This window comes from Peromyscus leucopus, chromosome 6 (genome assembly GCF_004664715.2).
Source record: "Peromyscus leucopus breed LL Stock chromosome 6, UCI_PerLeu_2.1, whole genome shotgun sequence".
Lineage (NCBI taxonomy): Eukaryota > Metazoa > Chordata > Mammalia > Rodentia > Cricetidae > Peromyscus > Peromyscus leucopus.
The window spans coordinates 21354080-21426168 of record NC_051068.1 but is presented as its reverse complement, the minus strand read 5'-3'; positions in this window follow the sequence as shown (position 1 = coordinate 21426168).

The window sequence follows — 72089 nt, the reverse complement described above, 5'->3', positions numbered from 1 at the left end:
TTTCATTTCATGTCTGCATTTGTGTGTGACCCAGGCAAATAACGGCTGTTTATGGAGGAGGACACTTTCTTCAGTAGCGTATCCATAGAGGAGTTGCCTTTGGTCCACTAAGCCACCCCCACTCTTGTCAGGTGCCACCCTCCACTTTTTTTTCCACAGCCTCTCATTGGCCTTGAACTCACTAAGCAGGCTAGGCTGTCTGGCCAGTGACCACCAGGGACCTGCCAGCCCTCACCTTCTCAGGGCCGGAGTTACAAGAATGCATCACTGTGCCCAGCTTTTTACACAGGTTCTGAGGGATGAAGCTCAGATCCCCTGATTGCAAGACAGGCCCTTTACTGACAGAAGCATCTCCACAGCCCTGATTTGCCATAATTTTTGGCAAGTTTCTGCTCCTGCAGCAGTATGTGCACTTGAAACCCTGTTGGCATTGTGTTGACTTTCTAAGCCTCAGAGAAGTGAGTTTGAAGCAGTAGTGTTCTCTCAAGGAAGGAGTTTGAGGGTCTATGAGAGAGAAGGGCAGGCTGGAGAGTGGAGACCACTGGAGTCTTTGGTATCAGATCTCAGCACTAGTTAGGGGGTTAAGAGAGTTGGAAAAGAGATTCAGAAAGAGGTAGAGACCTCCTGTGAAGAAGCCATTTTTCTTTCCTTACCTTCTCCTCCTAAATAAACACGTGTGCTGTCCCTTGTCCCTTGTCTTCGCCAGAGGTTGGAGAGGTTTTGCTCAAACAGCTGGAGGCAACCCCAATCATCCATCAGCGTGGCAGCTCCATGTTCCCCAGACACCCGCTCTGCAGGACTGAGGTCAGCTCCAGCTCCCTTGGGTTCATTCATGGCCCCAAATCTTCTGAGGAGACTGGGCTGAGGAAAGCTCATCTGGACTGGTCATCAGCTGCCAAAAGTTGTAGCTCCAATCTATCACCTGCTTGCAAAGTGACTTCCTGAATGTTCCGGAACATGACCTCCATGTTTACTCAAGCAAGGATGTGCCACTGGTTTACCTCTGAACCCACTATTATGAGAGAGGTAGAGACAAGAAACTCTTTTCTGATCAGTGCTCCAATGCTGCCAACCATCTGTCACCTCAACTGTATTGATGAAATTTGTCCTCTTTGGATAAAATATGTGTTCCAAAGAGGTTGCTTATTACTCATTTCTACTGTTTGCATACCACGCTTTCTGTCTTTATACCCCAAGGAATGTTGCAAGGTCTCAAATTAAGATTGTAAGAACCAGGATATCGGGAAGACTGCTGCGAGACTGCCTCTCTCAGAAACCTGTGTATAAACAAGTAAAGACACAAAGAAAGTCACAGGGTTCTTCCTCTAGACAAAGAACTATAGGCAGCTAATGACTGACGAGAGAGGGAGAATTAGCCCTCCCAGGGATGGTCAGCCTAAAACCATAGATGTTCTAACGACAAAAATGGAGCCAGTGGTTGGGTTGTATTTATATATTGGTGTGCACACACACATGTATATATGTATGTATATATATATATATATGCTTTATATGTATATATAAAATAATAATAAAAGGAAAAAGAGGCTCAAATTTGAGAGTGAAGGAGCACATAGGAAAGGGCTGGACTTGGGAAAGGGAAGAGGGAAATGATGTAATTATATTTGGATTAAAAGTGTAAAAAAATAAATAAGGAAACAAAACAAATGAACAAGCAAAAATCAAATTAAGAGACTTATGATTTGGGAATGTGAGAGGAACCCCAAACTCATTGCTGATTTTGTACCTATCTAAAGGCTGAAAATTCTCTTGGGGGCTTCAGCAATTTCTGGATAGTGTTGCAGGAATTCTAATTGGTCTTAATAAAAACCCAGAGCCAGATATCAGGGTGAAAGTTGAAATATCAGAGGAGCAGAACAAGTCACAGCCACCGCCTCTTACCTCACCAACTCCTCAGCCTGAAAGAGTGTGAATTCCTGTCTCTTCCTGCCTTCTATTCCTCTCTCTGCCCAGCCATATCACTCACTGTTTCAGCCTTCCTAGAGCTAGGATTAAAGGTGTGTGGTCTCAGTGCTGGAATTAAAGGTGTATGTCACCACTGCCAGGCTCTGTTTCTCTTTTAGATGGATGAATCTCATGCAGCCCAGTGTGGTCTTGAACTCACAGAAATCCAGACGGATCTCTGCCACCACCTCCGAGTGTTAGGATTAAAGGTGTGTGCCACCATTGCCTGACCTCTGTGGTTAACTTTGTGGCTGGCTCTGACCTCTGATCTCAGGCAAGCTTTATTTCCTAGATTACAAACAATATATCACCACAGGACAGACTGAAGATTTTTAATTTAGTTGTAACATTACAGTATCATTGAGGGCCCAATAAGAAGAATCTGTTATCTTCCCAAAAGGAACCTACCTCTGGGTGGTGACATGCTACTTACTGTCTCCTCCTTAAGAGTTGGGCAGGCCAATCACCTGGCCAAAGGACCACCCTTCAGGAAGGCAGCTCCACTTTAAGCACTGTTAGAGATGGGGGAATAATTATCCCTTTAATGAGCTAATGTATTTTTATTTCCTAGACTTCCCGCCTCCTAGTGTAGTCCCTAGGGATGTCTATGAGGTTCTGTTGGGTCTAACCTTTTTTTCTAAAATTCACTTTCTCTGATCTATTAATTTTATTCTTCAACTTCTAGAGACAAGAATCTGAAAGTCACTGGCTGGGAGCAGCTTTGGTGACCATCAGGTTTCTGCCGCTCTAGCTCCCTGAAGCCTTCCTGTTTCCAGCACACCTTGATATTCCCTTAGTGCAGTTAAAGCTATTAATAATGTCACTGTTCGGAGGCACACAGTCATAAGCTGCATGCTACACTGATTTTCAGGAAACACTAATAGCTCAAACTTAGTCTGCCCTGAAAACGTTCATATCCCGTGTTCCCTACCACTTAAAAAACGGTTTTGTATCCCTTCCTAATTCTTCCTGCTGCACCATCCACATTCCAGCGAAGCCTGTTTTGGGGGCCTCCACTCTGGAGGGAGTTACACTGGCCTTGTTGATACTGACTCCCCACACCTCGCTGACTGTGTGGTGGCTTTTTCTGTATTCCCAGTCCCGCCCCTGGCTGTCACTAGAACGTCTTTCCAGTGTGCTCTTCTGATCATGTCCTTCCCTGCTCAAAACTGAACAGCTTGGCATTGTGTGTAGAACAGATCAAACCTTTCCTCGCTTTAAGGTTTTTTCTTTTTTGGGTATGCCAAATATTCATATATTTATCTGATTCCTCATTCCTTTTTTCTGCTTCTTCAGTGTTAAATGTGTTTCCCTATTCTTGCTCTAAAAATTGTTAATTCATACACATATACGATGTACTTAAATAATATCCATCCCCACATCCCTTTCTACCTCCTCAAGGACCCCCTCCCAAAAGCACCCTCCTAACTTACCGTCTTTTTTTTTTTTTTTTTTTTTTTTTTTAACTCACTGAGTACAGTTAGTGCAGTCTGAATGTGCATGGGTGTGGGACCATGCACTGGAACTTAGGCGCATATCCTGGGCTGCACCCCTGGAAAAAACCGGACTCTCCCTCTCTCAGCAGCCCTCAACTGCCAGTAGTTCCTCAGTTAGGTGTGGGGCTCCCTGCTCCCCTGTGCAGGCGACCTCAGCTGCCTGTGAGTTTGTGACGGCAATGGCCCTGTCATGTTGTAGCACACCTTCCCAACCGTGGGTTCTTACAAACTTCTGCCCCATCCCAAGATTCTTCTGGAGCCCTGGGAACAGGGTGTGACATAGTCACATTTATGGCTGAGCACTCCAGTCACCGAGTCTCTGCACTTTGACTGGTCTGAGTTTCTATACCTTTCTATTCCCCTTTCTGTCATTGTGATGAGACGCCCAGGCCAAAGAAACTTAGAGAAGGAAGAGTTTACTTGGCTTCCACTTTCATAGGATTAAGAGTCCATCACCATCATGGCCTGGAGCATGGCAATGGGCAGGCAGATTGGCAGCAGCAGCTGAGAGCTCACATCTTAAGCCCCAAGCTTGAAGCAGAGAGAATGTACTGGGAATGGCAAATAGCTTTCAAAGCCCACCCCTAGTGACATACTTCCTCCAGGAGGTCACACCTCCTAGTCCTCCCAAATGCAGCCATCAACTGGGCACCAATTATTCAAACATCTGAGTCTAGGAAGGATATTCACATTCAAACCACATGAATTAACCCCGACCTCTGCAATTAGAAGTTAATTTGATAAGGGTTGAGATAATTATTTAGAGGATAGTTTGAGATTATGTCCATTTAGCAAAGTAATAGTAATGGGTTCTCCCCTGAAGCCTGGGGCCTCAGAAAGACCCCCTCATCCTTCTAGGCCAAGCCAAAATGTCCCCCATCATGAATCCCTACTTGGTCAGGCCATATCTATGGAAATATTCCTTTATCTGAACTTATATTTTAATTTGAGTTATTTTTCTCCTATTGTTTCTTTAATATTAAACATTCTTAAGAAGTTCCAGGTAGTCTTTTAAACTCCAGAATTAATGCAAATTTTACATGTACTCTTGTGTTTTGGTAAGAACAGCTATGTTTTAAACCAGAGATTTGAAATACTCACTAACTCAAAATGATCACAAACTATAATGCTACACTATGAATTTTTTAAGAGCAACTTCAGTACCTTGTATAATTATATAATCTCTTCAGCAGATTTTCAAAGGCAATAACCAAACTCTGTATCCGAAGACCATATAACTGTGTGTTGCCTAATGTTGTATTCAGAATCACACAATAGCTGTTAAGAATGTGTTCACTTTGTAAATGTATAGAATAAGGAGATTCGGTGTACTTATTTACTCTATAGCTCCGGTTGGCTTGGCACTCCCTCCATGGGCTGGGCTGGCCTTTCAGCTCACAGTGATTCTGTGCTTCTGTCTCTCAAAGGCTAGGACTGCAGTGTGCACCACTTCTTTATGACATTTTCCTTCTTGTTATTGTAGCCGATGGCCAACAACTTCTTCCTCCCCCTCCTCTGCCTCCCTCCCTCCCCCTCCCTTTCCTTCCTCATCTTCCTTTACTTTTGGTTAAGATAGCAGGATCTAAACCTAACTAGGGCACATTTGGTATGTTAGATATGTCTAAAACCCCCTCAAGGTGTCATGACTTGTTCTCATGGCTCCTGAACTAGGGGATGGCCTCATTTAAGCATCAAGTAGGGGTCTGGAATTGGAGGCAGAGTCCCATCTGTCACCGGGTCTTAGGAGTTGACAGTTGGTTCCCTGGATTCATTCGATGACATTCTCTTACTTCACATGTACTTCACGCTCCTGCCCACAGGCAAACGCAGCAGACCTGATGACATCACTAGACTAGGCACATTGACCTTGGGCAGTGACTTTACCTACACCCTCCCTACCCCACTTCCTGTGGCATTGACAGGATACCCAGGCCTCAGATGCCAACAAGAAGGTGAGGTACTGCTGGCATCTTAGCAGTGGGTGGGGCTGCGTTCTCTTTTCTTTGAAATTAGGGGATGGGAATGAGTTGCAGACTTCAGGAGGACTTGCCAAGGAGAGCAGAGAGTGATTACAGATGGGGGAGAAAGTTCTGGCAGCCCCAGAGGGTCCACATACTCTCACTTGCAACTTCTATAAATAGTGAGGGCTGCCTCTGGTATTCAGTGAGCATAATTGGTTGCAGAAACAATAACTGTAGAAAAAAAAGGCCTTTTTCTGCTTCATAGAATATTGCTTAATTTGCAGTATTTACCTATTACCAGTAAATCTAAGGGCTCATCATCTAGCTATAAAATGCATATGTGCATATGATATGTATATGTAAAATTACACATATACTTTCATTTAATTTTGACACTAATTCTGTGAAGTAAGCAGAGGAGTATTATTATTTCCATTTTTGAGAAAGAAAACTGAAACTTGGCAGAGGAACACAACTCAACCAAGAATCAGAACTAAACCCCAAACCGGAGCCCTGTGCCCTTTGGGTATGTCATACAATAGCAAATGACTAAAGCCAACTGAGCTAATGGTAACTTGTGATTGGTGGACAATTATGGAAAGGAAGAAAAAAAAAACCCTCACAAAATGAGCGGCGCAAACATTTCACATCTGGGCTCAGAAGTGCTTGCTTATTCTTTGAAGATGTGCATGTAAGTATTACTACAAAGGGTGCTGGAGAGATGGCTCAACAGTTGAGAGTGCTTGTACTTTTCCAGAGGACCAGGGTTCGATTCCCAGAACTCACGTGATGGTTCATAACCATCTGTAACTCCAGTTCCAGAGGATCCCATAGTCTCTGTTGATCAAGCATGCATATGGCGCATATACACTTATACAGGCAAAACACTCACGCACAAAATAGAATGAAGAAATTTAAGAAAAATTAGAAAACAGTTTTAAAGTATTACTATAAAATAGTTCAACTTAGAAGTAATGAAATAAATTATATGTCTCTACATTCAATGTTATTTATTTATTAATTTGTCTATTTATTTACTTTGGACATCAGGTCTCACATAGCTCAGACTGACCTCAAACTTGCTATCTAGCTGATGATGACCTTGAACTCCTGATCTTCCTGCCAACCCTGAAAACTTTCTTGCGTAGAAAATACTATGACAGAGCACCTGTTTCCGTTTCCACACTGAAGGATTCCCTGCTTCTTGGCCCATCGTTGTGTGGGCCTCCATGAGTAGGTGGCACAGCTCTACATGGGCAGTGACCTTGTGGTGGGACTTTGGCTCTTATTGTAGGTCTTGGGGGCACGGGGTTACATTTGGGCTGGGAGGGACCTCATGTGTGTGTTTTGTGGCCGCAGACAAAGCACCATGAGGCATTTTCTTATGTTCCACTTCCAGTGTATTTCTGGGAAATCAGACCATGAAGTTTGCCCCAGGAAACTGTTTCCTTGTGGCCAAGACCTGTGTTTATACATTCTCGTTGAGCGAGTCTTTAATGAGCTGTTCCATCTGCACGCAAATTGCCCTAAGAAGGTATTTTTACCCTCTTTTTAGAAAACCTTGGCATTAGAAGAATGTATTAAAACAGTGGCTCCATTGTGGGAGGTTGCCCAGGACCTAAGGTTTCAGGCTCCTTTTAAGGAATGTGTATAAGCATCTGAAAGTGACTTCATCTGTGGAGTTCCCGTCTTCCCTAAGTCTGGGCTGGGGCAGGGATTATGGAAATATCATTTCCTTTTGTTTTTTTGGAGGAAAAAGTAACAAGATGCTTCAAAATCTCTCTTCTTTTCAACCTTAAAACTGTTTTGGGGGTGACCAACAGATGATAATTTTGCTCCATTTTATAAACTAGGAAATGATGATTATGATTGGGGAAGGTTGAAGAACATTCTGGAAGCCCCACAGAAGGTCAATTGTTCAACTGAAAGTGGGACCTTGGGGAAGTATCTCTGATCATTCTTATTTCTTTATATGGATTTCTAAAAGATGAGGTCTGTCAGAGACCAGGTTAGAATGATGTTGAAAATGGCCAGTGAGATTCTGGCAGATTGGGAATGGATATGAGAGACAAGGCAGATGAATTTTGACTCCTTCCTTGTGTTTGAGGCAGGAATGTAACATCGTCTGCTAAAAGGTGTTGCCCTAGATGTTGTGGCTACCATGACTTTATTTTTTTCTTCTTTGCATCTGTTAATTGATTATAATAGGGCTTATTTTGTCATATCTCCCCTGCCCACACACCATTTTAAGCCCGATATTATTCTGGTTCTTATTGCTTCAACAAAATATACAGGCTTATACTGTATGAAGAAAAGAGGTTTATTTAGCTTGCCATGCTGGAACCTTAACATCAGACAGTATGCTGAGTCACAGGTGTGGTGTTATGGTGGAGTTGTATGCTATATGGGGAGATCTCTTGGCAAGACAGAGAGCCAGAGGCACTGAGGAAGGTCCAGTCTCACTCTGTGGGGTGTGTGTGTGTGTGTGTGTGTGTGTGTGTGTGTGTGTGTGTGTACAGGTATATAGGTCTGTATAGGTGCATGTTTACTGCAGGTCAGAGGGAAACCTTGAGTCTAATCTCTCAGAACTGCCCACCTTTTTTGTTTTGTTTTTGTTCTGTTTTTTGTATTTTTTTGAGACAGACCCTCTCACTGACCTGGAGCTCATCAAATAGACTAGGCTAGTTGGCCAGTGAGCCACGGGGACCACTTCGTCTGCCCCCTCCAGTGCGCAGCACCATGTGCAGCTTTTTACATGGGTTCTGGAGCTTGAACTCAGATCCCGACTCTCTCCTGGCAAGCTCTTCACTGACTGAGCCTTCTCCCCAGCACCCATCTCACTTTTATCCAGCAGCATTCCCATAAGATGCATTCAGAGTCCTAGAACTGGAAAGATGGCTCAGTAGTTATGGACACTGACTGCTCTCCCGGAGGAGCAGTGTTCAATTTCCAGCACTCACATGGCAGCTCACAACTGCCTGTAACTCCAGGGGATCCAATGTCCTCTTCTGACCTCCGTGGACACCAGGCATGCACTTGGTGCACAGGCATACATGCAGGCAGAATACCCTACAAAGCAGAGTAAATGGATAAAAAATGAAGATAAAATAACTCTTCAGTGTCCCATGATAAACTCTTCATTTCTTTCATGGGTGACCCAGTGACCTCCTGAAGGTCACAACAGCTCTCAGCATTGCCACTCTAGGGCTGACAGTTCCAGCACATGACTCTTTGGTAGTTGAGCCGTAGCATGGCCCTCTGTAATATAGGGTAATGGGGAGAAGGCAAAGAGGAGGCAGGCACATGTAACTTTCTTACTGGAAGCCATGATAGAAGATTTGTGCCTTGGAAGAAGGAGGAAGATGCTAGAACATTATACCAATTCCTCAATATGTTGGGCAAAGTTTCCTTTTCTAAGTGGGACTCAAACTCAGATATTTCTTGTCCCTGGGCTTGATAGTGATGATGAGGCCATAATAGTGCAGAATAGCTTCCCTCCTGAAGTTACTCCTGGTGAAGGGGTCCTGCTAGGAAAACATATGCATGTGTATTTATCATCATCAGGAATGCATATGATACTGGCAGTACGTTTACCTTCTGCTTTTTATTGTAAAAGTCTTTGTGAGAGTCCTCTGATGATTCAGATAGGTGGCCTGTACGGTTGGTTAACTTTTCCCTTCATTGGTGTCTGCAGTGGGGAAGCCAGGAGACGGTGACATGCATGTTTAACTATTTACCAGTGACCTGAGGGTGTTACTTACATCCCAGTTGTGATTTGGCTGCATCATGTGTTAAAATACAGCTCTCAAAGCAACAGTGTGGCAAGGTGGGGCCTCCAATTTAATTTCATTATCAGCTTTTCTTCTTTCCTTTGTTTTTTCTCCCTTCTTGCCTTTCTTCATTATTTATTGATTGGGCACATATGGTCTAGGCATCTAAAATGTTCCAGAGAGATTGGGGGACGGCTCAGTAGTTAAGAGCATTTGCTGCTCTTGGGGAGGATCCAGGCTTGGTTTTCAGTACCCACATGGGGTGGCTCACAACTGTCTGTGACTCCAGTTTCGGGGATCTGACACCCATTTCTGGCCTCCACAGGCACTTGCACACATGTGGTGCACATATGTACACTCTGGAACACACACAGAGACATGCATGCACACACACATACATTAAAAAAAAAGAGAGTAAGTCTCTAAAGTGTTTCAGTATCAACCCAGACATACGCATTTCATTCACCTTACACACAAAGACATATTAAAAAGGAAAATAGAAATGGATATTTTAATGACTCCTCATATATAGTGAACACTCAAACATGAGGTGGTGGAACCCAGGAAACTTTCCTTCCTGCTGTTGCATATGGTACTGATGGAACTATTGCTATGATTGGGCCCCTCTTACTGATTGGATCCCAAGGCTCATGCAGCTTTACGCATTTACAAGCATAGTTCCTTAGATGACTACTACTGTGTATTTAAAGTATCTAAAGGCCTAAAGTCTTCTGGGAAAGACTTTTTTTTTTAGGCTTGTCTCACTAGCTCTTTTTTTAAATTAATTTTTTTATTCATTTTACATACCAACTCCAGATCCCCCTCTCATCCCTCCTGCTGCCCCCTCAGCTTTCTCTCCTCCTCCCCCATCCTTTCTCCAAAAGGGTAAGACCTCCTATGGAGAGTCAGCAAGGCCTGGTACCTTCAGTCGAGGCAGGACCAAGCTCTTCCCCCTGCATCAAGGGTGAGCAAGGTGTCCACCCATAGGTAATGGGATCCTGATAGCCAGCTCATGCCGGGAAAGATTTTTTTAATCTTGTGTTTGAAAAACATCAAACAAGCTGATGACTGGTGAAGGAGACTGAATCTTTTTAAGACTGTGACAGCTATTGACAAAAGCCCTGGTTCCCCAAGTCCCAGGTGTAAGGCACTTTCTCCCTACTCTGTCAGCCTCAGCTGAACTACAAAATGGTCATCAGACTTTGGAGTCCTCTGCTACTCATGTGAAGGGGACAGTAGAAATAATATGGCCTGCTCTTCCCATCTTGTTATGGTTTATCTGTGTGGAAGTTTGATGTCTTGAGAAAGACGTCTTCTAGGAGAGAGCAAAAGGAAAGATCAGGTGGCAGAATTGACCCAGAAGGAGCAGCTAGAAGTTGGGAGGGAGGAGAGAGCCCAGCATTGACTGCACACCATGAGTATCCACAGGGCTCTCCTCCCAGACTGTTTCCATACAGCCTGTCAATTCAGCCTAGGTTCTGGTTTCAGTTTTTTTTTTTTTTTTTTTTTTTTTTTTTTTTTTTTTTTTTTTTTTTTTTGGTTTTTCGAGACAGGGTTTCTCTGTGTAGCTTTGCGCCTTTCCTGGAGCTCACTTGGTAGCCCAGGCTGGCCTCGAACTCACAGAGATCCGCCTGGCTCTGCCTCCCGAGTGCTGGGATTAAAGGCGTGCGCCACCAACGCCCGGCCTGGTTTCAGTTTTTAAATATTTTTGCAATTGGTTGATGTTGCCACAACAGGATATATTTCTTGAAACATAGGAAGCAGAAACAACACGTTACTTCTCACTTTGATTAGATTTTTTAGACTGCTGGCCAGTCCCTGAAGGTGTCTTCATGAACAGAGGTATCCTAGATGAAACAGACTTGGGTGATGTGTGTCTCAATCAGGGTCATTTTATCTTCTTCACAGTCTACTTGAGACTCATTAAGATTCCTACACCAAAAACAAGAATCCTGCTCCCCGATATTCACCAACAGCTTTGGCAAACATGACAAATACTTGAGTTCTAGAATTTTCAGGAAGGTTCTTGGAATTTATCACCCCAAGCCCCTGATTCATAAACATGTTTGTTGTGTGGTCAAGAGACCGTTCCTTACTCTGTACACTTTAAGGACTCATGGGCAGTCCATTCTTTAAAACAAAGTTTTCCAACACATTAACTGAAAAATTTCCACCCATAGTACCAAATATGCATTCTTTTTCATTTTGAATCTTAATTGTAGCTTTCAGACCTGTGACCATGAAGAGATGAATCTTGGTTCTTAGTGACAAGCCGAGAGATGTGAACAAGCTATTTACAATGAGTACAGTTGAGAATACATCCTCCCCGTTCAGGGTTGTTGAGCCTAACACTCATAATCTGTGCAGTGCACACCCCCCACCCCTTTGCCCCTTTGTTTCAATACTGGAGAACAAACCTTATGTTTGTTCATGGCCTTAGTATGTTAGGCAACTGCTGCCTTACTAAACTACACGCACAGCCCTGGCATCTTCTTAATTAGTAAACATTCTTTAATCAAGAAAGATTTTAATCTTAAAGAAAATGAAGAAATGAAACCCGAACTTAAAATTTATTAACATCAGTTGGCTTTTAAATCAATATCAACAGCTGATGACAGCTCTGGTCTGCATTTTCAAGAGGGCCATGTTATGTGTCAGTCAGAGGACGAAAATGGCGCAATGTGGGGGGGGGTCTCCCAGTTTCATTTCGTTTGCTGAAATAAAGCTCCCAGACCAAAAAGTAGCCTAGAGGAGAAGGCACTTCTTTTAGCTCACAGTTAACTGGGTATGTGTGTGTAAAGGTGACATGGACTTGAAGGAGCTGGACATGTCACACCCACAGTCAGAAACAGAAGTAAAAGCAAGGAGGCGTGGCTCAGCTAGCTTTCTCCGTCCCCAGACCAGGGTCCCAAGCCCCAGTGGTGCCCTCCACATTCAGCCTGGGTCATCCTGTATCAATTTAAGACATTCAAGGCATAGACCCAAGACCCATAGACCCAAGCCATCATGATCTAGCTAACCGCTCCTCTGAGTCCTGTTTTCCAGGTGATTCTAGGTTGTGCCAAGCTGACATTTAAAAGGAACTATGGTAGGGAGTGAATGAGTTCCTGTCAGCCCTGAGATCAGCCAAGCCTCCCACTCCCCTCTGCCCACCTGCTTGACTGTGGAGGGATTTTTACTTTGATTTCTCCAGGGGATTCCGAGGAGCCAGTTTGGGAACTACTAGGAAGATGGTAAGCCCTTTCCACTATTCTTTAATCACTCCCCACCCCCTGCCCGCGGCACCCTCCACTAAAAATAATAGAAATTCAGAACTAGAAAGTCTCATAGAGTGCACTTGCTAAATCCCTTTGTCAAAAGTATTTCTAGCATTGTGGAAAATTTGGAAGATGGGTCTGTGATTGAACTAGGCAGAAATAGTAAATAAAAAACATGATAGTCTATTCTCACTGCTCTGGTATAACTGTTCATGCTTTTACTTAATAATCTATACAATATTCATATATACATACAGGCCTAATGTTACATATATTTGTATTGTCATGCAATGTTTTGGGCATATTTCCTGACCTTCTAGAAGTTCTTCAAGAAGTTCTTCAAGAAGTTCTCTATGGTTTGGGTGTAACGTAACTATTTTCATATCTTCCCTGTCACTCAAAATTCTGTGCCTGCTGTTGGTCATGTAGATTATCTTTTAAAAATTATTAAGGAGTCTGAGATTAATAACCTGACTGAAGAGCATGCCCACCCTTGACTGCTTTCTCTGGCTAAACCACCAGAAAGTGATGTTCTGGAAGTATAGTGGGCAGATGGGAGCATGAACCTGCAGGGTTTTTTTTTTTTTTTTTTTTTTTTTTTTTTTTTTTTTTTTTTTTTTTTTACCAATTATTGCTGGTGTGAAGTTGGGTGAGGATCAAGCAGCCTTCTCTTGCTTGTGAGTTTGATGTTAGTGTTTCTCTCATGGGACTACTCTGAGGATTAAATAATCCATTATTCCGGAGTGCTTAGAAAGCACACAGCGGGGTTCAGAGGGTAAACTCAGGAAATAATTACTGTAGCTGAGGGGCAAATCCAGCCACCCCAGCTCATTGGATTTGTCGCACATTTCTATTTAGGCTGTGGTGCCAGTGTCCACACTACAAACCGTCTAGCCCAGGTCCCTGTAAGCTCATCAACACTGCCAACCCCTTACCATAGATGAAGAAAGTGAAGTACAGTCATGCCAGATTTATGGCCACAGATCTCATCTCCAGGCATCAACATAACAGGACTAGATCGTCATTCCAATGGCTCAGACTTGTGCCTCACAGCCCGTTAATATTTTTTATTTTAATACATCTTTCCCTGATGCCCAGGAACAGTGTTCGGTTGGACCACAGTTATTCTCCAGTGGGCTGTGAGTCATCTATTGCAAGCCATGCTCCATCTCAGAAACAAGAATTAGCTTTTGTAAGTATTTACGGGGGAAAAAGAAACCACACCTGGAAGATGTGTGATAGTTGCTTAAACTTTATTGTTCTCCTAAAAATTGAGCCGTGAACCGCGGCAGCCGGCCACCAGGGGGAGCTGCGACTCTTCAAAATTTCAAGTTCTAGTTGGAAAAGAAAGCTTTGAAAAACATTTTCTATCTTGGGGAGACTCGGTGATATCCAGAAAACACAATCAAAGAAGGGTTTGAGAGGTTGCAGCGTGACTTTCCACGGGAAGCTTGTTTCCATTAACTTTATAGAAGAGAGGGCAGCGGCAGACCGAATGGATTCCACCCCAGCCCGGTGAGGTGGACCTGTGAGTTTATTGGGGTTACTATCAGCAACACGGAATACTTACTGGCTGCTACATTACTGAGACTGCCCCTCTCAGCAGATGCTTGATGCTCATATATCCTCAGGGTGGAGCCTCGCGAGTCTTTTCCCTCAGTCCCGTGTGAACATCAGTAGATCCAGTCTCCTGCAGAACTGGTAGGAGTGATCCCAGCTGCTCAGATTTAAGGTGACAATAAAGACACGCAGTGCAGCACATGCAGAGGTGGAAGGCACAGGCTGTGTACAGACTGATCAATGGGTCACCTCTCTCGAGGATGGAGATATGGCCAAGCAGTTAGAGTACTTACTTGGGTTCCCAGCACCCTGGAGTGGTAAGCTGCCTAACTTGGGTGCTGGGAACTGAACTCCTGTCCCCCAGAAGATCAACAAGCATTCCTAACCTTGGGGCCATAATTCCAGCTCCAAGTGACATTTTTACTAACAGTTTCAATGGTGGTTTCCATTTACACAACAGAAAAGACCAAGGGCATCTCTATGGAGGTTACTGGTTTTGATAATCTTGCAAAGACTTCCTGACTTTTTTTTCACGAAATTGCTAATTGTAGTAAGTAGGTTGAGAAAATACCCCACAAATGATTAAGTGGTTCTGGCCTTTTAAGTGCAGTTGATTTAAATGAGGCGGGGTCTTGTAAAGTTTTAAATGACCAGATGTAGGATTCTTCCCTAAAGATGAGAGACTCCTCATTTGTAATTTGGAAGTCAATCAATCTCTCAAGAACTGGCTGGCCCCACAGCTTCATTTCCTTGTGTTTCCCAGCTGAGTCCTGTTTGGCATGCTCACCCAGTCTCTCCCCATTCCCATCATTCCCTGAACTCATACCTCCATCTCACTAGATTCTTTAATTCACCCATTCCTTCCCTTTCTCCTTTCCTGTCTCCATGATTAACCCAGTGGGGTGAATAGATCTTTATCTCCAATTGTGTGTTTTGTGAACACACACACACACACACACACACACACACACACACACACTACTTTCTGGTGTATAATTTTCTATAAATAGCCAAACACCATTTCATAGCATCCTACAGTGTATACTCTGGGTTCAGATTCTGTCTGTGTATGGTTCCTTCATTCTTCAATGAAGGCAGAGCTCAAAAGTGGTGATGCGTCTTTCCTCTGGCATCAGTATTAGCATGTTCTTAGTGGAAAGTGGCATCAAAGATGGCAGGGACTCAGTAGCACTCTTGTTGCGGGTCGTCATGGAAGTCACCACCTTAGTGGGTGGATGTGGACGTGGTGGTCACGTAAGTATCATCTCTTTGCTTCTGACACTCCGTTCACATATGTTTCCACCCCTCATAACAGCTAAGACCACTCTACTGCCAGTGTATGTGCAGGCCAAGCAGGTCACATGAATTATCTGTGGTGGACTGAAGCCTTTGACACAAACTCTTAAGATCTCTTCCCTTCAGACTCATAGAAAGCTACTTGTTTCTGCCTCCCAAGCTCTGGGACTAAGCATGTGTGCTACCACATGGATTGCTTTTCTTGTAAATTAAAAAAATATTTTGTTTATGTGCATGTGTGTATGCCTGTGTGAATATATGCAGAGTGTGTACCCAAGGAAGCCGGAAGAGGGCACTGGTTTCCTTGGAGCCGGAGTTACAAGCGGTTGTGAGCCAACCAACGTGACAGGAACCAAATCCGGGTCCTCTGCAAGAGCAGCATGCACTCCTATTTGCTCAGCCTCTCTCCAGGCCCTGGTGCTTTGTTCTCTGAGGATCTAAAATAGAATATATTCCCAGAAAAATTTACCCACGGACACGGAAGGTGATTGGCATGCCAGTGACTTTCAGAATGGCCCAAGAACTCTCTTTGCTAGACTAAAATACGCTGCAGAAGAGATTATAGAAAAAAAATGCATGCATGATGAGGTGTCCTGAGAACATGGAAATCTAGTACTGTCAACCTTCCAGAAGTAGTGTTTCCTTGAAGCCACACCACCATATGGTTCCTGTGAAGGGGAGAACCACTGTCTTGGGGAGAAGATGGACGTATGAAAACCTAAGAAAGACCACATACATACAAAGGCAGGACTGGAGAGGTGGATGCTCAGAGCCCAGTGTCTGTCCTTCTTGCCTTGGGAGGTGGGAGAGCTGACTATAAGCTGAGGAATCTGGGCATCACTCAGGGAGGGCTTGGTGTCAGGATGGGATGTGAGAACAATGGCTCCATGCCTGCAAGATAGTGTTTAGGTGTGAGCCTGTCTCTGTTTCTGAAGACTGTAGTGCCCCAAGAGTGGTGTGACATCCACTGAAGAAATCAAGGAGGGTGATCCTGGGGTTGGAGCTGGGACTGTGTGTCAGCCTGAGGCACAAGGTAGCCTAGAAGCTGCTAACTGCACTTCTAGGACACTGGAGCCAGGCGGACATGGAAGTCCGGTGTGTCCTCTTGGCCATGATGGACTGCCGAGGGCAGAGGCCATCACCGTCTCACAGTCTGTTACCTATTGTGCTGGAGTGACTGGTCAGTCAGAGGTTAGTGTGTGCCCCAGTACTGCAAGAAGAGTTCTGACTCAGTAGATGGGTTTATTTTGGTGTCTTGTTTCACCGAGTTCTGTGAAACTACATCTGCACACATTATCTCAGAGGTAGGAAGGAGCCACGCTGTCACGAGCTGTTCACGATGTGTATTTTCACCGTCACAAGGCATCACTTGTGCTGAAATGATTTTAACAAAACAAGGTTCATGCAGGAGGGAAAGCTACCTCCATCAGTCCTTGGTGTGTTTTCTTTCTAGAAACACACAAGTGTACCACAGACTTGGGTCTATGCTGAACACACAGTTTCCTGTTCTAATGTTTACACGTCTTCTTTTATTCCGAGTATTTCCCCAATTCTTCACATAGAAGTCAACGGCCATGACTCACTTGCATCGTTCACCTCCCCCTTCCTGTCCTGAGCGTTTCCCCTGGACTCTTTGCTGCAACAACTGTCTCCTTTATGCCTCTCCTGGGTCCAGCAGGCTTCCTCTTCTCAGTCAAGCTTGTATTTTGGGAGCCTTTTTGAGAAATGCAGCCTCCATTAAGTACTTGGGATATTACTGCCTACACACGCTTTCGTTTATGAATGCCTGTCTGGTCCAGGAACTGAAGTGGATTAGGAAGTAGTAGGCAGACTTGCCTGAAATTCTATGTCAACATAAGTACTAATTAAAGAGAAGCTATCCAGAGAGGAATGCTGTAACAAACCTTGAGTTCAAGAGTGTTGGGGCAAACTGAAGGTCTTAAAGGTTAGTTGAGAAAGGATGCTTGAGCCAGCAGCGATTCTGGGTAGTGAGCATAGCTAATAAAGACAGTGAGAGTTGAAAGATAGTTGAAGATTAAACAGACAGCTGCTAGGGAGAAGTCTTTGTAAGTGTGTGTGTGTGTGTGTGTGTGTGTGTGTGTGTGTGTGTGTGTGTGCTAATATGTCACTAAAATCCACTCTGAAGCAGCACGACATGTCAATGTGCATAAACACACATGCATATGGTTATATGCCTGAATGCGAAGATGAGGTATCAACTTGGGTGTTATGATCTCTTTCCACATTATGTTTTTGTGATAGTGTCTCTCATTGAACCTGGAGCTCAACTACTGGGCTAGACTGTCTGGCCTGTGTGCTCAGGACTCTCTCATCTCTCCCCAAGTGGGGACTGCATGTGTGTGTTGGCATGACTGGCTTTGCATTGGCTACTGGGGATCAGAATCCAGGTCCTTGAGATCACACAGAAAATACTTCATCTGCTGAAGTATTTCCCCAGTCCTGTTGAGAGTTCACTTTTCTTTTTTATTTTATATTTATTTAATTTGGGGGGGAAAGGTACATGAGAGTGGAAGTCAGCGGACAAGTTTTTCTGGAGTCAGTTTTCTCCTTCCATCATGTGAGCTCCAGGCATTGAGCTCAGGTCATCAGGCTTGGCAGCAAGCTTTGACCTGCTCAGCCATCTTGCTGTCCTGAGGGTATTATTTTTAAAAAAGATTTATTTATTTTATGTGTATGAGTGTTTTGCCTGCTTGTATATATGTATACCACATATGTGCCTGGTGCCCTCAGAGGCCAGAAGAGGGCACTAGATAGAACCCCTGGAACTGGGGTTATAAGTGGTTGTGAGCAACCATGTAGGTACTAGGAACTGAATCCAGGTTCTTTGAAAGAGCAGTCAGTGTTCTTAACTACTGAGCCATCTCTCTATCCCCTAAGTGTATTGTTACTAGAGAGAAAAATTGGAACCACTAGAAACTGTATTTTATGACCTTTGACTTTTAATAAGCTATAAATAAATATTCTTGATAGTAAGGGCAAGGGAGGTAGTTTTAGCTGGGGCCGGGGGAGAGTCTTAGCTGGAGGGTAGAGTCTTAGCTGTGGTGGGAGACAGTCTTATCTGAGGAGGGTAGTATTTTGAGCATGAATAATGCTCCATGATAAGAACATGCCTTACTCAGTTTATTGCCTCTGCCTCACATTGCATGAGATAGTTCCTTTAGTAAATGAAAAGTTTAATCTTCCTGTGTTTTGGGGAAATTTGGGCTTACTTTTAGTGTATCTCTTTAACTTAAGATGTAATTTTGTTCTTTTTTAGTGTGACTGGTTTATGTAACTATAACTGGTGTTTTTAAATCTTGGGATGATTTTTTACTAAAGAATATTTTCTCCTAATCTTAATCTTAATGAGAAAAGGGTTGAGGTGATTTAGTTTCAGTGATATTTAGTAAAGACTCCAGTCTTCTTTTTTACCTCCTGAAACTTAACAACAGGGGCTGGAGAGATGGCTCAGGTGCTGAGAGCACTTGGACTCTTTCAGAGGACCTGGGTTCGGTTCCCAGCACCTACTTTGTGCCGCTGATAACTGCCAGTAACTGCAGCTCCGGGGGCTTTGATGCCCTCTCTGGCTTCGTTGGGTGCTGTACTCAGCTGGAATATACTCCCACAGACACATACTCATGTACAATAAATAAATCTTTAAAACTTAAAACAAGGGGCTAAAGAGATGGCTCAGCAGATAAGAGCACTGGCTGCTCTTCCAGAGGACCTGGGTTTCATTCCCAGCATCTACATGGTAGCTTACAACCATCTGTAACTCCAGTTCTAGAGGAATTGACACGTGGATAAATAATAAAATGGAACCTTAAAAAAACTTAAAACAAAATGTTTTTAGACTCAATTATTGAAAGAATTCGTAAGAGTGAGAGATGAACAATGAAGAGTGGGATACCAAAGGAAAACAACTCCCTCTCCTTTCGGTTTATATGTTCCCTGGGGCAAACTCAGCAAGAGCTCAAATTGGTACAAAATTAAAATGCAATCATTTTGAGCCTGAGATCTTGAGCGGTGTTATTTTTTTATTTTTGGCTGGGACTGTATGAATATGGAAGAATACATGCCTAGAAGAAAGGATTTACTTTAGAAATATTATTTTAACCAGTCTTTTTATTTCCCTGGCAAGGGCAGTGATGTGCTTGTAAACTTCATTGAGTCTAGTTGTAGTGTGCCAGACTGTTTTCATGACAAACAGCATCCGGGAGATCATCTTTTAGAGACAAATTATCAGGCGCGGCAAAGGAAAAGCAAGTGATTTTATAGAAACTTGGAACTTAGAGCCATGGGACCCAGGCTGCTGAGAAAACAAGCTGGAATAGAGTTTGTTTAGCTTAGGGTGAGAAGTCTAAGTGTGGGCCATTTCTAGCGATGTTCCACTTAGGTTTTATATGTTGTAGGAAAAGCGTAGACACTTTACCTGGATTCAGTACCACCCATGACTGGTCATAAAGTAGATGTACTATGACATGTATGAAGCAGAGAATAAACTGTGCTTGGTCGAGAGGCTCTCTCTTGTGCAGTTATGACTCATTTTATGGCAGGAGCCGAGTTTGAGGAAGAAGTCAGAAAAAAGCCAATGGAGTTGGATAAACAACCCTACAGTATAATGTGAACATAACGAACCACACACACCAAAAATCCACATGAAAGTCACATCATAGTATGAGAGAAAAGGGAGTTGAGGCTGATAGAAACAAAACCTTTTTGAACAAAGCAATCACCTTCTCCTATGTCCCTGGATTTCTGAGTACGAATTTCAAAGGAGGTTTGGGGGCCGGGAGGATGACTCAGCTGTTAGAACAAGTACTGCTCTTACAGAAAACTGGAGTTTGGTTTCCAGCATCCACAGTGGGTAATGCACAACTGACTGTAACTCCAGCTTCAGGGGATCTGATGACCTCTTCTGGCCTCAAAGGGCACATGCACACACACACACACACACACACACACACACACACACACACACACACACGCACGAAAATAAAAAAAGGTAAAACAAAAACAAAACCCACCCATAAAACCAAAACCCTAGATGCTTTTTGAGTCTAGTTCCCAGTTTGCTGCAGAAGAACAATGTATTGCAATTTTCAGAGATTCCCTAACAACTCCTTGTTAAAAAGCGTTGCTCCTTTCTGAGGGCACTTTGCTCAGAGCCTCGTTTGACTCCTTCAGTTTTACTACACACCTTGTCCCTAGGCAGAAGCCACATTAAATAGAAGGTGGATGCAAATTGGGAAGAAAAAGAAATAATAATGAGGCATATCAAGTATCGTGTATGTTTCGCCTGAAGAAAACTATGCAAATTTTATCATCATTCAATTATTTTTGAGGTGTGATGGGCACCTACTCTGCGAACAGAGTAAAGGTCTTTTTTTAATGATCAAGGATGAGTCAGTATTGAGCAATTTTAATTTTATTCTGCTATAATTGGGAAAAATGAGGAAAGGATCATGTTCTCCAATGCAGTCTGTGAAGACCACATAGTTGTAGGGACTAATGAATCTGTCACGTAAGCAGACAATGTCCTGAAGCTCTCGAAGCCCCTGTTTGGTACTTAGAATTTGCATCAGCCAGCATTTTCCTTCCTGAGTTTTATTAGGTGAAATATCATCCTTCTTTCTCCTTCAAGCATCACATGAGAATTTCGAGTCTTTGGCATCTATTCAGATATTTTCATGAAAATTCCAATTAGGGAGAGAGAGAGAGAGAGATAGAGATAGAGATAGAGATAGAGATAGAGATAGAGATAGATAGATAGAGAGAGAGAGAGAGAGAGAGAGAGAGAGAGAGAGAGAAGAGAGGCTTCCTTCTGTCTCCCTGGTTTCTGTCTGTCTTTCTTCTTACTGTGATTGTGTGCACTAGAAGGAATGATTGCCACAAGGCCTCGTGATTTGAGGTGAACATCACAAGTTATGAATGGGTTCCCTTTGCCACAAAATAATAAATATGATAAATGAGAAATAGGACTCTGATGTAATGGATACCTTCTTGGAATCCCTTTTGTTTCATATTAAAGATATTGTTATTTTTCATTCTGCCTTTGTTCCATTGTCTATCTTCCCAGAGTTCATGGTTCACTTAGATGATATATATCATATATGATTTCAGAGACTCTCTACACTATTGAATCCTCTTTGTCTTCCTTCTCCTCTTCTCCATCATCAATGTGAAACTTGAGGAATGGGTCAATGCTGCTGTAGGCTAGTGTTTCTTGGTAGAAGCATTTTGGTGTTCTGGACAGTGAAAGTTAATAGGGGAATGTTCCTCATATTTTGGTGTTTGGGCTGATACCTAGGTAGTAAATGTCAATAACATTGTTGGTGCCTTCCACATCTTTTAAAATGTTTTATTTTTTTCCCCCTGAGAATTTCATATACTATGTTTTGATCATATTTTTTCTCCTCCCAGATCCTCTCCCACTTCCATTCTACCCATCTTCGTGGTCTATCTCTTAAAACAAAACAAAATGCAAACTTTTAATCCCAGCACTTGTGAGGCAAAAGACAGGTGGATCTTTGTGCATTTGAGGCCATCCTGGTCTACATATCGAGTTCCAGGTTTGACAGGGTTATATGATGAGACTCTGTTTCACAAAATTAATCAATCAACCAACCAACCAAATAAGTAAAAAACCTCACAAAACCCCATGAAGTCAGATTTGTCTTAGCCACTCCATTTTTTTTTTAAATTTTATTTATTTTATTTTACAATACCATTCAGTTCTACATATCAGCCCATGGGTTCCCCTATTCTCCCCCCTCCCACACCCTCCCCTTACCCCCAGCTCACCCCCCATTCCCACCTTCTCCAGGGCAAATCCCCCCCCCAGGACTGCGATCAACCTGGTAGACTCAGTCCAGGCAGGTCCAGTCCCTTCCTCCCAGACTGAGCCAAGTGTCCCTGCATAAACTCCAGGTTTCAAACAGCCAATTCATGCAATGAGCACAGGGCTTGGTCCCACTGCTTAGTTGCCTCCCAAACTGATCAAGCCAATCAACTGTCTCACCTATTCAGAGGGCCTGATCCAGCTGGGGGCCCCTCAGCCTTTGGTTCACAGTTCATGTGTTTCCATTCATTTGGCTATTTTTTTTCAATAATTGAGTAAAACCGAAATTTATTATAAGCCACAGTCGTCCTAGGGACCTCCATGCTAAATATATAGCCTCCACCGTTCTATGGGTTGTGGTCTGATTGTTCTTTATTTTATATCTAGAATCCACTTATGAGTGAGTACATACCATGACTGTCTTTCTGGGTTTGGGTTACCTCACTCAGGATGATTTTTTCTAGTTCCATCCATTTGCCTGCAAATTTCATGCTTTCATTGTTTTTCTCTGCGGAGTAGTACTCCATTGTGTATATGTACCACATTCTTTTCATCCATTCTTCCGTTGACGGGCATCTAGGTTGTTTCCAGGTTCTGGCTATTACAAATGCCACTCCATCTTTGATATGATCAAACACCCTCAGGAACACTAAAACATTTACTGGAGATGGAAATCTATTTGTGTATAGGACTGGCCTCAGAGAGGGGTGTAAGCTGGAAACATTGACTGGGTGTGGCTAGCTGGGGGAAATGGGGAGCAGTTAGGGAGAGCTTGACGTCTAAGAAAAAGGAACAACTCCACAGGCTAGAGAGGATGCTGGTACTTAAGGGCTGAGCAGAGCAGAGCAGAACCAACAGAAGCATAAGAGAGAAATATGAGGGTACACATCTTGATGCCATATAACCAAATGAAAGGGATGATTTTAGCAAAGATTATTGGAAATGTTAGATTAATTAGTTTTTGTTTAAAATATTTGTTTTTACAAAGCACATTCTATCAAGTATTATTTGTCTATTTGTTTTACTGATACTTTATGAATATAGGGATATTATTGTTTTATACTTTAATCTTCAAATTGAGCCTAGTATCTGATACAATGGAACCCAGGAAGCAGGTGTAAAATGAACACAGTGTATTTATGCTGGTCAGGTAATGGACTTAGAATGTGTGACAGTATAAACATAAAAATTGACTCGCCTTCATTCTGTAAGGAATCTCTACTAAAACATGTGCGGATCCTAAGAGCATCAAGAAGGTGGAACATCTGTCTGTCTGTCTGTCTATCATTTATCTGTCATCTAGAACTGGGAATCAACTCTAAGCATTCACCCACTTAGCTATACCACCAGCCTTCATTGGGTAGTCAACATATCTTTTATGTTCCTCAGAATAAGAAAGACAGAAGACATTTTCAAGATTGGTTCACTTGCAAAGGAGATTTGATAAAAACTTGTGACATGTTAAGGAGTATTAACTTGAAACACTAAAAACTTCCAGGGACATTGTCGTGATAAGGTAGGACATAGACCTAATGTTGACTTGTCAATATGGATTTACTGTTTCTCTTTTGGTGAAGGAGACACTGGACATTCTGAGGAGGCTGAAGTGGAATCTTTAGCATCCCACGTTGCAGTGTGGGTGATGACTGCTGTGCCCTTCCTTCTCACACAGAATGCGTTCCACTACAGTACCTTTTCTCCACTGAGAATTCTTGCTTTGAATTCTTGCCCTTTTCTTACTAGCTGGGTGCCATTGACTGGTGTCCAGCCTATCCATGCTTTAATTTCCTTATTCGTGAAAGGAGGCTCATAAACCTTTTTTTCTGGGTTATCTGGAGCATCAAGTGAGTTTGCATGCATGCGACTAGTTCATCCATGGAAGATTATTATTATTTTTCTCAGGGATCACAGGGACACATCTCATACTGCTAGCTATTTTTTCAGTCTCCCAGGCCATTATTCACTTTACTGCTTGGGTAGTCCAGAGATGCCCCAGAATTGTGATGTTATGGTGTAACTATTTAGAAGGAAAAAACACCACAGACATGCAAGTGTGTATGCCTTCTTCCCTTGTTTTTTTCTTTTAAGTATAAACCAATAGCTTAGGACACAAAACAGTCTTTCAAGTCTGTTTTTCCTGGATACACTCTTCAGAGAGCGGATTGGTGTCCATCCTTAATAAGCAGCTGCAGCCGAACCTGCGTGATTCCTGCCAGAGGGTTGTCCTGGCTTCAGTCTCTTGGATAATCGCCTATTTGGACAACTTTTCCTTGGATAATTTCCCGTTGTCTAACTGTGGGATTTATAAATCCTTGCTCAGGGGGACAGATTTTAGAAAATGATATTTGGCTATAGACAGTGGCAATTTCAAGACTTTCAAAGGGCGAGAATGACAGATTTTTACCGGGCATTGTAAGTTTCTGAAATCTGAAGATCCATTCCTGAATGTAAATTAATTACTCACCAGTACAGATAATGCTCTACTTCTCCACCGACCCGCTCTAAGATGCTGAGTTCATGATTAAGAAGGCCATACATTCCAAAAAATATTGCTCCTGGAGTCTAACTTAATAGGGATAGAATATTATTAAATATATAGGAGCTATACTTTGGTATTGGCTGGAGCTACAGTTCTTGGTATTACAAAGCAGAGGGGAAAAGACCCATTTCTTTCAATTTGTATTTTCCTCATGATGTTACATTTTGATAAGGAAGATACAGAGAAAGGCCTTTTCTACTTCTTCTTCGTCTTTGAATTTATTTATTTTTTTGCTTATTCACAGGAGTCTGATGAATGGCCTGAGTGGTTACTTCATGTATAAAATCTGTCAGGGCATATTTATATTACTCAGAAAATATTATGTGCTAAATGAGGGCCAGGAACAGACAAAGAACATCAGCTGCATAGCAATCCCAGAGGACAATGGTGTCAAGACTTAGAGGAGACTAGAGATGCTGCCCGTAGGATCTTCAGATTTCAACACTGTTTTACTCTGAATAATGCTAGAATTAGCCTTAGCCAAAATGCAGCTGGGTAACCTGTTACTTCACATACGGACAACAACTCCTCAAGTAAGTTGTGAAAGTGCACGGTACAACTTGGCTTCTGTCATACATTATACACTCATCCCTACCCAAGACCGAGCCTACTGCACAGTGGAGCCAAGTTTAGTATTGCGGTCACTGATCTTACTGGTTGTTGTTAGTTACACGTAGCGAAAATGTGAATTCTTTTGCATATTTTGTCTTCTCTGACTTCCTGGAAATAGGATTTTTTTCTGGACAAATCAGTGGATGTCGCTTTTATTGTGACTGGAAGACCAATCACAAAGGCATTCAAGAGTAACTGAGCCTGCTCTGAATTGGAAAACATAACAGAACAGGTTATTGTTTCTTGACATTAGAGAAAACATTAGTAATAAGAGTCACAGAGAATCCATGAAACTTGGAAATTATTACATGATTCTGCCTTGAAATAACTGAGCTTATAGATCGGGGGTCGTGAGTTAGTGTGACTTGCCTCCTTCATCCTATTGGCAAGGGAAATGACCCCAGCGCAGTGATTGTTGAAATTATGGGAAATCTGAGAAAAAGGGTTGCTGTTTATTGAAGTTAGGCTAATGTGAGCTGAGCGGACTGAGTTTCCTGAGCGCCCATGCAAATACAGTACAAGAATTCTGTGCATCTCAGCCATGAGAAAAGTGTTGAGAATGAAGAGAACTGTGGGGGCCCAAATTACTCAGGGCCAGAGAATCTGAGCTTGTTTTACCCAGCAGGACTGCATAAAGGAATGATTTGACCACAGGCGTGGTTACCAGGTGTTTGGAAGGATCTGGCTGTATCTAGCAAGGTGGAGGTCTTTTGCCTCGACCCTTGGCATTGTTATAAAAAGCCCGTTTGAATGAAGTTCTGGGCCGTTGGGTATTGAACTAGGTCCTCCCAAAGCTGTCCTGTGTTTCTGTCTTTCCTCTTGTTGGCTAGTTCTCTCTTTCTATCTGACATTTTCTTATCCCTCTCTCCTCAAGAGAACCTGGAAAGGTGGGAGCCCGTCTCCCACAGCAGGCAGATGGGAAAGAGACAGTCATTTTTAGGGTTAGATATAAGAATATAGAGCCTTAAACAAAATGATAATTCCCCAAAAGTAATCACAGAAGTTTCTAGTAGGGGAATTTTTTTGTTGATTTCAGTGAGGCATTTAGGCAACACTATCCATGCTTTGTAGTACACATAGTTGCTCAGACACTATGCTTCCTGCAATTTGTCTGGCTCCTTTTCCAGTTGATTCGGTTTGTGAAGGCGTGCTATGAATGTGCAATTATATTCACCTTCTCTCATATTTCAGTGTTCAACACTTCTAAGACTTCTCAGATTAAAATAACACCTTTCAGAATATGGGCATGATATTAAAATATAAGCCATAAAAATTTATTGCCCATCATATGAGTGATGTCTTAAACAGTTCAAGTCTTTTTTGTGGTTTATTTTTTTTTCTAGAATATACAATGACTCTTGCTTGGAATTGCCAAACCATCTACCTTGGAACAAGTCACAAAGTAAACTCATTAATGTAGTCTATCAACCTTTAAAAGTGGCTCATGTGAAAGAGGAAAAGACATTTAGTTTCTTTCCTGAACAATGAATTGATTTTTCTACAAGTGGCAGCAGCAAGCTATGCAAACAGATGGATCTGTGCTTGTGGAACCTTGAAAAATTAGTTCTTGCTATTATTAATAATGTTCTTCCTATATTTCATGTTATTCATATTGAACCATTTATATTATAGAGTCATGGGTGGAGAGATGAAGACGTGTAAGCAAAGATTGATTTAGAAGCATAAATTGCTGCAATAAACAGGGATAATTTTGTACCACTTAAAAACTGAACCACAGTAAATCATACAAACTTCCAAGCAAAGTACCGTGGGATTTTTGCATCAGCCAAACTGATAAATCTTTCATATTTGTTCTCTATGAAGATATCATTCTAAACAGAACTCAGTCAATAACTGGCAGCAATTTGCCACTTGGTTAGTAATGGTTTAGATGTGGGTAGTTTTGAAGCATTTATATAGCAGACTGATGGGGAACAATGTGATGGAAAAGCATTTTGTGTGAGTCTGGAGGTCTCTCCAGGAGTGTCGGACAGGCGTGTGAAAGAATCGTTTCACTGGGAGCTGGGGAAGGTAGTCTGCTCTGCAAACACAAATTCATATCCTTAACACCCATATACAAGTGGGATGATGCCTTGGTATCTGTGGCCCCAATGCTAGAGGTCAAGACAGGCAGGTCCCAAAGGCTTCCTGAATAGCCAGTCTAGCCAGAATGGTGGGTTTCATGTTCAGTAAGAGACCCTGCCTTAAAAAAAAAAGCAAGGTGGCCATTGTCTTTTCTAGAGCACATCCAGGCTGCTTGGTGAGTCTGCTTGCCTATTTCAATTATTCAGAAACTGCAGCTTTCCCCCTATTTTGTTTTCTTCCAAGTTTTCGTCATTCACTAACACTTTGGATCTTATTCTTCTTCTAAAGTTTCCTCCACACCAAATGAGTGCTTGTCTGCCATGCCACTAACCTGCACTTCCACGCCACTAAACAGGTATGAATTTCTCCCCTTCTCTTCCCCATTCTCTTCCAGGTAGCCGCTCAGGAAAATGGCGACAAGCATGGTTGTCTAGCAGCATCTTTAAGCCAGCTCTGTAGGCTCTTTCATCCATTCAATTTTGCTTTCTAATCACCTCTCTCAACTGTATGTGAAGACACAGACAAGAAAGAATCCTAGATATTTTTTCTTTCTTAAAAAGATTTGCTTTACTGTAAATTATATGTGTGTATGTATTTCTGTGTGGGCGTCTGTGCATATGAATGCAGGTGCCTGCAGAAACAGGAGGGCATCAGATCTCCTGGAGCTGGAGTTATGGTGATTGTGAGCGTCCTCCTATGGGTGCTGGGGTAACTTGAATTATCTGAGAGCAGTGGGAGTTCCTAAGCACTGAGCCATTAACCACTGAGCTCTTGACCACTCCAGGCCCATCCCAGATATCTCGCTTTGGTTTCTATAAATGTTCAGACTGCATAGGACTGTATTTTGATGTTGAGAAGGGGCTAGGCAAGCGTATGTTTTCTAACACATCCAAAATCAGAATTAAATGAGTGAGTGAAATCCTTTCTTCTTATGAAGAAGACTGAGAAACCTACACAGTAGTGAAACTAAACTTTAACCGTCGTCCTTTTCATTAGTGGACAAAGCAGAAAGCCAACTTTCTCTGGGCTTGCTTGTGACAGGTTGGTGGCTAGCTCTGTTTGAGATACGCACTTTGTCCTGACTTAGGTGCGGAAACAGATGGGGCCAGGTCCTCAGCATCAGCAGCGAACATGCATGTGCACCTCAGTTTTGTTCCCAGAAAGCAAAAATGACTTGAATAAGTGATGTGCAGGGGATCTTTTTTCTTTTAATTACATTTTCTTACATTTAAGGAAGAGTAAACATAAAAAACGGAATCAATGCAACTCATTATTTCACGAATTACATTTTAGCTGAGAGTACTTTTGTCCTTAAATACTATAGAGAGGAAAGCACAGGAGATTGGTACAGAGACAATTAAAGTCAGAAATTAGAATTTTCAGAAGCTCCAACTGACTGCTGAATGCGGGATCTACTTAGGAGCCCTCTTGGTAACCTCTGCCACAACATTGCCTGCACACACGGCTCAGTGAGCTGGGAAAGCATCCACACAGTCCCTTTAGGTCATAACCCACATTTGAAACTGATTTCCTACTTGAGGCTCACACTTTTGTTCCAACCTTGAAACTTTTGGCACCAGGACTCATAATCTTATGGCCAATTTGGATTTTTAAGCAAAGAATTTAATTTAAAAGTCTCCCAGACAACAAATGACTTAAAAAAATAACATTTTAATGATTTCAATGGAAATAAACCAGAAGTAGCTGGATTAAGTTTCTCTTAAAATATACATGTTTAGCGATTAAGAAGAAAAAATGGCTCAGAAATGCTGTCTGTTTTTTTTTTTTTCCTTCAAAATCCCAAATAGTTGAACTGCTCAGAAGTCTCTAGCCGAGACATCTTTGTGGAAACTATTTCTGGCAATGAAAATTGTGCTAATAAAAGAACAAGAGATAAAGTTCTCCTTAGAAATGAGTTCTTAATGTATGTGGTTTCTAAAGATCAGCCTTGATGATAAGCTTATTTTATTGAAGATTATTCAAGGAGATTATTAAGAAGTGCTTGACCTGCTTCAGGAATTTTAGAGACAGAAGCAGGAGACTCAGGAACTCCTTGTGAAAAATGGAGGTTTTGCTGACCAGCACTTGCATTTCCCAAGTAGTCTTTCAAGACGTTTGCTTTTTTTTTTTTTTTTTTTTGTAGCCCCCATGCACCTTGTACATATATGGGAAAGCATGGGAAGTTTGGGCCATTATGATGCGGGCTTCCATGCCCTGGAAGCAACAATCATTAAATTTAGGTTCCCTACAAACCAAATCAGATCAAACCACACAAAAAGTAGGCACCCAAAAGACATGAAATTGGAAGAGACTAGATATAGAGAGAAAGGTGTCAGTGGGGATGGAAGGGAGACAAAAAAGGGGGATGGGGGATGAATGTGGTCAAAATGCATTATGTATAAGAATGTCATAATGCAACCATTTATGATGTGAAGCTAGAATATACTAAACATAAGAACTGGGACAATGAAGACCATGTAGAAGAATTTGTGTGATGGGCAAAGGACTCCAGTAGAGAATCTGAGGGAATCTGAGGACTCCAGTAGGGAATCTGCACTTGGGCAGGAGCGTGGAGGTTCCTCGGCTTTGAGGAGATTCAGGATTCAGTGTCCATCTTTTACTATGCTGAATGAACTGTGAACAACAACAACAACAACAAAATCGAGTGGCTAGGGGATCAAAATGCCACCTTTATACTCATAAAGCTGATGCAAGAGATTGTGGTTAGCAGCAGATACAAACAATGGACTTCCCTGGGGCAGACTCAAGCTGGTTAGCCTTCCCTATCCTGGTTCCAAAGGGAAAGGCTCACACCACCGGAGTCAAGCCTGCAGCTTGGGGAGATGCTGCTGCACCCTGGGTTTCTGCAGGCAGCTTACTTCCAAAAGGAAGGGAGAGACAATTAACTCCCCATGCCATTTCGTTTCTTAAACGATCTACAAGTCATTGGCCTCTCTCAGGAGGAGGGTGCCAAGTTCTGGCAAGGACCCAAGGATATTACTCCAGTAGGGGCTGCCCTCACAATGATGAGAGTTTTACTCTTTTAACCTAGTGATTTTGAACAGGATTGCTGTCTTCCCCCAGGGGAGTCTCTGGTTGTAGCAATGCTTTCAGAGTATTGGCGGTGTTTTGTGAGTGGGAACTGCAATTGCTAAATGTCACATGATGTCCCTTATGAGAAAGAGTCACCCCAAGAAGCCCCTCCGTGGACACCTAAAGCTTAGCTTGGCCTAATGGAATAGGTCTGCTCTACAAGATGAACAGAGGTCTGCCCTAAGTCAGGAGCAACGCTCTCACGCCTTCCCCAGTTGCTCCCCTAATGCCTGTCTGGGAGAAGAAGGAGGGGTTGGGATCTCAAGAGCCCTTCAAGGGCCTCCCAGTGACCAAGCTTCATCTTAGTTGGCCCAGCCACTCAAAGGTTCTTCTACCTCTCAATAGTTTGGCAGGTTGGCAACCAAACTATGAACCCCTGGGTCTTTGGGGAATTATTTAGAATCTAAACTATAGCTGTGTGTGGTAGCACAGGTTTTTAATCCCAGTACTTGGGAGGAAGAGTTAAGAGGATCTCTGTGAGTTCAAGGCCAGCCTGGTCTACACAGTGATACCCTGTCTCAAACACCACCACCACCACCACCACTACCACCACCACCACCACCACCACCACCACCACCACCACCACCACCACCACCACCATCTAAACTACACCATTCATTCATGGACTGTTGACTATGAAACAACCACCCAGTGTGCACACAGCACTGTGAGTAGTATGAGGACTTTTTGGGCAGAGTCTCAGTCCTGTGATTTGTTTATGTGGTAACAGGTAAAACTCAAAAAGAGAAACTGAAGCCAGTAGCCAATTCTATGATGCTCTGTACTATGGTCTTAGTCCACTCGTGCTGCTGTAACAAGGTAGCTTAGGCTGGGTAACTTATAAACAGTAGACATCCATTTCCCATCATTCTGGAGATGATGAAGGCCTAGATCAACATATTAGAAGATCTGGTGTATGTTGAGGGAGCAGCCTATGCTTCAAAGATGACACTTCGTGATGCATCTTCACATTGTATGAGGGCACAAGGAACAAACAGCTTCTTGGAGTGTATTTGATAGAGACACTCAACTCTCACTACTAAATCATCTCCAAGAGACCTCATCTCTTAGGACCATAATATTGGGTTTTAATATTAAGCATAAGATATGTGTTGGCCACATATTCAGATACATCAGTTACCAAGATCATAATGTTTTATTATCTATTCCTAAAAGTTCTATACCTTCCAACATCTACCCAACCACTGAGTTTTAAAATTAACAGACTACTTATCTAGAACAATTTAAAATGTATAGAAGAATTGGGTAGACCATACAGAGCTTCCAGAGAGCCCCACTTTCCTCCAACACTGACCCAGTTTTATGTCACTGGTGTTCTACATCATTATGTGGTGCATTGATTACAGTTGATGAACTCAGCGTTCACATGCTATTGTTATAGTCCACGACCTACTGACGCTCACTGTGTTGTGTATTATATAAGTTTAGCAACCACACAATGATAACAGCATCACTGACTTGAAGTCCCCCCTCTTCTGTTCTTATCAGCCCCCCATCCTCCTAACCTACTGGTAGATACTGCATCTTTTTCACTGTCTCTATGGTATCATTTCCAAAATGAACTAGAGTTAGAGGAGTTGGCTTTATCCAGACAGACACCTCCAAGTGTTATTTCAGTCTATGGATTTTACTTTCTGGTTCTTTCTCAGTCATTCTTCACCCGATACAAAAGAAGGAACGGTCTCTGTTTGGCGTCACAGATTAACTTTACATTTAAATCTAATTTCAGAAGGAATCCAATGGTTTGTTGTTAGAAACTAAAAACGCTGCTTTTCAGTTTGAATCTCCAGGCAGGAAATGACTGGTCCAGTCCAAGGTGGTCAGGCAGGAAGAAGCTGCAGCTCAGCTGCATCCCTTAAATGAGCTAACTGAACTGGGGGCTGCACCCTCACTCCAGGAAACGCCTCACAGACAGAACCAGAGCAACATTTGACCAAATGCGTGAGTTCCTCATTCAATCAAATTGATGCACAAATTAACAATCACAGAAAACAAGCAGATTAGTGTAATGAGTGAGTGAGAGACCATGGGACCCTTCTTCCTGTCCTCAGACAAGCGAGCAGTCTCACCCATTTCCTGGCTAGTAAGCTGTACTAGAGCGGGGCCATCTCCCCCACCCCCACTATTAAATTTTCTTTTTTCTCGGGAATTTCACACATGTATACAATGAAACACAATATCTACCCCCTTTTTTTCTCTTCCATCTCCTAAAGCCTCCTCAGCATAGCCCCCTCCATTACTTCACATCCTTTCGTGTTTGGTAACTCACTGAGTCCCATTAGCTCTGCCATCCACAGGTGATTGAGCCCTCAAACCTCTCCAGGGCCAAGCTGCCGCTCCAGGCAGGTCCAGAACTCCTCCAGCTATTCGGATTCGCTCTGGATCTTGGACACCACTGTTGCCATGCAATGGCAACTAGGTCCTGCACTCCTAGAGCTACTAAAGGCCAGTGGTCCTTAACAAGATCTCCTCCAGCCATCCATAGGCAGTATGTACCCGGAAGGAGTTCTGATCGCTCAGTTCGCCACTTCTCCAGCAACAAGGCATCATTCTGGGTCTCGGACATCTCTTGCAGTAGCTCTAGAATGAGCTGCTTCAGTTGTCCTAGCCTGTCCCCAACACCTCTTGACCAATGTAGATCACTTTGATGAGTGATGGGTGTAGGGCTGTCCCCTGGAGTAGGGGGACCTACCAGTGGCCACTCTTTAAAAGAAGAAAAAAAAAAAGAGATTCTCCCTCCCTGAGCAGCTACCAACTTCTGGTAGCATCTCTGTGGTGAGCCGACCTAGATTCTCAGGAATGGTGGGACCCAGTCACGTGACATGAAGAGTGTGCCTTAAAGTCTCTTAAATGTTTGGTGGATGTCACCAGTGATGCAAACCAGCCCTGGGCCTTTCTTTGAGTGAAGTTTCAAAACTATCAGGTTGATCTCTTCACTCGCTGCAGGATTTTTCCTTTTATCTTTCTTCTGATTCATTTTAGTGTTTCATCTTTCTAGGAATTTGTTGACTTCACATTATTACATTTTGGTTAAATGTAGTTGCTAAAAATATCCCCAATTTGCTTATCTTTTAAAATGTATATGAGATAAATTAGAAAACTTGTTTGGAAGGTGGAGGTAGCCAATAAATCTTAAGTTAGAAAAAACTCAGGTCATGATCAGGGTCACAGTATGTAAAGCATGGCCACTGAAGTGGTTATACTGACATTTTGGTAGCAGGAGGACATTCTGAGAAGTGACATTTCATTTGAGACAGACATGTCAACACTATCTAGCCACACAACCATCCCCACATTCCAGACAGAGGAAAACCACCGCTGCCCAAGTGTCAGAGAGAACAAGTTGCTCTACTTGAGGGATAGAAAGAGAGCCAAGATGGCTGAATTATACTAAGAAGCAATTGGAAGGAGATGAGGCTAGAAATACAAACAGGTCCAGCTCGCATAAGAGCTGGTGAGGAGTCAGGGTAAGGAACCTGGGTTTTCTTCCAGAAGGAAACCACTGGAAGCTTGGTTCAGGAAACCAGTGTTTTCTGTTTCATGATTTAACCAATCATTCTAGCACTGGTGTAGGACACAGATTGTGTGCAGTCAAAAGGGGGAGGCCACTTATGAGTCTTTGATAACATTTCATTACAGCAATCCTAGTTGAGGGCAGGCAGGGTCTGAAGGGGGAGGGGAGTGAAAACAGAGGGAAGCGAAGCAATGTGGATGGAGTCAATAGCAGAATTAACTTGCCAGTGGCCTAGATGTCTGTAAGGGTGATGAACCACAATAATAGGCTTTTTCTCCTATTTGGTGTGTGGTGGCCTGTGGGTTTGCTGATGACCTGGCAGGTTTTCTCTCATTCTGGGATCTCAGTCTGGAAAGGAATTGTGATGCTGTGAGGAGGAAACTCTTATAAAGGAAAACATTTAATTAGGGCTGGCTTACAGGTTCAGAGGTTTAGTCCATTATTGTTATGGCAGGAAGCATGGCAGATTTAAGGCAGACATGGTGCTGGAGAGGTAACTGAGAGCTCTACGTCTGGATGGGCAGGCAGCAGGAAGAGACCATGAGCCACTGGTCTTGCTTGAGCATCTAAGACCTTAAAGCCTGTCCCCAGTGACACACTTCCTCCAACAGGGCCACACCTGCTCCAGCAAGGCCACACCTCCTAATGGTGCTACTCCCTCTGAGCCTATGGGGGCCATTTTCTTTCAAACCACCACAGCAGCCTTTTTTTGTTAAACTTACCACCAAATAAATATTAATTTAATATAGACTTTGCACTTAAATTTCAATTGTAACAAAGATGCCCCTCTTCCCTCTCTCTCTCTCCCTCCCTCTATGTGTGTGTGTATTGATACATACAAGCATGTGAATATGTGCATGCAAGCGCATGCACATGTGCATACTTCTTCATACATGTGTGGAGGCCAAAGAAGGCTGCTGGGTGTCCTGCTGTGTCACTCTCTGCCTTGATCTCCCGAGAAGGCTCTCTCACGGAACCTGCTCGCTGGCTTTCGGACAGGCTGCCTGGCCAGCGAGCCCCAGCAATTCTCTTACCTCTGACTCTCACAGTGCTTGGTTTACAGGTACATAGGCTTTTGCGTGGACACTGAGAATGTGAACTCATGGCCTGATGCCTGCACATCAAGCATGGGCACTGGGGATTTGAACTCATGTCCTCATGACTGCACATCAAGCATGGACACTGGGAATGTGAACTCATGTGCTCATGCCTGCACATCAAACATGGGCACTGGGGATTTGAACTCATGTCCCCATGCCAGCACATCAGAACTGTGGAAATGCTTGATTTCTCAAACCCTTTCATTGAGTTTTAAATTTGGGTGCTCGAACCGATCAAGGATCATCCCTGTGCTTGGCTGACAGGTAGCTTCTAATACTGTATGTGTTGAGTTCTGTGTTTTATCTGCTCTCACCATCGTTTGCAATGTTTAAAGGGAACATACTTTGCCTCTTTTAGGAAGAGTGTGTGACACATATTAAGTATGTAATAAAATAAACTGTTTCCCAGCTGCTGGAGAGACCTGAAGGTTAACTCTGAAAATGACTTTTCCAGTCAGGAAGTGAGTTGAACAGTTGCTTTTAAAATTCCTGGTCTTTGAACTGTTCGCTAAGTATTCGTCATGTTCAATAGGCGTGCATTTTGTTTGTAGGATTAAGCAGCATTTTAGTCTCATAGAAATATAAAAACCATCTCCAGATTCAACTGATTGCAGCTTTTAAGAAAATTTTGAAATGGAGTATGAAACTATAGCCTTACTCTCTTAAGCTCATACATTACATAATTACTAAATGCTCTGACAGACTTGAGAGTTTCTCAGTTTTAAAAACTGTTCACAGAGAAGAAATGTTGAATTACTATTAAAAATGTTAGGTTCACTGAAAAATAACTTCTGCCCAGTGAGGGTTCTTTAAACAACATGGCAGCCTTAGTGGAAGCCTGCGCCCACTGCTATGTCTTGTTGAGTCTGCATTCTTCCTTCTGGCTCCTTCTTGGCTGTGTTCCCCCTCTCCCATGAGCAGCATTGTCCAATGTCATGTCCCCAAAGGGAAACTTTAATTTGTCATCCCCAGATCGCAGTTTAATTTTTATAATCACAACATGAGTGAGAGAAGGCAGGATTGGGGCAGGGTGGCCATGGAGTCTTTATGTTTTGATGGAATTTATCATTTCCATGAAAGCTCTTGACATTGTGGCTTGAGTCACAGTAGACACGGTTGTTTGGCCTTTTGTGCATCGGAGGCCTCCCTTTTGTTCCCTGACAAGATATCCAGTGCTCTAAAGTGTGTCTAAAAATATCTTTTCCTGACTTTGCCCTTCAAATGTATCTTTTTTTGACGTCTCACACACTCATCATTTAACTGCTCTCTTTTGGCTGTCTCCTGTCCATTTTATCGTCAGGTCTTTTGAGATGTGTCCTCCTTTAGACTTCCCTGAGGCTTTTGAATCATCACCTGTGGGAACATTACTAAAATGCCTTCCAAGTTCTCTTGTATTGGTAAATTGCACATATGCACAAAGGCTTTGGTTAATAAAAGCAGTGTTTCTACACCTTTAGGGCAGTGAGCCTGGTTGTCCTGGAGGTCTGTGCTCTGCCTTGCTCCAGCCTAGAATTGGTGGGGGTCTTGTTTGGGGATCAGCCTACCATGCCTGTCCTGGGTTCTCAGTGGAACTGCCTGTCATGTCGACAGCTGATCCTTGCTCTGGAGGTCCCCAAACTAAACCTATGGGGATTCTCTGCTGCTCTGTTTGAACCCTGTGTTTCCATCTCCCCAGGTCATCTGGAAGTGACCCAAGTCCAGCATGTCCACCCGAGGAGACATACTATGTTTGTTTTGTTTTCTCTCTGTTCCCTCTGGAGCATGCTGGACCAATGAACAAATGGATGACATTTTCCTTGGTAAAGTGATTCTCATTCCCAACTTCTTATTTCCTTTCTGATATCACTCCATACTAACTGGCAGTATAGACATAAAAATCTTTGTATTTAAGGGTCTTAGGGTCAGTGTAGAATATGAAACTTAAAATTAGGCTTCCAGAGGACTTAAATTTCTTTGATAATTTATTTCAATCCACATACCACCGAGGACACACTTACATTGAATAATAAGTCAGATGTCTAAGCAAAGCAAGAGGACAGTGTCGGATTTTGAGTTTAGGATAAGTAATGTTTTTCATTAGAAATCCTGATACTTTGTGCCATTTGTAAAACAAATAATTTTTACATTTAGTCTTTCAACTAAATATAAAATCTGTTTATGAAGTAGCTGTCTTCTGTTTCCTTATTCTTCTGTTGGTTACCATTGTTGTTCTGCATTTTAAATTTAATACTTATTTTTAATTTCATACACACAACATGGAACTCAAGGACTACAAACACAAATGGTAAAAGGGTTCTTTAATTTCTCTACCCTCTTACTGCTAATCAGTTTCTGGGTATATTTCATTATCCTTCACAAGCTCCAGTTTTCTCTGTCAGAAGTACATAAGTTAAAAGTATACTTTATTGAAAATGGACACATCTTGTTTTAATTCATACATTAGTTGCCATTGTAATAATGTTTATATGCTGTCTTGTTTAGACCTGTTCACTGTAGACTTTGGTTTGCTACATTTGAGTTTATAGTCATGAACATTTTTTTGAGAACTAAAATTAGGAGAATAGATAGCAGTTATGGAACATTAGAGAAAATGAGCAAGGGCAGGTAGGAAGCAAGTGAGTGTCGGAGCCAGGACTTTGTAGTATTTTTGGGGGAGCATGCATTGATCTGGTTCATCTGCAGACGTCTTCTTCCTGAGTAAAGGCAGCAAAGATAGGTGCTTTTGTTTCCCACTCCATTCAATACAAAGTGTTCAGTGATGCGTGACGGATTTCTTCCTGATCCCCGAGACTGTGGGAACCAACAGGACATTAGTAGGTATGCAATGAAACAGAGTTGCAGGATGAAAAAAGATGTTTGTGGTGTGGACAGTAAACATTTTTAGTGGAATCCATAAATTACTCTCAGGATCTAAGATGTTAAATGCACCCACTGGAGCCGCTAAGGTATTTTTGACATGTTTAGAATGGACAGGAAATCTCCTGGAGAACTCTGGTCAGTCTTCCCCCGACTGAGAGAGACCATCTTTGCATTTGGCAGCGGTCTTCCCGGCCTCCATTTCTTAGTGTTTGTAGAATGTGATTGTGGTGGCTCCCGGGGGAAGAGAATTTACTGAGGCGGCTGATGTTTTTAACATGCAATAACTTGTTATGTCAGAAGAAAATGTTTCCTCATTCCCTGCCTTTCTGCCTTTAGAATTGCCATAAACAATGCGAGCTGTGTACATCCACCATGCCACTGTTTACTCAGAATACAGGACAGACTGGCTTTAAGAGGCAGACACAGGGCCAGACAGGAAAGTGTCCATGCATTTGTTTGTCTCTGTGCCAGGGAAGGTGGGAGGGTGGTTGTGACCTGCTCCAGGCATAGGAAACGCAGCAGCCTGTGAGCTGGGACTGCCTTGTCCAGGCCGCTAATACTGCCATCCCATCATGTGAGTGGAAGTCAATTAGTACAAATCTGACACATAGTTTGAGGGGCCCTTTGTCTACTTATGCACATTGTCAAAACACAGGAGCCTCCTTTCCTATGTACACACACACACACACACACACACACACACACACACACACACACACACAGTCTTAAGACTGTATTATTTTTCAACACTCATTTGTATACTTGAGAATAAAAATTATCTTTGTTTTACTGTATTTAAACTTTCTTTCTTTGTTTGAAACTGTTGCTCATAGCCCAAGCTGGTCTAGAAATCCCTACGTAAACCAGATTGGTTTTGAATTTTCAACCCCTCCGTCTCCACCTCCCAATAACTGGAATTGCAGGCATGTGACGCTACACTCAGAAATTCTATTTTTCCAGCCTGGACCAAAGACATCCTGCATCTCAGGCAAGTACAATACCAACGAACTATCTCCCTGTAATATTTAAAATAGTTTTCCTGTTCAGTTTCAATATTGATCTCAGATTGGTTAAATTGTCCTATGAAATTCATAAGTACAAACTGATACTTCATTCCAATATTTAGGAAGGAAACCTTCACTTACCAACTTTAATCGTTCCTCTCAGAGACCGCAGTGTATTTGAATAGTGAGGGTAAGTCAAGGTGTTTCTGTTTGAGCGAACAGTGGAGCCAGGCTTCTTTGTTAGCTGTGGTAATTCTGTACCTCTTACTCTCAACTTTTCCATAACATAATCACAAAAGAGAGAAGGAATTATAGTATATGACTTGAATGACTTCATGGGTCTTTGTGGTAAGGACATATTTGCATTGATATTTTAGTAAGTATATACTTATATATAAAGTATATTTATATAAATACATTACTTAAAATATTTCTGGTAATTATATATTCATGAATCAATTACACATAAGATACTTATGTACATAAAACATTTTATATGTGTATACATCATATTTAAATTCATGCATAAATATGAATATAAATAATATATAAAATTCAAGATATAAATGATACATAGCTACACATAAATCTGTATTTAAAATATTTGTGGTTACATGTTTACATGTACTCAGATATAAAGTATATAACACAGTACTATTTTATACACTGTACTTTATGTATTTGTATTTCTGAGAGTTTTCCATGGATAATACACCAAGTCGTAAAAGCAGATATATTCTTGGCTGATGTGGTTCTTTTTGTGTGTGTGTATATGTGTATACTAATGCTCTGAATTGAAGAGGTAATGGTATTTCATTTTTTAAGAAGTGTCTCAGCCAGCTCTTGAGAGGGTAAGTAGTTTAGTGCCTACACTTTTTCCCAATAAGATGTCACACCAGCTTTCTTTGCTGGTTAAAGTCAAGTTACACCAACATTCTCTAGAACACAGGGTGTTGGGGTTGGTGGCACCCAGCCTAATTGTTTGGTGGCAAACGGTGTCATAAAACTGGGGGCAGTCCTTTGGCACAGGAGAGTGAAAGAGAGGAGAGAGAATAAGAATAATTCAGCTGTTTATTAACTTTGCTGTTCTGAGGGAAAGATCCTTCAGCCCGTCACCCAGCATGCAGCTGGCAGCTGGAATGTTGTCTCTGACCTCCGAAAGCCAGGCAAAAAGGCTGCTGAAGGACGGGTGAGGTCGGTCACACTCCAGCTGCCTCCTGTCCCAAATTAAAGTCACAAAGAGACTCACATGGGCCACTGAGCACGACTGCAGCAAGGAGGTAAAGGTGTTCAGCTCTGGCTTGTTCCCGGGCTCCAAAGGACCCATTGTTAAAAGACGGGTTACTGTGGTGATGGAAAGTATCACAACGTTAATATCACCAGCTAGCCTGCTTGCAGAGGTTCTGGGTGGACATGTTTTTTCAGAGGCACAGCCAGCAGTGACAGGCAGAGGTCGAAGCCCACCTTGCCTATGGCAGCTCTGTGGTATAGTTGCAGGGGTCTCATGTGCAAGGTGGGGAGATGGCTCAGGGCATGTGACATCATATTCCTCAACAGCACTGGCAAAGTGCTAGGCATGTGGTTACTGAGATACTCAGTCTTGGCACCACCTCCTTCCATTTGGACGTGGCTTCTAGAAAGAGGAAAAAGTGTTAGAATTCACTGATGATGACGAAGCCATCCCATTCAGTTGTCTTCCAAAGCTTTACTTCAGTTCTTCTGGAGGTCAAAGGTCAAAACGAGGGGAAATTCTTTGCAATGTGGAAGTGGAAAGAAATATCTTGTTTGTCCTCTTCACCTTAAGACCCAAATTCCTTGGAAACTGGATGTTTGGATAGATAATGTTTTGCAGGGCCACTGGGATCTGTTATGGGTCTCCACTCTGTCAGTTGCCTACCTTTCCTGAGGTGTCTCTTCAGCATCTTCAAATACTCACAAGACTTTTCTCTCTGATGTTGCCTTTCTGACACCTGTACTTGGCTGCTGGAGGATCCTATGGTTTGCAGTTCTTTTAGGAATGTTCGGGATGCTCTAAAGAGTACAACTTCCCTTGGCACCTTAGACCATTGCTGGCAGCTCAATTCAGCCTTTTAAGCACTTATCTCCAAGAGCTCCGACCACCACAGGGACACCACCTCTATAAACAAGAAGAGGACATCACAAGAATATTGGAAGGACTCACATGTGCAAGACAGACTGGTACTTGACTCCACACTGGGCACAAGACAGCATCTCTCGAAACCTTCTATTTCTAAAAGAATATAATGATATGTATACTTTTTGAGACAGACTCTCACAGCTCTGTTTGGCCTTGAACTCACAATCCTCCTGTCACTCCCTCCCTCCTGAGTGTCTCAATTGTGAGTGTGTTCTGCTGTGCCTGACAAGTAAGAACACACTTACTAAGGATTGTTAGGAAGTCAAGTAATGGGCAAGCGGTGCCAAGTTGTCATTGGCACCCAGGTCCTGCCACTCCAGCAATGCAGGCTGGAAAAGACTTAGGAGGGCACCTAGGAAGTGAACGATGCTGGCTGTGGGCTGACAGGAGGCCTGGTGGAGGTGAGAGTGACTGTGTGAACTCAGATGGGCAGCTAGAAATGCTTCACAGGTGGCTTTGAACCCAACTGGGGTACTGAATGGAACAATGAGGTACTGAGATATGAAAGGAATTCTGGTGACTGGCCAAGGTAGCTGATGAGATCCAAAGGATCCCTTTGTATTGAATGGCACTTTGGAAAGATTTTCCCAGTGACCCTATGAGGCAGGAACTTTCTTTTGTCCATGTGCGATGTGCCATTATGTGTGCATGAACATGTGCATGTATGTGCAAGTCTGTGGTTGGCTTCATGTTTGTGCTCAGTTTTCCTTCTTATTCACCAGTCTCTCATTGAGCCCAGATCTCATCATGTGAATAGTCTAGCTAGCCAGCTTATTTATCCCAGGGACCCTCATTCCCACCAGCCACCAGCTGTGGTTACAGGCAAGTTCACACACCTTGCCAATTTTTCATGTGGGTTCTGGGGACACTGTGTTTCTTACTCTTTATAGCAGACACTTGGCTGATGGTGTCATTTTCTCAGCCCAGGGAAGGGCTATTTCTTCCTGTACATAGGTGGGGAAGAGAGCTTGGAAGGGGTTTTGAAGAAAGTACATATGTGTTTACCATGAGAATATAATAATTTGTAAGGCCAATTGAAATGAAAGAGAGCATGATGTTATGATTTGGCCATCCAAACAAACTAGACTGTTTTGATTGTCCGATGGCCTTAGGTGGTTTTGACTTTTTTTATTTCAAAGAATAGAAAAGTTAACTATACACATTGGAATTAATTTCCAGAGTGTTTAAATAAAGTACAATGGTCATGACATGATAGTTATCTTTGACACAGACCAAGAATTCATAGAGTAGAAGAGACAGTCTGTGTCTTCAGACAGCTCATGTTAGGGCACTGTGGTTGGTAAATTTTGTGAAGATATTTTCCTTTTGAACATAGTTCTTGTGCTTGTTAGTTTCTTCTTGTCAACCTGACACAAACTTGGGTCATCTGGGAACCCCTATTCAATCTCAATAGGCACATCTAGGGAGGTTGCCTATAATTGAGATTACCTCTAAGCAACTCCATAGGGCATTTTCTTTATTGATTGATGTGGGAAGGCCCAGACCACTTGGGGTGCTACCATCCTTGGTCCTGAGTTGTATAAGAAAGCATGTTGAACAAGCCATAGAGAGCAAGACAGTTGACGGTGTTTCTCCAAGGCCTCTGTGTCAGTTCCTGCCTCTGGATTCCTGCCTTGAGTTCTTGCCCTGACTTCATGATGCACTCCATGTAAGTAAGGTGAGAGAAAGGCCTTTTCTCCCCTACTTACTTTGATCCTGGCATTTATCGCAGCAATAGAAACCCAACCAGGATCGAAATGCTTCATTTGTAAGCTAAACCCACAGAAAATGGCCATTTTTTTTCCAGAATGGAGAGAGGTGAGATGGGTATTCAAGTTATCTACCACTTAACGCTAAATGTGTGTATGTATACATACATATATGTCTGTGCTCATGTTTGTGTGTATGTGCACATGCACATGTTTGTGTGGAGGTGAGAGAAGAGCCTTGGAAGCCTTCCTTTGGGAGCCTCCCATCTTCTGTGGAGAAAGGGCTTCTCACTGGCTGAGAGCTTGGAGTGTACAGCAAATGACCTGTTTCCACCTTGTCTTCATTCTCGCTATGGCCAGGATGATGTGTTCATGCCACCACGCTGGCTTTTCATGTGGGTTCCGGGGTAGAACTCAGTCTTCACATTCACAAGGCAAGCACTCTTGTGATGAGCCGTGTCTCACACCAGAGCTAAATTCTTTAGTGAGCAATTGCTCTTATTAACCTGAAAAGGGGTGGGAGAGAAAGAAAAAATCATGAATTTATCACAGAAATTTATGCTGTATTCAACAGATAATTTGTGACTAGGATTTGTTGCTGGCTTAGAAATGTAAGTCTAATTATTTTACTTTTCCTAGAAAAGAGATGAATTTATTTTTTGACTGTTACATTCTTGACAGTTTTATTTTATGGGGTAAATACTCAAGATTTTAGTGTGTTCTAAGCGAGAGCATTTATGTCAAAAGCACTCATTTAAAAATGTTCCTGGTGGCTTATGGGGGAGTTAGCAAGCAGACATGTTGAATCAGTTACTGGGTTTATAGTAATTTATTTCTGGGCTAGTCAAACTGTGAACTCGTTTTGAACAGCTAACCCTCAGTTATTTTTCTGAGGACTTTCTCTTCAGGCTTCTGTAACTGTAGCTGTTGACACCACATGGATACATGTTCGTTCTTTCCCAGGCTCCCAGGTCTAAGCTGTTGAATAAACCAGACTAACCTTTGACATGAAAGAAAGTTTAGAGGGAGAGGGGATTTAATTCACCTTTCCTTTTCAGGCCCACGTCTTGTAATATGGATTTATGAAGGACATGAGCCACATTTTTTACACCTCTCTGCACTTGGGGATGTAAACATTTAGGGAGATCCATGGGCACAAAGGCTGCTCTGTGCTGGGGAAAATAACGACAAAAACATCTAAGAAACTGGAATTGAAAATAAAGCCCTTTGTATGTCCTTCTAAGTCAGAGAGTTTTGTGGGCTTTTGGGTCTTCTCACATCTCCTAGTGGGTATTTCTGGAACAATAACATGGCTGGACTTGTCCTTACAACCATTCAGGGAGCTGGGGAGGAAAGAGGGCTCGTTTATGGTGCAGTCTGGTGAGCTGGTTACAGGTCTGCAGAGAGATTCTGTCTTTCCTGGCTAGGGCACTAACACAGACAGTGTTTGGTAAACAGATCTGGGGTTCATAACTTACTGAAAGTTTATTAAGATGGAGAGAAAATGACAAAAATAATTGATGTATAAATGTCCTGGAGCTTTAGGTCACTTAGACCACGATGAGATGACAGATTCAGGAAGAAATCGCACCAAACACTGACTGCTGTCTCCATGCTTCTCCCATTTCAGACCCAGCAACAGTCTTAGCTCAGGGGCTGGGGAGCTTCAGAGGGAAGGGACATGAGCCTCATGGTGGCCCAAGGGTGCTACGGCCTTTCTCTATGCAGCAGCAAAGTAACTGGAGACAGCACAAGTTTCTGGCAGAAAGGTCTTACGTCACATCTCTTGTAGAGAATGTTCATATGTCGTGTGTGAGGAGGAGGCTGGGACTTTTCTTGCACAGCTGAGAGAGGGGTGTCTGGGAACTAAAAGTGGGCAGCTGTGGAGAGACCCTCGTCTCTGTGATGAGGTATCAACCCGGGAAGTGGCCCTGATGGGTAGATGTCCTCCTGAGCAGATGCCAGCATGAAGCCTTTGACCAGGCAGATGGGTTGCATCTACAGAAACCGACACTGATGGAAAAACTGATATTGATGGAGGCTTTCCCCAGTTACCCTGACAGTAGTTCAAAGGGAGCTTCACTGGGGATGGGGGAGAACTCAGGGTTGTTCTCTGCCACATTTGGCCAAGAAAGCACCAAATTAATGGATTTCAATGGGAACTAACACATTTAAATTTCTCTGACCAAGTGATGAAGGAAGTGGATTAAATTTAAGGAAAAAATATCACATCATTGAGACTTTCTGGCCAGTATATGGAATCAGGGGCAAACTAGAAAAACCATTGATGTTCTCCATCGGCTTCTCAATGTAAACCTTTCTGTCTCAGACACTTACATCAGCTTGGAGTTGAGTGGGTTCGGGTAAGAGTTTCTGCCTGGCTGGCATTTAGAGCAAAGGTTGTTATTGTCCAGCAGAGAGTGTCATGTTGCATAGGAAGAAATTTAAGTAGTTTTCTTCCACTGACATCTAGACTCTTCTTAAGGATTGCTATAGGGGGTTGGAGAGGTGGCTCAGTGGTTAGGAGCACTTGTTGCTCTTGCAAAGGACCTGAGCTCAGTTCCCAACATCTGTGTGAGGTTTCTCATAACTGTCTGTAACTCCAACTCCAGGGAGATCTGGCACCTCTGGTCTCTGCTGGAACCCGCACTCATATACACATACTTAAGAATAATGAAAGTAAATGTTTTTAATGAAGAATTTCAGTCCCCTTTTTTCAGCCACCAGTTTAAATATAGGCAACATTCCTAAGCAGACATTTCTCAACGAAGATGTAAATGGCCAGTGTGTGCATGAGAAGGTGCCCAGCGTCATTAATCAGCAGGGGAGCATAGGAGACACTGCCTCACCCCAGTGAGCCTCACCCCAGTGAGCGAGACTGGCTTTTGACCAGGATGGAAGACAGCAAGCATGGCTACTTTTGAGGAGGGAAGTGAAGCTCTGGTGCTGGTGAGAATGTAAATGATGGGACTGGTTAGCAGGTTGCTAAAAAAACTAAAAATAGAAATATTATACGCTCCAGCAATCCCACCAGGCACATGCATATTCAAGGGACATGTAATTAGTACTTCCAAGACAGTTCTGCATTCACACACTCACCACAGAACTGTTCACAGCAGCTGAAAGACGGGACAACCTGTGTGTACATTAGCTGATGCCCGGAAGAAGAAAAGGTGATGTCTGTGCACCATGGAATGCTGTCCAGCTGCTCCAGGAATGGATTCCTGCTGTTCATGACAAGTTTGGTGGAAGTGCTGGTTCTTAGTTAAGTTGAACTAGCTCGGCCAGGGAAGACAGTGCCACACGACCTTTTCCATGGAATAAAAATGTTGGTCTCATAGACGGTAAAGTAGAAGGAAGCTTTCCCAGGGCTGAAGGGAGGAGAAGGAGAGGGATCGGCAACGTTGACCTTGGGTTATAGTGAGGACGAAGAGCAGGGAAGTTCTGTAGGTATCAAAAGTCCACATTGCTGTGTTCTTAGGCACCACTTAAAACAAATTTAATTAAAAATCATGTTAAGTTTAAAATAAGTCAAACTCAGTCAAAAAGTGTGTGTGTGTGTGTGTGTGTATGTATGTGTTTAAATCACTTTTCCATCTCAGCCATTTTTTTTTTCTTTCCCGTGCAGCTTGGCACTTTCCTGGAACTCACTCTATAGACCAAGCTGGCCTCCAACTCACAGAGATCCACCTGCCTCTGCCTCTCGAGTGCTGGGATTACAGGCATGCGCCACCACTCTCCCGCATTTCAGTCATTTTCTTGAGGGCGATGGACCATATTGGTGGATCCTTAGAGCGAGCCCTGATGCTAGAAATCCTGCCGCCTGGCAGTCAAACGTGATTTCCAAGCCCGCTTGTAGAGACGATGGGCTCCCACGTTCTGAGACCCACTGTGCGTTCCAGCCCCTTTGTCTTGCCCCCTCCCTCTTACTCTGACAGGAGCGTCTGTCCCTTCCACAGACAGACATCAGACATGTGGTTCAGTAGGAGCTGAGTCCCCTTGGCTCTGTGTGGATCTGGTCTGGTCAATCAGGACTCTTGACATGCTGATGCAGGGTAGACCCAGTGCTGAAATCAGAAGCAGGGCAGAACCAGCGCTTCACTGAAGGAACTGAGAACTAGCAGCCATCCCTCCTAGACGGGTCAAGTCGTAAGCATGGACCTAGCATCCCCCACCACATGGACGACAACCCACCGGAGAGGAGGCCATGCAGAGCAGAGCTCGACACAGCAAGGAGCCTTGTGAATTCTGGCAGGGTTAGAGCTCTTGACTCTGATCAGTCCCGAGGCCCAGAAACCATGTACTCTTCGAGCAGGGCTTTAGGGGCTACTGAACAACTTCCAGGTCTACCCTGCAACTTTGGAACTAATGGAGTGACAGGACAGGAGTTGACAGCTAGAGATCAAAAGCAGCTGTGGAGCTAATATAAGCTGGATCAGTGGCTGTAGTTCAGATGTATAGGCCAGGTTCCTAAGACTCTCCCCTGAACTGGATTCATAGGCCAAATCCTGCATGGTAAGTGGGACACAGTAGAAAGTAGAACGGAACACTCTGTCCCTAGTGAAGTGGGGAGGCCAGCCCTGGCCAGGGAGAGCGTCCGGGCTAAGCACCACCCTGATACAGTCAAGTGCCACAACACCATGTTTTTCTACCACAAAGGACACATGTGATGGTGGTACCATGATATTCTGAAAAATTCCTCCTGCCTAGTGAGACTGTAGCCTGCTAACACTGAAGAGCAATGCATGTGTGTATTTGTGGGTTGATTTCATAATACACAATTCACACAGTAGATAGCACTGGATAATGACATAAGTAACTATGGGAATAGTTTAAGTATTTGCTGTACTATACTTTTTGATCATTATTTTAATTGGTTATTTGTAATTTTATTGCATTTTAAAAAATGTGTGTGCAAAAGGCAGGGTGAATACCACCGTGTACTTGTGGAGGTCACAGAACAACTTTTGGGAGTTCTCTCCTTCCACTATGTGGGTCCTGGGGGTTGAACTCAGATCAGGAGCCTTGGTGGCAAGGGCCTTTTCCTGTTGAGCTATCTTGCAGGCCCCTAATCCTTATTTCAGAGTATACTTCTACTTATTAAAAACAAGTTTCCTGTGAACAAGTGAATCATTCTGTGCTCCTGGATCTCCAGTTTGCTCTATCTTTCATTTGTATCAAGACGCTTTGTCAGGTGACTGACATCTGTCACCCAGTTAGATTTGTCCAGATACAAAATGCTGGCTGCACAGGCAAACAGCTTAATTATGCATTTTCAAAATGCTTCCCATTGCTAAGTGATGAGTAGCTGCGCAGGAATATCAGGGATCCTCTTCCTGTCACAGGATAGGGGTGCAGCTGGGGGGAGAGACCAGGACTGTTACACAGGCTGGACAAATGTCACCTGAGCAAGTGTCAAGAGCACCAGAGGCTTCCCTTTGGCTTTTCAGGTAGAGGAGCTCATAAATCTCTCTTAGAATTTATCACTCCGTAAAAACGTTAACTAGATTTCCTTTACTCACGTTGTGAGCATGTATTATGCTTTTTTTAGGCTAGAGTGACAATTGTGTACAAAGCTTTGCCCTTGAGGGCTTGGCCCTCTAGCTGTGACTGTGGACAGTGTGCTGGGTAACTGCTCTGCCCTGTCTGGAACATGGCCAGATAGAAAAGATTGCTGGAGGGCAAACACCGCCCCCTGGTGACAGGGGAAGGGTGCTGGGTATCTGTGAGGACTCCACGAGGCCGTGTAGGTGACTTCTTTCACTGCAGGAATTTGAAATGTAGTTTTTCTTTTTCTTTCTTTCTTTCTTCCTTTCTTTCTTTCTTTCTTTCTTTCTTTCTTTCTTTCTTTCTTTCTCTTCTTTCTTCTCTCTCTCTTCTCTCTCTCTCTCTCTCTTCCTCCTTCCTCCTCCCTCCCTCCTCCCTCCCTCCCTCCCTCCTTCCTCTCTCTCTCTCTTCTCTCTCTCTCTCTCTGTCTTTCTTTCTTTCTTTCTTTCTTTCTTTCAGGTCTGTCCATGACAAGGGCTCATCTCTGTGTCTGTATACTTAATTGAGTCGAACGTATGATGGACACTGGGAAATGAATTACGATGTGACTGGGAACCAAGTGAATAATTTATTTTTTAATGTACTTTTTTTTAAGATTTATTTATTTAATGTGTATGGGTGCTTTGTCTGCATGTCCGTCTGCACACCAGAAGAGGGTATTGGATCCGGTTATATTGTGAGTTGCTACATGGGTGATGGGAATTAAACTTAGGACCCCTGGAAGAACAGCTCCGCTGAGCCATCTCTCCAGTCCCCTGAATGATTTCTGAAACTCATTTGGAGATAAGTGAAACCATTTTTGGAAGTTACGTATTTCAAAATTCATGATTTTCAGAAAATGGAATTCTTGAATACTGTAGTAGAAATTTGAACCACGCAAAACTCTGTGGATACAACAGTGATCTATTAGTGTTCAGTGACACTTAGAATGTCCCCAGAACAAAGTTATAACCATCACTGACATCATCGCTGCAGTGACAGTGACCTGGTTCACCACAAGAACACTTTCAGCACACTTTCCCATTTCCCTTCCGAACACCGAGTTCTAAAATAGCTTTGGATTTAGGGAAGCGAAAGATGGCCCAGTGAACTCTGAGTGCCTCCAACCTCTTTCCTTTACCAGTGCTTCCGAGCATGGCATGCTAGCTGGCTGCTATGAATGAGCAGATATTTATATGGTGTCCTCACTAAGGATACACAATCACTCACTTTCTTTTAATCTAATTTCTCTTTTCTGTCCTGGGATTCCACCTAGGGCATGGAAGTGCATCTAACTGCCATGCTGTTTTCTGTTCCTCTTTGTGGTGACAGTTTCTCAGACATCTCTTGTCTCTGACAGCCTTGGCATCTTGAGGATTTCAGGTTAGGTTTTTGTGAAGGATGGCTCTCCATTGGGCCTTTTTGATTTCTCAGGTTTAGATTGGGAGTGTAATCTTTTGGAGGAAGATTACAGAGACAGGGTCACTTCATCATACCATTGGCATGTCTTATCACTCTTAATGTTGATGATGAACACCTCACTGAAGCAATATTTTTCCTGCTCTTCCACTGTGGAGTTACTTTGCCACGCGCATCCTGCCCTGTCCACACCCACAGGGCTCCCGCTGGTCAACCCCCATAGCCAATCAAAGTGTTATGAACAAGAAACAAGTAACTGTTACCTGTTTTGAGGCAGGATCTCATGTAATTCAGGCTGTCTCAGACTTTCTATGTAGCCAAGGCTGACCTTGACTCTGATCCTCATGTCTTCATCTCCTTAGTATCGGGATTACAGGTGTGGGCCACCAAACCCAGTGTACTCAGTCCTGGGGATTGGACCCAATCACGTGTTATAAGCAAGCACTCTACAACAGAGTTACATCTCCATCCCTCAAAACAAAAGGAATACAATAAATCATAGGCTTCCTATGAAGATTTAGTACATAAGGTTTCCAAACGTGCCTTAAAGTATTACATATTAATTAAATATATATCAAAGTTACTAAATATATGACTTTAAATTAATCCTTTTACTGACAACTCAAATAAATAAGTGTTCAAGAAATTTGAGGCGTTGGTCCAAGATAACGCAAGAGAAACTCTGGATGGGAGTCTTTGATACATTTTTAAAGCTTGCATCTATTTGGGGGCAGCCACTTAATTCTTTTTAAAGAACAGAGCTTATATGCCCTTCTGGATTTTTGTTAATTGATTTGCTACATAGACATTTTGAGCACACTCGGAGAGGGACCATAACCCAGCTTTTTTTTTTTTTGGTAGTTTCAGACAAGAATAGAGACAAAATGGCTCCTCTCCCCCTTCAGTTTGGATTCCCTTTAACTGAGACTGGAAATCTGAGATGAAAATACGAAAGCACAAAAGAGAGAGATGTGGGAGCAGCAGCAAGCTTTAGCCCGGAGGGGTGGGTCTGAGTGATTTATGACGGGCCAGGGGAAGCTTCGTGCCTCATCCACACTTTGCAGGAAGGGTGTGATGAGTTACAATAACAATCCCCTGACTATTGCGAGCTTGTTCAAATAAGTCCTTCTTTGTGCGTGGTTCCTTTTAAGCTTGCATTCAGTACCCACCTCAGCTGAAATGGCTAATCAGTTTTCTTCTGCTTCCAAGAAAGAAGTCTCTGAGGACCTTTACAATTTTACTAGTTCAAGAACATCAACCCTCAGCCTGGACCAGACACGAAGCAGCTGCAGTAGTTGTTCCTTGTGAAAATACGTCTCTCCTCCAGCTTTAAATCCCATCTTTCCCCTTTCTGCCTCTGGTTTCCTCCTTTGAAATGGACTGCTTTTTGATTATTTTTCCACCACTCATCCAAGAATTCCTGAATCTATGGGAATTGAATGCAAAACCAATATTTGATTTTCTTCCCATGAATGGCAGAGGAGGACTGATCCTAAACACTCTTCCATGGTCATTAGGAAGAAATATCTCAGGAGATTTTGTAGCACCAAATTTGACTCATCTCTATTGATTTTTGTATTTAGAGATACTGATCTGGGTGACTGTTTTGTGGATCTAGGGTTTTTAGGCAGAGGACAGTGTCTTAGTTAGGGTTACTATTGCTGTGATGAAACACCATAACCGAAAGCAACCTGGTGAGGAAAAAGTTTATATGGCTTACACATCCTGAATCACAGTCTGTTGCCAGAAGCCAATACCTGGAGGCAGGACCTCATGCAGAAGCCATGAAGAAGTACTGTTTACTGGCTTACTCCTCATGGCTTGCTCAGCCTGCTTTCTAATAGAACCCAGGACGATCATCCCAGGCCACCCACAATAACATTGGCCCTCCCACACCAATAACCAACCAAGAAAATGCCCTACAGGCTTGCCAACAGACTAATCTTACGGAGGCAGTTTCTCAATTGAGGTTCCCACCTCTCAGTTGACTTTAACTTGTGACAAGTTGACATAAATCTAGCCAGCAATGAGCAGACAGAGGACACAGTCTTGAAGACCATCAACTTTGGAGCCAGGCCTTGTAAGTTCCAAAGCTGACTCTGCTACTTACTAATTATGCACCTGGTACAGGTTACTTAACCTTTCTGTGCCTCAGTTTCCTTCTCTGTTACAATGATAGCAATAGTCTTTACTCCTAAGATCATTTTGACGATTCAGTGATAACAAACGTAAGGCCCTTAGACTGGTTTATCACATAGAAATTCCCCGTGTTTGCGATTCCCATTTGCGACTAAACATTCTCTGGTATGTCTTCTGGGAGTCTGCATTTGTCCCACTTCCTTCCATGACTTTGTGCCTGGCAGAAGACTGCCAGCTGTGGGCAACATTTCCTGGGCTCTCCTTCTGGCTGACTTCAATGCTGGGTGCAGCGGAGCTATGGGTGAGTGGAAGGGAAGGGAGGTGTGGGTGTCCTTTGGCTGCTCCCACTCAGCTTTGGCTCGGGAAGTGAGGGTGCTTCTGTGTCCTTCAGCTCCTGTCAGGCGGCTGCTTCTTCAGGTCTAGCTCTGGCTGGGTCTGCAAACACCAGCTCTCCCCTTTTCATTTCAGCTCTGGAGTGGCATCGCGTCCTGGGGTGAGGCTCTGGATGCTCCAGGCTCCTTCACTGTTGGTTCACTCTCCGCTGTTCCTCTGTGTTGTAACTAGTAGGTGGCAGAGTCAGCTCTGGAACCTAGAAGGAAGACCTGACTCCAGAGCACATGGTCTTCAGAACTGTGTCCCCTGCCTGCTTGTGCTGGCTACTTTTCAGTCACTTGACACAAGCTAAAGTCATCTGAGAGAGTGAACCTCAGCTGAGAAAACGTCTCCATAAGATTGGTCTGTAGGGCATTCTCTTAATTAGTTATCCTTCACAGAATCTCCCCATTTGAAGCATGTGGGGGAGAATCTTCTTTTCTGCTGGGCTTTGGCCCATAAAGCATTCTATAATTTCATATTTTAATTAGAAAGATTTTGGAATATCCCGTTTCTGAATCTGTTCTTATTAACAAATGGAGAAAGTTTCATTTAGAAGTTGTGATTATTAGTTAGAATAGCTTTCTTCTTCATTCTTCCATTGGATTTTTTAAAATAAAGAACTTATTTCATTTCATGTATATGTGTGCCTGAATGTATGTATGTGTATTACATATGTGCAGGAGCCCATAGAAGTTAGGAGAGGGCATTGGATGCCCTGGAACTGGAGTTATAGATGGTTGTGAGCCCTCAGGAGGATGATAGGAGCAAAAATCCAGATTCTCTGCAAGAGCAGCCAGTGCACTTAACCTCCAGCCACCTTTCCAACCTCTCCATTTGATTTCTTGAGGACAGGAATGAAGGTGTGTTGGATTCATGAATAAGTATTCCTTGTATTGTCCAATACAGTGCCAAATTTATAGTATGTGTTAGAAAATTATCTGTCATAACGATAGAGATAGCTGACCAGAACAGCAAGCATGATGGTCTACTCCATGAAATGTTAAAGGCTTTGCAACTATATAATTGCTTGTTAGTTTTTAAAGGATTCATTCTTGTGAAAGGGTTCAGACACCAATGCTGAGGAGGAAAATTCCAGCATCTCACAGCACACTCTGGCCATCCAAGCTCCTCCTGCCTCCTGCTAGAGAGCTCAGTGAAAAGCCCTCTTAAAGATTAGCTCATTTTTTAATGGAAGTTTTGATATTCTTGGAGACAGAGAGGTTTAAGTCCCCTTCAGGGAATTCTATGAGAGAACTAGATTAAGTTTCTAAGTCATTCATAAGCATTTCTTGAATAGACTTGGGCTTGAATTGAGGTGGAATTGCTCTGTGGAAGAAGATTCATTTGATGGGGAAGCCAGTTAGTTGTTGAACTGACTGGTGACCTGAAGAACTGTCGACAAGATCCTAGATCTGATGTGCTGGCACTTAGGATACTACATAAAGAAAGGCGGCTGGAGACGAATCCGCTTAAGCTTCGTGCAGAAATGTGACATTGCCATTGCAAACCAGCTTGAGCTCCACGAGCCTTGTTCATTTATCTCATCTTTAAAGGTCAATGTTACGTGCCTTGTGGGCTTATTACATGGGGTGGCCTATGAAAGCACCTAGAATACAGGAAATGCTCAAGGAGAGATAGCAAGGAATAGTGAAAACTACTGCATGTGCTTACTTAAGCGGAGACAATTACTATATTTACTTGGTTAATAGTCTCTTGATGGGGGCTGGAGAGATGGCCCAGATGTTAGGGGCATTGGCTGCCTTTGCAGAAGACCTGGGTTTGTTTCCCAGCACCCATATGGCAGCTCACAACCATCTGTAAGTCCGCTTTCAACGGATCTGACACCCTTTTCTGCTCTCCACTACACATGCACAATGTGTACACAGATACATCTAGGCAAAACACTCATAAACATAAAAACGCTTAAAATACAGTATCTTTATTCTATATTCTACTCATTCACAAACAGGCCAAGAGGGAGACAGACACACAGAAGAGAACCTCTGGTAGTTGAGAAACTAGTGTTAGGGCAGAATGGTAAATGTCATCTTTTCAATATCTCAGGGGGATTTTAGCCTGTTGGAGCTTTGACATTCGATCCTGTACCTCGTGCTTACTCCATATCATCTTGAGAGTGTTTTAACACCAAAGTCTGAGAATATTAGACAACACTCACACATCCCACCATTTTTAGCGCTGGTTTTGGGCAATCCAGGGGATTAAATGTTGTACACTAATATACACACGTGATCACACACTTTCCTTGTCCCTTGTGTGGATTGCCACCTCAGAAGGCATATAGTGCTTCTGGTCATAATGTTCTACGCTTCCACAAAATCCCTGAGCCAGGAGCTGGGGAGTCATCTTAGTGGACAAAGTGTTTCCAATCGTGATGACCACAGTTCAGATCCCCAGCATCTACATACAAAGCCAGCTGGGCGTGGCCTGGCCCACCTGCAATCCTGGCATTTGGAAAATGGAGACAGGGAATCTCTGGGGTAAGTTGACTGTCTAGCTCAGTGGTTCTCAACCTTCTTAATGCTGTGACCTTTTAATACAGTTCTTCATGCTGTGATGCCCAACCCCAAAATTATTTTGTTGCTACTTCATAACTGTAATTTTGCTACTGTTATGAGAATCATAATATCTGACATGTAGGGTATCTGATATGCAATCCCTGTAAAAGGGTCACAGGTTGAGAACCACTGGTCTAGAGTATCTGAATCTGCAGGCTTGGGGTTTATGGAAGACACTGGCCTCTACATGTATAAGCACACATGTGCTCATACATGCTAATAAACACACACACACACACACACACACACACACTAAAAAGAACCTTCCTGAGCTTAAACTATTTGCAGAAAAAGTTCAAAATAAGAGCTGAACAACACTGTAGAGAAAAGGTAAATGAGAGAATCTACCCCAGAGGAAGATGTCACATCAGGTGTGGCACAGGTGAAGCTGTAGAGCTGGCGACCCTCTCTGATAGTGGTCAGGGTTATCCGGAGAGACAGACCCAGTGTGATAGCTTGCTGGTTGTTTATTATAAGACATTGGCACGTATGATCTGGAGACACAGGAGAGCATGCCTGAGAGTCCAAGAACCAATACTGTACTTTCTGGTCTTGTCTGAACACCCAAGACTGGTAAGTAACACAGGGGATCAGAGATGACTGATGTCCCAGCTCTAAAGGACATAAGTGGAATTCAACCTTCCTTTGTTTTTCCTTCTAGACAAAGATTTGCATGGTTTGGGCCCATGTTGACCAAGTCTGGTCTTTACTCAGTCTAATAGTTTGGATATAGTCTCTCCCACAAACACCCTCACAGACAACCTGATATCTGAGCATGTCATGGGCCATGCATGTCGACACATACATGAACTATGTCCCTCAAATTAGGTCCCTTAAATCATCTGAGCCTCAGTTTCCCTGTATTGTTATTTTTCCTTATTAGCTTGAAAACTTGCTTCCCATGATTTACTCTGCTTGGCTAATGTATCAATAAAGATGAATGTTTCTTTGCAAACTCAAAAACACTTGATCAGCGTAGAAAATCTAAGAAACCAGGAAGACACCTCATCTGATCTCCCTTCACTGTTGCCCACTGTCCACGAGGCAAGGTCTGCTAATGACGTGGGCATGCCTAGCTGTTCTGATCAAACCTATACGTTTACATTTACCTGTCTTCTCAATGTATTAGTCTGAAAACACTGTGGGAAATATTTCCTTTTCCTTCCTGCCCTCTTTAGTATATTTAAAATAATAATCTATTGGAAATAATGCTACCCTTTTTGACAGGGAATTTTCCAAAAAATCGTAAGAACCTGAGCAAAGGTGGTATCTACCTTGTTGGGAGACATCCATTCTTCGGGACCGTAAATAAGGACTTTCTTATTATGGCTATATTGTGTGATGTTTAGTATGGATTGTCAACTTGACAGTATCTAGAATCTCCCAGGAAACAGGCCTCTGGGCATGTCTCAGAAGGAGTTTTTAGATTCTGATAGCTGAGGAGTGAAGAATTAGCGTACATGTAGGTAGCACCATTGTATGCCTGGGGTTCCAGACTGACGAAAGAAACCTACCCGAGTACCAGAATTCATCTTTCTTTGCTTCCCAGCTGTAGATGCAATGTGTCTAACTGTGTCACGCTCTGGCTGCCATGCCTTCCCACTGTCATGAACTAACTGTCCCTTCAAACTGTGAGCCACACAGAGCCTCTCTTAGCTGCTTCTGTCAGGGATTTTGTCTCAGCAAGGAGGGTTCAAGGTCAGCACCACTAGATGGCAGCATTGCCATATGTCCGTGGATCCTGGGCAGCAAGAAACTGGCTGAAGTTGAAGAGAGTGCTGAGGACAGACATTTGGACAGGAATACCAAAACTGAAGGCCAAACAGGATGATTTTTTATTTTTCCTATCTAACAACCAGTGCAGCAGGGCTGATTTAGAGGTCAGTCACATGGAGCATGAGCGTTCTTTAATGGACTTGTGTGACTATGCCCACCTCCTCCTCTGCATAAAGAAGATTTAGGGAATGGAGCTATCTGGCAAATAAACTAGAACAGCAAATTTTCCTTGAGCAGACAAAAAATAAAAACAAAAACAAATAAAACTATTTATATAATTTTTTAATTACATAACACGCAACAAGATGTGTTTTGAATGTTTCAGGAAAAAATGTTTTAGACACTTCTATTGCCGACTAACAATAATGATACTAGCCAGAAAATCTACAGCCTGGGGTTTTCTTGTAATCCTATCCAGTCACTCATGAACACACTGGAATGCATGCGCGCGCGCGTGCGCGCGCACACACACACCACACACACACACACACACACACACACACACGAAAGTGGGCGCGACACATACTTCAGGGTAAGTTCAGTAAATTGAACTCTTTGAATCAACACAGTCAGCAAAACAACATTGAAAAATCACAATATTTAACTTCCCTGTCAGAGAACGCACAAACATTAGGAAAGAATGAGATGCTCTCATTTGAAAATTATTTTAAAAGTTTTGGGTTTGAAACAACAACGAAAGCTTGTTTTTCTTAGATGTGATGGTTTTGTGACCAAGCAAGGATCATCCCGTGCTTTAGTCCTTTTCCACATATGGAAGGGACATTTCTTTTTTCACTTCGAGATGAGGTCTCACACAGCCACAGCTGCCTTTGAACTTGCTGTATAGTCAAGGATGACCTTGTGCTTTTGACCCCCAGCCTCCACCCCGCCTGGCAAATGGTAGGGTTACTGGAGTTGGCCACCAAGCTCTGTTTCTGTGGCATCAGGGACTGACCCAGGGTATGCTAGGCAAGCACTCTGCCAACCAAGCCGAGTCTTGAGCCTCCAGTTTCCTTTCTTATCATTTCTCCCTGCCATGGATTTAATTCTCATTTCTATCGGATATAAGATAGACTAAAAGACAGGAACATGTTTTGATTTAATTTTGTCGCTTTCTCCCACGACATGCAAATAGAAACACCGGCTATGGTGGCACATATTTAGAATCCTAGCTCTCAGGAATCTGAGGCAGGAGGATTTAAAGTTAAAGACCAGTCTGGGTCACATAACAAACAAAGATGATGACAGAGGAATTCGTATAGCACAGGGTTCAACATGGAGTTAAAACCCTGAACACAATCCCCAGCCAACGATGAACTTCGACACCTGAAACTGTCCAAGGGGGAAGTTTTAGTATTAGAATAAAAATTCTAATTAGGTTTGTGAGCAGAGTTTGGACTGCTGTGCGCCTTGGCTGACTTCTTTGGCCCAGGACAGTCTCAGGTCAAATGTACCAAGGAATTCTGACTGGTGGCTGGGCCAACTCCAGAAATCCAAGCCTGCTTTCAGGCAAAAAGCTAGAATACTGGTCTAGCAAAAAAAGGGAAAGGTCATTCTGGAAGCAGCCAGCAAACAAAATATAGTCTCTAACAGACCAAGGCCACTGGGGAGGAGATGGGTCACCTCAGTCAGCTTTGGCTAATAGAATAGTGCTGAGAGAGAGAGAGAGAGAGAGAGAGAGAGAGAGAGAGAGAGAGAGAGAGAGAGAGAGAGAGAGAGAGAGAGAGAGCGCTTTGTGGCACCTGCTCTCAGTTACTAGGCTGCGTATGTGTGAGGGGGCTTAGCTGAGCAGGTAGGGTCACCACTGTAATTTCCTCTGAGCCTTCATTTAAAATTGATTTGAAATGCTATTAGTTGTTGAGTCTGGGGAGGAGGAGAGGGCATAAAGGTTAATTAGGAGAGCACACGGCGAGGTGGCTCTGGCTCGGGACACTTGGCAGTCAGATATAGACCAGGATGGGACTTGAGGACCCTTCTGGGCCACACTCCTTACTGATGGAAGCTTTATCAGTTTCTGAGTCTTTCTTCTGTGGCTGTTGGTAAAACTTCTATACATCACAAAGCCTCAGGAAGCCTATTTGAGATACAGAAATTTCTGTTTTTATCATTTTCATCTTATGAAAAAATATGAATAAAAACATAAAGATAGAAGAATGAAGTGTCCTGACTATATTTAATTTAATTCATTCTTTGAGTATGAAAACACTTTTTAAAAATTATTTTTGATACATACTGGTGCTTGCATAAAATCAATATGTTGTATTTTTCACACAGAAGTCCAATTTAGATTCAATACATATGTACATAAGAAAATAAATAAGCTATAATTTTGTGAGTTCATAATGGCATTTTTATATTTTGAATTGCTTATGAAATACCTGAATATTTTTTCTCCCCTCTTTCTACTCTTCCCAGTTCCTCCCCAGCTCCCTTACATCTGGATCCATCTCCTTTCTGTCTCTCATTAGAAAACAAACAGGCTTCTATGTGACGACAATAAAATAAAGTCTAATTAAGAAAAGAAAATATAAAATAAACCAAAAAGTAACACATCAGAATAAGACAAAACAAACAAGCAGGAAAAGGACCCAAGAGAAGACACAAGAAACAGATACAGACACAGAGACACACTCATTAACACACTCAGGAATCTGATAAAAACACTAACTTAGAAGTTATAATATATATGCAAAGAAACTGTAGGATTAAAAACATATAAATAACATAAATAAAAATAAAAAATAAGAGAAGGAGTAGGAAAAGAAGATGGAGAAGGGGAAGAGGAAGGGGAGGGGAGGAGAGGGGAAGGGGAAGAGGAAGGGGAAAGGGAAGGAGAGAAGAAAACCCTGACACAACATTATGAGACAAGGAACCTCCAAAGATGCCCTTGAGTTCCTTTTCTGTGGGCATCTACTGCTGGGCATGCAGCCTGCCCTTAAGAGTGGCTGTTTCCCCAGATAGACTCCCTTGGAGGAAGCTAAATTTTCATTTGCAAGTGGTTATCAATTTGACAAATTTCATCAATTTGACATAAAACCAGCTTCTGGGTTTAGGATGGGGCATGTGTCTACTCCCTTCAGTTCTTGGACCCCATCTGGTGCAGGCCCATGCAGGCCCTGTGCATGCTGCCTCAGCCTTTGAGTTCATATATGCTTCAACATTGTTGATTCAGAGGGCCTTGTTCTCCTGGTGTCCTCCATACCCTCTGTCTCTTAGACTCTTTCTGCTTCCTCTTCTGTGAAGTTTCCTGATCCCTGAGGGGAGTGATTTGATGGAGATATTCCATTTGGGACTGGGTGTTTCAAGATCTCTGACTCTCTGCATAATGTCTGGCTGTGAGTCTCTGAACAAAGTACTGATCTATGAGCACAGGAGAATGTCATTAGGAGTCATTTTATTGCTACTTTTTTTTTTTTTTTTTTTTTTTTTTTTTTTTTTTTTTTTTTTTACGAACAGTGGTATTTGTTTTTATCCTTGGTCCCTGAGTTATCTAGTTCAGATTCTTGGTGACCCAAGCAGTGTCAGGGGTGGGTTCCACCTCATAGAGCAGGCTTTAAGTCAGACCAGATATTGGTTGGTTACTTCCACAAGCTTTGTGCCACTTGCATATCTTGCAGGCAGGACACCCTTGTAGTCAAAGGGTTTGTGGCTAGGTTGGTGGTTATGTTTCTCTTTTGATAACATGCAGAGTAACTTCCTGTATCAATGACTCTAGCACATACGGTGAAGGCTCTATGTAGGTTCCATGTTGTCTTCAGCAATGAGGCCTTGCTGTCAGTTTGTGGAGAGCAACCTATAGTCTTGACAACAGCCTGGGTTGTTTGCGGGTTCCCACAGGACTCCTTTGTCCAACAGTTCAATTAGATATAACCCAATACTAGTACTGGAAGCTTCATTTGGTGACAAGAGATGTCCATTTGGGGCTCTGTCTCCCTCTGTATTTAGTGATTTCATCTAGATAACCTTCATATATGTATGTATTTTAGGAAGCTTCTACTGTGTTAGGTTTCCACACTACCCCTCAAATGGCCCTTAATTTTTTATCAATCTCTCCCCATTTTCCTCCCCTCATCCCCTTCTTGCCTAACCCTCTCCACTTCATCCTCCCATTCCAGCATCTCTCCATCCACCCATAGCTATCTATTCAATTTCCCTTTCCTAAGGAGAGCTATCTGTCTTTCCACTCCCACTCCAGTCCCTCACTTTATACCTATCCTTTGGGGTACTGTGGACTGTAAGTAGCTTGGTTATCACTGACTTAACAGCTAATATCCATGTTAAAGCAAATACATAGCATATTTGCCTTTCTGAGTCTGAGTTACCTCATGTAGTATGATTTTTCTAGTTCCATCAATTTACCTGCAAATTTCATTTTTTTTCCACGGCTGAATAATGCTCCATTATATGCAATGAACATGGTTGAGCAAGTATCTCTGTGGTAGGATGAAGCATCTTTCAGGGGTATATATATATGCCCAAGAGTGATGTAGCTGGATATTGAGATAGATCAATTCTCATCTTCCTGAGGAACTGCCACACTGATTTCCATAATTGCTGTACAAATTTGCATTACCACCAGAAATTGATTAGTGTTCCCCTTACTCCACATCCTCACCAGCATGAGCTGTCATGTGTTTTGATCTTAGCCATTTTGACAGGTATAAACTGGAATCTCAAAATGGTTTTGATTTGCATTTCCATGATGGCTAATGATGTTGAACATTTCTTTAAGTGGTTCTCAGCCATTTGAGTTCCCTCTTTTGAGAATTCTCTGTTTAGATCAGCACCCCGTTTTTAAAGATTTGGTTATTTGCTTTCTTGATATCTAGTTTCTTGAGTTATTTATATATCTTGGATATTAGCCCTCTATCAGATGAGGAATTGGTAAAAATCTTTTTCCATTCTACTGTTGCTACTTTGTCTGAATAACAATGTTTTTGGTATGCAGAAGCTTTTTCAGTTTCATAAAATCCCATTTATTAATTGTTGATCTTAGTGCCTTCACCAATGGTGTTCTGTCCAGGGGGGGGGTCCTTTTTCTGTGCCAGTGCATTCAAAGCTGTTCCCCACTTTCTCTTCTATCGAGTCCAATGTATATGGATTTATTTTGAGGGCTCTGATCCATTTGGAGCTGAGTTTTATGCAGGGCGATAAGTATGGATCTATTTGGATTATTCTACATGCAGCTGTCCTATTTAACCAGCACCATTTGTTGAAGATGCTGCCTTTTTTCTGGTGTGTATTTCTGGCTTCTTCATCAAAAATTAGGTTGTCCATAGGTGTGTAGATTTATGTATGGGTCTTCAACTTGATTCCTTTGATCCAAGTGTCTGTTTAAACTTTTTAAAGCCTGGAAAAGATGTTCAGACTCTGCTACAGTTTCTGACAGGCAACTGGACTAGGCCATGAGCAACATTGCTTGCAGATTTTTATGTTTTCAAGAGAATGAGAGCACTGTGATGGTTCTGCAACCATGGTGGTCTCTCTCTTTCTCCTTGAATTCTGAAGGACACCATAGCTACCAATGGATATAATTTCTCCTGGAGCAGAGATGAACTTGCTCTGTAGGGTCACTTTGCAGTAAGTCAGAGAGCTGATGTACATGAATGAAATGGTTAAGCTGTGCTTGTGAGCTATGCTTATCGGAGGAAATAACTGCTATTAGGCAAAAGCTGAATAGTGTAGAGGGGCAAAAAAAATTCCTCATTTTCATCCACTAATAATCAAAACAGTTTGACACTGGCCAGACAGAGCCAAAAAATATGGAAGCAATTATTGAATTAAGTGAAAATATCACAAAATTATATGTTATTATTTTGTGTTTTAAAGGTAAAAACATTTCACGAAGATTCTATTACATATTGATTGAATGAAAGAAAATGTTAAGAGTGGGTTTAAAGGCAAAATAAGCAGCAGGCTATCCTAAGATATCAGTGGAAAATATACGGAGAATTCTTACTCCACACACAGAGCCTTGCTTTAAACAGCAGGCTGATGGCCCGGATCATCAGATTGGAACAACCAGTTCTTTGATGGAGTGAAAATAGCTTCACTGACAGGAAAGAGATGCCTTAAAAGTCTAGTTGGGGGTTGATCAAATACATATAGTCTTCAACAACAACAACAACAACAACAACAACAACAAATGACTATGGTTGTTATAAATCTCACACTCTGTTTTTACTTTTACGGGACCATTACACACCCTAACTGCATTAACACCACAGTAACAAAATAGTGTTTCCTGTCATTTCAAGAAATCTGAAATGGTGATGAAAGACATTTCCTACCTATGATGTCAGAGGTTATTTAACTGCCATTAAGTTGATAATGACACTCTTTCTTGTCACTTACAGGCGATGAGGTATTCTTGATCAGAACATGGGAAACGAAATGGCCCCTATCTATGACAAGTGCCTTTTGAAAACTCAGTTTTTATTACTCTAATGACATTAGCAGAGCTCCTGAGTTATGTTTGGCATCTGTGATGTCTAAACAGTATTATAAAATTTTGAATTTCTTCTGTTTTTATTCTAAACATAACTTAGCTGCTTTTTGCATTATAAGAAACTCCTTGTTTTCCAAGTTGAGATGAATCCAGATTGTCTACTATAGCTCTCAGATTTTTTCTAATGTGTTAGTTGTAGCTACCAGCATCATTTGTTTTTAACCTAAAAACCAGAGACATGTCTAAGTCATGTCCATGAGACAGGTTGAAACAAACAAGAAATTTCTGGTCTATTTTTTTTTTGGCTTGAGATATAAATTTAGGAATATATAACAGTTCAGGTATAATCTTGGTATTTCTTGTACCTGCTGTTCTGGTTAGCCTTAGTTGTCAACTTGATATAGCCTGGAGTGGTCTGAGAGGAGAAGCCTCAGTTGTGAACCTGCCTTCATCAGAATGGCCACGATCATGTCTTTGGGTGTGCTGCCTTGATTGAAGACTGATGTGGGGGGGCAAATCCCTCTGTGGGCAGCACCTTTCTCTAGGCAGGCGGGTCTATGCTGTATGAGAAAGCTAGCTGAACATGAGCCAGAGAACCAGCCAATAAACAGCATTCCTCTATGGTTTCTGCTTCAAGTTCCTTCCCTGACTTCCCTCAATGATGGATTGTAACTTGAAAATGTAAGTGGAAATAAACTCTTTCCTCCCTAAGCTGCTTTTGATCAGAATGTTTTATCACAATAACAGAAGCAACATAAACTTCTTACCTACATCCTTTGCTTTCTAGTGCTCTGCAGAAGTCTTGGAAAGGAAAAACAAAGCATAACTATATAACTGGCAAAAACATTGCAACATCAATTTAGAAGCTGAGAAGAAACAGTAACCATGGAATCAGACAAAGTTCTTCGCCAACCACCAGACACATGAGTGACACCATGCTAGATAATTCAGCTCCAGCCAGGATGATATAGAGCAGATCTACTCAGTCTACCACAAACTCACACAAAACTAAAATTTCTAATGGTTTAAGCCAATTAAGTTTAGGTTAAAGTTGCCTACAAGCAAAAAGATGATTGATCTAAATAAAAACTTGGAATACTTGTTTACAGACAAGATATATTATCCAGATGATTTTTTTCTATTGATTTTAAACCTATTCTTGAAAATATCTTTTATGGAAAACTTAGCTTCACCAACTCACTGTAGCCAGGTCTTAAGGATTCCATGATTTGACTCCTGGTAGTTGTAAGCTATGTGTTTCTCATGAATTCCTGAGTGTTTTGTTAGCTTTGCAAAAGTTAGTTGCACTTTGTCAAGATATCAGCACGTTTTCTATTTGTCTTTTCATTTCAATTTTACCATTATGTATTTGAACCATTATTTTTGTATGTGCACTTGAGAACGTTTGGGAACCCAACATATTAGCTACTGTTAATCAGACATGACACATTGTAGATGCAACTTTAGCGCTGACACATTTTCACATTCCTGTTGGAATTTGCACCAAGCTCTGAAAACCATTGGGGAAGAACCTTGGCTGTATTTATTGTCAATAAAAATTCTATTTCAGATATGTGTGCAGAACACACCATCCATCTTTCTATCAGGAAATATCTGGGTAACGAAAATTCATTTATATTTGCCATAGTTTCTTGTTCTCTTTTCCGATTGTTGTAGGTTGGGAAACTCCAGAAGTTGCAGTGCTTAGAAAGTATGAGCATTAATCTTATTCTAGAGATGTCTTGTTTGTTGTTATTATTTTGTCTTGGTATTTTGACCAAGTATGTGAACTGGTTTCCTCTTGTCTAGATTGGTTTGAAAGAGCTAACTTCAGAGATGTCTGGCATTCCCCTTACCCACCCCCTACTCCCAGTCCAAGATGTTCAAAGTTATCATTCTGCTTCCACAGATAGTCTGGATCATGGTAACAGCTGGCTCTGTACCACTCTTTGTCATGAGAAAATGCATTCTCAAAACTGTCTTCTAAAGTCTGGGGGAATCACACTTTCAAATTAGTGACAACTTGGCAATTTTAAAATCAAAGTATAATTAATGCTAAAAGTTATGCTTTGAGGAAAAAATGAAATGTAATGAGTAACAGGGAGAATTCCTTCTCAAAAAGTGAGAAATAAGAAAACAAAAAATTTCCTCTGTCTAAAATATCTATCTCCAGATTTTATTGATAGAAATTTAAGAGTAAAATTTTTGTTCTTTATTGGAGTAGCTGCCAGGCTGTTCATTTAACTGAACAGGAAGGAACATAATGATCCAGTCTTTTCTCACACCAATCATGGTAAATATCAATGGATGGGTTAAGATTTGGGAATCTTCTCCACTAAGATTTAATTTATGCCAAAGACTTATTTCTTAAGATAACATGTTTTTGTCAGTTCTATAGACAATGATGGCATTTTTTCCTTAGTAGGTTAAGACTAATTCTGTTGTCTTTAATTATAAAAGAAAGGACAATTTTTGCTTGTTTGTTTTTAGGGAAGCCCAGATTAATTTGTGATCATTCACTTCCTGAGAGTAGATAGAAATGAATCTTTGATCTCCTATGAGTACGTCACAGAATTCTTCTAGTGCTGACCTAAAAACCCCAGAGAACTGTGCTTTATAACAAAGTAGAACACAGAGTTAGAGAATTTGGACCTACTCTGCTGGTTTGCTGGGTAACCTTCAACAAGTCACTTAACTTCAGTTGGAAAATGCTTTGAAATCCTTTGATAAAGGTTCCTGTGTTTAACCCAAGTATCACACTAAATTCTGATTTTATACAATCCTCAGGGGAAATTTTGAGAGCATTACATAGAACCAGGATTTGGCACAATAGAATCATTATGGATTTGGGAACTGAGTGAGCATGTTCAATATTTATGATTCCTAATATTTTGGCAGTAGGAGTATGAATGATGGAGAAAACTTGTTTTTGCAAGGACACTGTAGAGTGGAGACTGGATGCCATGGAGAGAATTGAATAGGAGCCTTAGGGCTCTGGCAGCTAAAGCTAGACTCAGTGATGGCGATTTCTCAGCTTGTCTTTCAATGAGGGATTGAGAGGCAATCAAATAAATACAATTCTCTCCCTTAATGGGCATATGCTTTGGGCATGTCTGATTCTAGGAGGAGTGTCGGGGAAGACACCCTATGGTGCCATTTCTATAATGTCTTACTAGCCCAGCCTGGACACCTGGAGTCCTTGCCAAGATACCAACTATACCTTTTCCTTTATGGACTGACTGTTTCAGTTAGTGCTTAAAAAGGAAATAAACATACTACTTTTTATTTCACGTGTTTAAGTGCTTCCTGCATGTAGGTATTGGTACCATATGCATGCCTGGTGCTCTTGAGGCTAGAAGGGGGCATGGGATACCCTGGAATTAGACTTACAATTGTGAGCTGCCCTGTGGGTGCTACGAACTGAATCTAGGTTCTCTGTAAGAACAGCAAGTGCTCTTAAACACTGGGCCATCTCTCTAGCACTCTACTTCTACAAAGAAGGTATTTTTGAGAAGTGTAACATCTGTTTTTGCCTATTGTAAATTAAAACTCTCTTAGTTCCCAACCTGAAGTGCAGACTGAATGATATTAGGTCATCATTACAATGGATGTCTATGATATGTATGTATGATGTATAAGTATATATCATATATAAACATATATCACTATATAAATGATAGTCTTATGGGTAGGCAGGCCTGAAAGTGCCCAGCTTGTGGAATTAATTTAGTGATTGTTCTGAAAGCTTGTGTACAATTTCATTTCAGAAGGTTAGTGAAGGACATTTAAAACATTTTTGGCTTCTCAAGTTGTTCCAGTGAAGATCTGAAGCCCAACTTCAAGGCTGTTCTTGGTTTGAGGGACACAGTGGTTCAGGAGACAGATACACGGCACAGTAGCTGCCTTGCTGAACAACTGTTTTGAATAAAGCTGTCATTTACTATGACGTGTAACTGTTTCTGGGTACTGTGCTCCGTGCAGAGTGCCGTGTTTGTCAGCGACTGCAGTCTCAGGTGACCAGAAAGAGCATCAGAGTGCAACTTGTTTCATTAGATCAGTAAGTGCTCCTCCATCAGCCTTTATGGTGAGCTGCTTTTTAAGGCGTTGGCACTTTCCCACTGAGTTCTAAGTGAACCTGCCCTTGGTTAGCGTCCATTCGCTGCTCTCTGTAAAGGTTATGGCTCACCTGAGGTTGCTCCTGAAGGTGAAACCAGATTGACGTAACTGCTGCTTTGCCAACAGTTACTTGTTCCCTGGCACTCCACAGCTGATGAGGTACCATGCAATTTCATTGTTTTCACATACTCAGACACAGTCCAGTCATCATGTTGTAGACAATGAATACATCTGTCAAGCATTAATTATGTTCTTGGAATGAGTCTGGAGACACAGAACCTCTGTTAACCTGCTTGCAATCTAGGTGGGATGCAGAGAATCTCCCATCAGAGGACATTAAGTGACAGAGCAGACACATGTGGCACATTGAGGAAACATGAGGATGACCTAATTCAGATATGTGGGGATGTCTAGACACAAAGGACAAAGCCCACGTGTGCTATTTAAAGTTTCTGTGTTAACAGGTTACTATAAAACAAAATGGGTTAACAACTGTAAACATTTCTGCCTTCCCCATGTTCCTGGGCCAGGGATCTGTAGGAATTTAGCTGGACAGGCTTTGGTTTCTCTCAGGAGGTAGAGTTGAGATGTGAGTTCAGTCATGTCTGAAAACTTGCCTGGGTCCAGACTACTTGTGTTCAAGATGTTTTCCATGCGTGGCTTACAAATACATTGTTTTCTGGTGGTTGGACCACTTCAATTTCTTCCCACCATGGCCTGGCCCCAGATCTGTATGGGTGCTCCTGTGATACAGTAGCTGGCTTCTCTAGAGTTATCCAAGATATATGGATAACTTTTATGACCTAGCCTTGGAAATCCTTCACTTCTGTAGGGTTCTACTCATGCCACGAGAGACAGCTATAGTTAACTTGAGTGGGACCCAATACAGGTGTGAGTCTCAGGATGTGAAGATCTCAGGAGCCATCCTGTGGACTGGTGAGCACACTGTGCACCAGAGATGACTCACTGTAGTTCGATGCTGGTCACTAGAACATCTACTCTTGTGTGCCTTGGCAAGCATGGTTGATGATGTGTCTCTGGATTTCCATACATTGTAATTTCCAAAACTCACAGCCACACTAAAGTGTGTTCATGGAGTTTGTGCATTTGACAGATGCCTGAGGCATGGGGACAAAATACTGGTGACTGGCTCCAGTGACTCCTTTGCACTGGAAGATGTGTAGACCCAAGATCTCTAGGTCACCAGCAACTGCTGCCTGAGTCTACTTGTGACTTTTCTGGAGAAAGCAGTCTTTGGGGCTATAACTCCTTTGTTTATACTGAAAAGTAACAGTGATCATATATAATAGATCACATCTTCTTATTGATTGATTTTTTTAAAATTCTATGTGTGTGTGTGTGTGTGTGTGTGTGTGTGTGTGTGTGTGTGTGTGTGTAGAAGCCAGAAGAACGTGTCAGATTGCCTGGTGGTGGAGTAACAAACAGGTAGGGTCTTTGTAAGGCTCTTAACTGCTGAGCCATCTCTCCAGGCCCATCAGGTCTTTTTAGAGAGATAAAGTTGTTTGTGTATGATTGTGAAAAATTCATCCTATTTTTCCTCATGAAAGATGCCTCCTTTGCATTTCATAGACAGCTTAATTCATTTGCATCTTCCAGAGTCAATCTTGACTTGTTTCATTATTTAGCAGAAACTGAAGCCAGTTTATCGTGTCCAAGCAGTCAAAGGGTTGCTCCAGAAAAACAAAGAAGTATTGTTTCTAATACAGCTTTCCCCTGCTCCATCCATTTGTGGCCACGTTCCCCTGCAGTTCTGTTTCTGCCTATTATAATGTTACCTCATAACTACCCACTTAAAGCAACAGAGTCCACTGCCACGGAAATCAATTACAACTTTCAGATTTGACATCCTGGCTCCGTTTCTATACCAAATAGGAAAGGTGTATGTTCTGCAAAGACAAGCCTCTTTTAAACAGAAAACAGGAGGGTAAAGTCTAAACTTAAGAAGGTGATAAGACATATTCAGATGCCTTAATTAGATATTTTAGTTATCCACTCCCCCCCACACACCATGAAAATCCTGTGACAGCTACCATTTCTCTCCTAACATACATTGATTAAATAGTATTAGGCTTCTAATTGCTATTAATTAATAACAGGTCTGAGTTCTTGACAGACCTGACAGTGACCCCAGGTAGGGCTGCTGTGTCTCATTAACCTGACTTCATTATGATATTAGACTGAATATGTGAAGATGGATGTTTGGTACATGACATGGGGATGGGTCTCTTCAGTGTATTTTTTCTCTAAGCACACACCACATAAGTGTACACTGCAGACACAAGTCCTCTCGAAGCAGATTGATTACATAGTGGGCTCAGTATTTATTGTATCATGTTCTTCCTTTCTTTTCTCATCAATCTGGAAGAAATTTACTGCGTAAACAAGAAGGAATTGATGTGATCATCCCCACCATCAGACTTAATGAATGTCTGGCGATGTCCTTCCCTCTCCTGTCCTGGCTTCTGCACACAGCTGGTGCTGTGCCGAAGGAAGGGTGCTTTATGGGCAGAAATCTACCTTCTGAGCTTTGGTCCACACGTGTGTACACACAGCACACAAAGCCTTGGTTCCCAGTTCCCTGACATGGGATATGTCATGAAAAATATTAATCATAAATGTCCTGAAAATTGGATCTGATCTCCCTAATATTCTACTTGCTGTTGCAATGGAAATGTTTTCTAATAAAAAATATTCAAGTCTGCCAAACCAGTGTAGCAGTCTCCAGAGGAACATACCACTTTCCAAGCACAGTTTTATGAGCCTGATGTCAATTCGCCAAACTTGGCCACCAAGCTTGCTCCAAAATGCTGAACTCTTAGCAAAAAATGCTTTTTATAATAACTCCAGTCCATTGCCCAGACTAACTCTCGAATCTGATAGTGTCCAAGTTTGTTATTAATTTTTTTATTGGTCCTCACTGAGGACCCTCATCCAGAGCTGTCTGTTGGAAAGCTCCGCTCCTCTTCTGTTTTGATCACTTTGTTTGTTTATTTTGCTCTATGTAAGTTATCATGGAGCGAGGGAAGGACAGAGATGAAGGCTCATACCTGGGTTTTCTTTCTTGTGACATTTGTATTGATACTTTCTTAGCCACTGAGTTAATGTTCAAGCTGATAGCCTATTTTTTTTTTTTTAAAAAAAAAAAAAACTGGATTGCTTTGGCCATTCATACGCCAGACATCCACTTGTGTCTCCGATGCTTCCCATCCCCCTTATGTTTTTAATGATCCATGTCCTGACTTAAACGTAAGTTTTTCCCTAGACTATTATGAGTGGAGTTGTAAGTTAAAGCAACAAAATCATACAAAACCTTTGGAGGCAAAAGGTGGCATTTGTGGTGAGGCAGCGGGTGAAGTTCTGAGTTGTGTCGGGGACTGAGAGGGAAGGAAATTGAAAAATGAAAAGGAGGTGAAAAAATAAACTCTTTTGTATTAACATTAAAGTTTTATTTTGCTTTTTCCCTAAGATCCTCTGTAAATATGGACAGAGATGTGAAGTCCAAAGTGCTGTTTGCCTTCTCAGTGCCTCTCTCCGTACCCCGCTATGCCCCAAACATGTGCCTCTGCTGACACCATGGTACTGAACACACTGTCCCCTTGAGTTACTCCCTCTCCTCTTAGAAACACTGTAATTTTGGGAAAGATTAAGAGCAATTATTTTGTTCTCAAACCACTTTGCAGTATTTCAGCATTCCGAGATGTCTTCAGGAGAATGGATACTCACGGCTAAGAACAAACCTTTCCTAGATTTAGTCCCTGGAATTGTTCAAGAACTTTGATGAGGAAAGTGGGCTAGGGAGGGCTGGCTGGCTCAGGGATTATGGATGTACCAGCAGCTCCTAGAATTGCTAAAGACGAGAGATGCAGATAAAGTGTCAAACTACCTCTCTCATTATTTTTTCCAGTTGTCCAGTTATTGTCCTTTTATATACAATTTAGAGGGTGGTCTACAGTCTTTGTTGTATAGGGTGTATATATAGTTTTTCTAAATTTCAGTAATCAATTTTCTTTTCAAGAAAATTCCTGACTTGAATTTCAGGAAGGGAATTTTCAACAGGAGCAGTAGAAGAAGGAGCCAGGTGAGAGTCTGAAGTGTGCTTCTCAGAGGCCGTTCTCCTTCACTCAGTGAAGTGGAGTCACCCTTCTCCCAAGATGCATTTGAATGATGCCACTTCCTCCTGCATTGAGCTCTGGGGTGTCTTCAGCACTCTATGAACTCTGGGGTGTCTTCAGCACTCTACTCTTTCCTGCTGGGGGAGCTCAGTTTTAAGTTGCTCACCAGCCCCCTCATCTCTCTGGTCACTTTGGCCATCTCTACCTGAGCTTTCTTGCGGCAGCTATTCCTTAAAGCGAGGGCCAGCCAGGTGAGTGGTGCTGAGGAGACAGGTGGGGATGCGCCTTCTGGAGAGCAGACACATTCTGTTTCATTTCGGATGATTGTCCTTGATTACATTGTGAACACTGATGTTCTGTTTTGTAAACAGAGATGTTGGGTTAGCTTATGGGTTCTTTTTAGGGATAAAAACCTTCAGAGTATGCTATTTCCAAAGTATAATTCAGATTTGATTTCTTAGCTTTCTAAGTTTCAGAGTATTTGTCTTATCTGAGATCCTACCAACTCTTTGCACACATGTACTGGAAGTCATTTAAAAAGTAAGACTAGTATTTATTTTTACAGACCTCATTTCTTCTCAAAGAAATGCACTTATCCTTAGCCAAAGTGAGAATATAAACCTCACTTCATTCTTACTTTTCCCAGGTTGTTCTCAACCCACAATAAATCAGTCTCTTCCACCACCCTCTACTCAAAATTCGGATAAAAGCATCTTTTGGTATGGAACATTATCAAGGGCA